We start from the raw sequence: 72,089 nt of genomic DNA on the forward strand, positions 1-72,089 counted from the left end.
CCAAGATTCCAAAATTGCGACGCAGAAACTCATTATTCCAGCGGCAGTACTCCGCGAACTGCCAAAGCTTCACAGACAGTGTTTCAGCAGAAAGGCAAAGTATCGTAGCGGCCTTATTTACGCGACTGAACGGTCGAGCAAATACTGTCATGCGCTCGCAGCACTAACGGCGTTCCTAGCGAGAATGTTTCGTAGCTTTGTTCGTAACAACCTTGTTAAGCTCGGTAAACAAACAGGCACCTTTAATTATTCACCTCTCGAAAAACGGCACTTCGGCCCACGGCACCCTCAGCACGGCTCTTGGGCTCGCCCGCTTGTCAAACAGTTGCAACCTCTCATACACTTGCATGCTTTAATTCCTTGGCCTGGCGGCAAATTTAAGCCGTGCATAAGGCGGGCCTCTACATCGTGAATTCGACGCGCGGCAGCGTGCCTGCTATTTTCTGTTTAGCGCAGTTCACGGCGTATACACTCTGTCACACGGTGTTACGGGTTGGACAGAAATTATCCTCGGCGAGACACGAAATACACTTACATTTCACAGGTCACCAGCCAGTTGAATGCTGCGGCTGGCGCACGCGCGACCACCAAATGGCGCATGCCGCGCCGGCCGCTGGCGCCTCTTGCGGATGACGTCATGTGAATACCTCCTATACGTGGCGGTGATGTCCACCTTTAAAAAACTGGGCTCTCGCACAATAGTTCGTTCTTAGCAGTGCTGAACCGCCAGTCGTTTCTTTAAATTTATTTTTGGATTTGGTGTTAACGATAGCTGCGTTTGGCTATTAAAAAAATGTTTGGCTGATCAAGAGAGAGACTCACCAAGACCTCCCTGTTCGTCCGGGTCCGCAAGTTTTTTTTGTTTTGAGAATTCGAGAAGATGCCGACTGTGCTAAGTGGTTCGGTAAAACAGAACCATAGCGATGCAGACGGTCATCCGAAAGTCAACCTCTGTGACAGTGAAATGCATGATGCGCGCTTCCGACCTGGACTTACGGGCTAATCCTGTTACAGCGGTGTCAGCACTCTGATAACCTTAGCTCTTGTTGCCACCGCGGCTGTCACAAACATCACTCCTGCATGGTCGGCTGGTTACGCCGGTAGGGGTTGGAATTTAGCAGTTTTATTTTTACTCCATCTTAATTTCAGGCTCCAATTTCGTTTAGTTTCGTTTTGTTTTTGGCTGATATTATTTCTGATATATTGATACGATGTTGCGAGGTCGGGAACGGGTATTTATGTGCAAGCGGGGATTTGGGACGTCGCTGAACGGGCAGCGTCAGGCGGGCTCCACCGCACAGTCTCGCGCCCATCGAGTCCGTCATCACCTTTCCATGGCACTGCAGTGCGGCAGCGCCGCAGCGCGGCATACCAATATCAATTGTCTGCTTTTTTTTTCGTGACGTACCTGGTATTTCTATACTTTCGAAAGTCACGCACAATGGACCTCATTGGCATGCTTGCTACTGCCACCAGTTTTTGCCATTAATTAGGGCGGAGCAGTCCTCGCAGAATGAAAATCTATTGCCACAGGAAAAAGTAACAGTGCCGGAGCTGAGCGATCGGGACGTGAGAGAAAAATGTTAATGGAAGTTCTCTTTTTTTTTTCTAACAACTGGGTTGGGTAAAAACATCCCAAATCAGCGGAAAATAAATTGTGGTATGCAGCCGGTTAAATACGGGCATATACGCTTGTCATGCTAGCATAGGGCACATGAAGCAAGACATTTCTGTCTATCCTTTATGTCGGAATAATTTGAAGTGGCTGTGATAAATTCAAGGCAGCTTCTTGCTTGCGACTCGCTTGTCGCCGCTTCACTTATGGAGTGAACTGTGCACCCAGTAAACGCTTCACAAAAACAAAGGAAAAGCTACTGCAACCGAAATCGAGATGTGTCCAAAGGGTAGCGCATGACTGAACTGCCGCGGAAGGCAGGACATCACACTTCATCGCGGTTCATGCTTATGGTTTCGGGTTGACGGTGGCTTGTACGGTTACAAATATTGTCACTGTAACTTCCTCAAGAAAGTAGCGGCCCTAACAGATGGCGCTACGCTAGGAGGCGTATTTGCGAGCAGGTGTAGCCTCCCAGTCTGCACCTCTATGTCTAAGATTCCAGCGCAATGCCTAAAAAAATATTGCTTCGTTCAGCGACCCCGTTGACTGGCTCAAGAAGTTTCTTTTCTCTTGAAACGGCATTGCAACTCGTACTTAATGGGCAGCACGCTGTGTAGTATATGCTTAATGATGCGGAACTTTATTGGTTAAAATCCAATTTTAAAACATAAATTCGGCATATTAGTATCGTTATTTTATTTTTTTTTTGCTGTTTAAACTGAAAAGTCCCACCCCTCGTTACGCCTGCGCGACCCGTGCAAACTCACTCTTTACAAGAAACGCCGAAACGGCTATATGGGCTCTGGCGCTAAATTCTTATTAAGCGCACAGCTTCCCGAGGGCCACATGCTACACAACCTTCAGGCCGAGCAGGTGTAAGCCGACATTTTTAGCCCTGTGTTTGGGGCGTGATAGCCTTACGCGCTGACGAGTGATAAAGCCTAACCCAATAACACCTGATCCTGGAGAGGAAGAAGCCATAGCAGGAATTGCGCTCCCAGCTCTAAGACCGGTCCCTCAAGCTGGGGAGGAGGGAAGTTGCCGCCATACTGTCGCGGGCTGCCATTGTTTCCGCAACAGTGTCGCCTTGTCAAGGTGGGTTCTTCCACTTTTGGCTGCGGTCTCCGGAAACGGGAACAAGACGAGGTTGTTTCATTGTCGGCAGTACGCCTTTGGGTCTGGCGGGCGACGGCGCCGTTATTCCCAGTGAAGTTTATCCCCACCGTGACAATTAGCCCAGCGAGGTCTCGCGTCGACTTAGTCCATCCGCTCTTGTCGCTCGTCGGCGAAGAGCGGGAGTGCACCCTTCCTTCTTGTGACTAGAGGGAAAAGGACGCTGCCGCGGCTCAATAGAATCGGTGCCATGCTGTCGCATATTTGTGGACTCGTCGGCCTTGACATCACAGGAAATCCCACCTCAATTTGATGATGAGGTCAGGAAGCCTTCGATCTTAATAGTGGCCAACAAGTCTGGGTGGGCTTCAGCAGCTAATACCTGTTTCATCTGTTCAATGCAGGGAACGAGCTAGAATCGTGACGCTGCAGCACAGACGCAACAACGTTGTACAGCGAGAAATGATCCTTCTATGCTGTATAACGACGACGGTGTGGTCACATTTCTGCTGCAGCATCACGGTTCCAACAGGCTGATGTGCTTGCACGTATAAAAATATCCATCGCTGTATCCGGCGGACTGTTTGCTCAACGCAAGTTTCCGTAGATGCGTTGCTCCAATCGCGGCACGGTTAAAGTTGCTAACACCGCTACGTGGGAGCGCATCATCACGTGACATTTTCTGAATTTCACGTGCTTTATTTACAGCTTGAAAAATGAGCTATGGAAAAGTTACTTTGACGAAAACAAATCAAATAAGCATTTCTCATCGTGTTCTACGAATTTTACACTCAGTATTTTGCGCTAAAGTTAATCACAGAAGATTTAACTGATTTGCCTTTGTAAGAAGGAAATAACGCATATTCTAAAATATGTGCTGATCTGGTCAAGACTACTTACAACCCTGCACAACTGGAATGAATCTTCGCACAGCGCGTTGTCGTTTTCGAAACTCTTGCAAAAAGTTAGCAGATGCACACTGGATGCTCCCTCTTGTGAAAAAGCCGAGAACAGCTGGTAGCATACTTGCAGACTGCGAGCAGTTTACCTCTTCCATTGCTCCCGGGAATGGGCCTGGGACGGGCCTCACGCCAAACTACGACGGCCGTGCTGGAATCTGTAAAGAGATAATTTAGCGGGCCTGGGCCGAGCCCCGGATTAAGAATGATGCCCGTGCGATGTTCTAGTATTGAAACCTGTATGCCGATGATTGTGCAGAATCTTCCCCGTCGTTGTCTTGCACAAATATACGAGTTTCTTCATCAGATCAGCGCTCTATAGTGCGGAGTAGTCCCCGACGGTGCGACGTCCCACGACGAGACCCCGTGATTGTCCGAAAGTGGGGCATAAGGTCAGACTAAGCTCATTCAGCTGGCGCTAACAGAACATAATGGTTACTGTCTATTTTTTTCTTTTCCGTAAGCATTCTGCATTCTTGCGTAGAGGCCTTTAACCGTTTTCCTCTGAGCATCAGGATAGATACACTTTAAACGGAGGGATAACGAAGCGGAACGAAGTTTTCCTCTCACTTTTTCATGCAGTCTTCTGTCTTCGTAGTTATCCGGCCTGTTGGACGCGAGTGGCTTACCTTGAAATATCGAAGTCACGCGCGTCTACTGCTGCAATGTCGATAAGGTGATGAGCACTGCTTGTCTCAAAAGTTCTATGCTGTGGTTAAACAAAGCCCGGTCAGGAGTCGCGGAGATTCTGATCCCGACGTCTCCAAAGAGCGCGTACCTGTCGCCGCCACCGTTCGGTTGCTTGCTTTCGCTCTGAGCACATATTCGCACTAAAAAATTTGCGAAGATACACGAGGACTAAGCTGAGACAAACACAAGGACGAGCGCTACTCAAAACTGAAGTTTCATTCCAGAAACATGCACATATAAAGAGGAAAAAAGAAAACAAGACCAGAGCAAGCTATCATCACGAACATCACGTATCACCCCCTGCATACCCGAGTGAGTTATGCCAAAAACCGAAACTCCCTATCAGAGAAGCGGACAGAAGTCTGACTGACGCATTTATCTCCACTGATACGCATGCATGCTTCCATGAGCTCAAGCACGATTTGATCCTTGTGCCCGAACAAAATTGTTGTTTTGTCGAAGAGCGGTTTACACTGCATGTTCTTATTGTTCGTACCACAAGTGCGGCAAACTTTAGGAAGGTTATCAAGGGTTTTGTTTTCTCTATTTATATGTGCATGTTTTCGCAATAAAACTTCATTTGTGAGTAGCGCCCGTCCTTGTGTTTGTCTCGGCTTAGTCTGCGTGTTTCTTTGAAATTTTTTCTGCAAGCATATTAACCAACTAGTATTCGCCTAATAAATAGGCAGCGGCTGAGCCCTTCTACTGAATTCCGGCCTGTTTGTCGTCAATGCAATATGAGAGCATAACTTGACCAAAACTTGAACAATGTGAGCTAATTCACGGTTAGGAACCTGATCTGGTGATGCGAGAACGAGACATTTTTTGTTTGTTTATTCAGTGTCAGGATGATCATTTAAACTTTTCGCATACCTAATTAGTTGATGAAGCTCTTTACTTCGAGGTCTCGTATACAACATGAAAAGCCCCCGCCCACAAAAAACAAACAAACTGGAAAGTGGGTATTTTTTTTCTATTCTATTGCTTTGGTAAACTGCTATGCGAGAAAGAACCGGTCCACTGACTCATTTCCCGTCATCAACGTAGGTTTTGCCTTCAACTTTTGCGTTCCCGTGCTTTTATTGCTTGTATACAACGCCCTTACTATTACACTATGGCAGATGTCTCTAGCCATAGACCTTGACATATGGCCGCAGACGACCCTTGCAAGGCAATGAAAGTACGCGTTCTCTGAATGCTACCGTCATTGTGTAAGCTTCATTTTACAAGCGTTTTATTTGTGCCGCTACGGAATGCGACAAACGGATAGCTGTTTCGTTCCTGTTAAGCGTCTCATGCGTCACAAGCAACATAACCACGTTATTGCTTTCCTTGGTTCTGTTTCTCGCATTGAATAGACAGGCTTCCTTGCCAGAGCAACAGGTTATTTATTGCCTTAGGTTACCGTGTAATATAAGGAGAGATAGACGTAGGGCGGCACTGTCGGGCACAGTAACGGCGGCGCAGCGATGCGCCTGAAAATTGAGGCCTGTAGAAGGAAATTCGCATTCAACATCTCCCAGAAAGAGGTACCGTATTTCGTCGTTCCTTTGGTACAGCAGGCAGCGCTCTTGGTGACGTAATGCTACCATCTGAGTTAACTATTTTGCGCTGGTTCTTGGTATTTTCCTTCCATGGTGGCACTCCGATTGCTTGGAATATTTTCACTGAAGGTGTTTAGCCACGGTGAAGACGGCGCAGAGCCTGTAACATAGCGGCCTACGATTACATCTGTATGGAACTGCTATGCTCGTATGGTCGATCTCCGATCTGACCTGAGAGTATTTGTAGGAATTATTTTCTGTATAGCAGTTATGGAGTCATTTAGGCGTCCTGCAAAGTTCATAATAAGCGCATCGCTTTCATAATAGTAATAATCAGCACCACCACTAGCCCTGATTACCTTCAGCGCAAGACGAAAACTTCGCCCGTTCATCTCCAATTTGTTATATCCTGCGTCAGCCGTGGCCGCGCTATGCAAACAACTTTCCTTATCTGCTCTGCCGACCTAACTTGCTGCCGTCTCCAGCTAGGTTTTCCTTCGCTTGGAAACCACTCTGCTACCCAAGAAGACCAACGGTTGTTTGCTCCTTTCATTAGAAGTGCCCCACCCATATCCATTTCCGCCTCTTTATCTCCTCTAAGATATCATTAACGCGACTTCGTGGTGCAGTCCACGTCGCTCTACTTCTGTCTCTTAATGTCTGCTCTATCATTTGCCTTTTCTCCTCAGGTAAAATAAAGCATGCGACAAGCTTTCCGTTTTAATGGCTATAGAGCGAGCCGTTGTAGAAATGAAGCCAGCGACAAACGCAGCGACGGCTCCTTTGGAAACTTTCAAAACGTCTGGGCCGAATCTTGCTTCTTAAACATTTGTTCGTGCTTTAGGCAATCTCTTCCACTGTCGCATATGCTCTATCAATCGCCGTAGTGCATGGGGCTTTGTCCAAGTCTAAACCATCGGCGGTTTAGTAGGTTAGTCGGTAGGCACGTTGCTAATGCGGCTTCGCTGCTTACAGACGGATTTATTGAAATCTTATCGCAGGGGTTCTCTCGGTATGCAATGGCTCGCCTTTTTTTCCTACTAGTTTTTTTAGCAAAATATCTCTTGGGCTCCTTTGCTTCTTGAAATTCCTATTGCGCAAATTTCAAGGCAGCGGATTTCTTTAACCGCCAGTTTCCTGAAAGCATTTGACAAATTAATATGTTTTTCTTTCTCCTGGCACGCGATCACTTTCATATATTTTCTAACAAATCAAAGAAATTTAGCTTCCCTACAAAGCTCTGCCACTGTTTACGTCATTCAAGAAAACAGAAATCCAGAAAACTAAGTGCTGCAGATATTGATCTCGCCTGCACCTGAGCAAAATGTAGCGGACTGCTTAAATTTGAATTTTATTGTGAATTTCGTCAATGGTGCGAAAAACGCAGCATCTGGTTACGCACGAAGAGCCTCTGCGTGATTTCGTGTCACAATCTGTACGCTGAAGAGTTAAGGTGCAAGTGTGGCCTATTCAGTAGAAAAAAAAATACCATTTGTCTCACCATCCTTTCTGAAGTACGTAGTTATCAAAAAGCGAAAGATTTGGCCAAGCTTTGAAATCGATAGCAGACATAGGGGCCAGCAGTTATCACACCTCACTTGGAGCCCTTACCAAAAGATTCCACTTTAAACGTTTGATTCCTTGGTTCTACTGGTATGTAGCGCCTTGAGTAGCACACCTATTTTAGTCTTTTTTTCTGCTCTGCTTTCATTATGTGGAACCAAGATGGTAGCTGCGGTGATTCCCGGAATAAACACTAGGAGCAAAGGCAACGTAACGTATAGCTGCTGACGGCAAACCTCACAAATCAGGCGCGTGACAGTCAGCATGAAACAGCGTGCGCACCGTATTATGAGCTTTCTCGTTGTCACTGTTGCTTCGGTGTGTGTGTGTGTGTGACAGATCATCCAGTGACAGACACTCAAGTTAACACATTCCTTTATTTTTGTCCATGCAGGAGGCTGCGAGCAACGTGGTGGGAGGACGACGCGCGCAGCGCGTCTAATATTTTATTCGGAATGACACCTGGCTGATGATCGACGAGGCCATGTACGCGCTGTCTTCAAACTTCCTCTTGAGGCAGCACGACATTCTCGCCTTGAACTCCGCGCTGAATTTCTCCTGCGAGCGAACAAAAGAAGCAGCGAAACGGGAGCATGAGGCTCATGGAGACAGCAGCGACGGCCAGGAAGTGGCCTCACAGTACTCGAGCGAGCAAAAAAAAAAAAAAGAAGAAAGCGAAAGGCTTTCCAGTCTTGCTATCTTTTCCGACCTAATAGCGCATCTTTAGAGTCTCTGCACGCGTGTCCACCCGCGCGCGCCATCGCTACCACCGCCGCGTCCGGACCGTGTGAGGGCATTCGGGGCGCAGGCCAACAACGGTCGTTCACAACGTCGGGACATGGTCCCAATTCAAACCTCTCCACGGCGCGAGCATCGCGCTCGAGAGAGCGGAAGTAGATCACTTTCTCAGCTTCCGCAATCGGGGCCGCGCGTGCGCCCGCCACAGGCGGCCCGACAGGACGCCTCATCTCGTCGCCGGTGCTGATGACATGCTCCGTTAAGTGTCGCGTTCGTGTCCTCCTCCTCCTCCTGGGCAGGCGCGCGCACGCACGCACATTTCGCTGCCCACGCCGCAATCGTCGCGTCGCGAGGTCGCCAGGGCGGCGCGAGAACTTGCCCCCGTAGACACGGCTGGCAGGGGACCATAAGGCCCACCACGCCGGAGGGCGCCGGCCTGAACGACGCCCCTCGGCGGCGCGCCGAGCTCCGGCTTCCTTAGGGTTCCCGCGTCGTATACCGGCAGCGCGCAATCGTGAGCCGGTCGCTAGACGCGGCCAACATTCGGAAGCGCGCGTGAGTCACGTTTTACTTCACTTTGCGAAACCGGGCAGTGTACACAGAGACGTTAAGCCGACCTTTCGGGGGTGTGGGTTCGTTACACTCCTCTCGCCCTCGCCCCCTATTTGCCTCTTTTTCTTGCTCTCGTTTTATAGAGTATTTTTTTTTCCACGTCGTTCACTGCGCCCTGGAAACAGACAACTCCTTCTCGCCACTTTATATTCGGGTCCCGAAGGACCGTGGGATCATGGCGCCTAACTCAATTGAAACGAATTCCGTGCCTCGAGCTTATCACACAACCGACTCCGCTAAATGCGAGTCTGCACACGCTTCGCAACCGTTCCATAAAGGAGCAAAAAGTGCGCTAGAGCCGCTCGTGCGCGCTTCGCATTGGTCAGGTAGTCTCTACCTTCACGACTGTTGTTTGTTCCCACGCATGTATTCAAAAGCATACGTCCTTCAATACAAGCTTGTCCTTGATATTAATGAGCACAATTCTGACTGTGACGCCTCTTATACAAGTAGTTTCTCGCGAACGTGGTCTGCATTAATGGAGCTCCCGAGCTCCCTGCCAGCGACGCACCGGGCCATAAATTTCTTATACCTGTCCAGCATATTCCTAAGGCTTTCACGTATGCCTTATTAGTCTAACATGATCTTTAGTCATTCTGGTCAGTATGTACGGCTGCCAAGTTTCGGCGAGGGAGTGGCGATGTTTAAAGTCGATCACCGTTCCACTAAAGTACGTTGTTCTTACAGGTATGGTACAGTGGCACAGGCTTAAAAATATCCCCTTTTCCTGGCAAATGGCCCAGGAGTTCGGAGGGGGCCGGAGCTGCCTTTGTGACAGACTCAGGACGACGTTCCCGCAGTTAGTTGTATTTTTATTCCAGTTTTTGAGCACTGAGAACTGTGAGGGGATGGAGCGCCTTGATAATTATATTCGTAAAATATTTGAAAGGGCATTGTATAAGCGGTCTAAGAACGCTCTGCATTCATCGAAATCATTTTTCTGAGTACCTTAACCATTTTTCTCTCCAGGCGAAGAGGGCGCTTCACGCGACGCGAAGGGACACTCAGGTAAGCAAAGTGGCAGGAAAAAGTGAGAGCAAAGCGATCCGAGCAGGTTCTCTATACACCGCAGGCTCCCTGGGCCGGACAGGGACCCGTAAGCAAGGTTGGCTTGGTGCGGCACAGTCTGCACTCACGGCCTCAACGGCGGTCCTGCAGTTCGGACCGAGCATTTGTTATTCTTCTCGACTCGAGGCGAGCAGTGAAAAGTCTCCCCCCCCCCCCCCCACCCCCACTTCCTCTACGTTTCATTTCTGTTTCTCTTCTTGCGCCTCATGCGCAGGCCACTTCCGTTCTTCTTTTTTCTGTTTCCTAGGCCGCAGTTCTTGAAGAACAATCGCGTTATGCACGATAGGCGGCAAACGCAGTCAGTGCAGCGCTCCCTCCCCCTTGTCCCCTCTCCTGAAAACCGCTATGCGGGCAGCCAGGCTGGGCGGTAGGCGTTGCGTGCTCCGCTTGGGCCTCCACGCGGCCGGCGCCTGGAGCCGCGTGCGGACCGAACTGCGGCGGGTCTTTCTTCAGACGTAAGGCTATTGCGCGGATTTGGGTCAGCGTGTCTTTTCATCTCGCACGAGGTAGATTTTCCTTTGTTCTTTCCTCACCACGCAATGCATGAGGTCTGGGGAGAAGAAGTGGAAGGGAAAGAAGGTTCGAACATTTCCAGTAGGTCCGCCAGGCTCGCCGGCTCCTATTCTTTCGCGTATGCGGCGTGTTTGTTTTCATGGACCTTTTTCTGCTCGCTCGGAATCGCGCACTTTCAGTGCGAAGGGCACCGTTGTGGGAACGCCGCGAGCCTGGGCCGGTCTGAGTGATGGAGAGCGCCAGCCGGAGTGCCCGATGCGGCGTTTATGCCCTCCTCGGCGCGCTTTGCATTTCTATTGGAGGGCGCGCGTGCGCCCGGGCTTTCCGCACCGGCGAGCAGCCCACAGCCGCGCCGGAGTACTCGGTGTATATTTTTCGTCGTAAACGCGACGACAATTCACTCTGCGCGCGAGCAGCTCCCGACGCCAATTCCGTTATTTATTGACAGGAGCTCGCGAATGCGGCAGCGTCGGGACGGCGTTACGCCTGCTGCGCGGCTGTTAAATTTGGAAGCGGCTGCCTTGAATAAGCGCTGCAGCCTCGCAGTAGTAATATGCTCGACACATTTTTTCTTTTGTTGACTGTTGTTCTGTTCTCGTCTGTCATTTCGGATAGCGATTGCCAGTCTTTCGGAAAGGCACCGCATGCGAGGTGTGTGTTTAGGGGGGTGGGGGCAGACAAAATCTCATTATTCAGCTACGGGCACAAATGGGGTTTGCGCCAACTATAGCGTGCACAATGCTGTCCGGTTTCAGAGAGGCAGAGAACGATTGTTCGAGATTAGGCTGAGCAGAATGTTTGAGATCTTCGGTGGAAGTTAACGCCGTGCGTTTCTACACTCTGCTGCGCTATAACGTAGTGGCAGAAGCAAGTGCGGAAAGTGCCATCAGTTAACATCAGAGCAGCTGCTCAAAAAACCGTACAGCCACACGTTGCAAATATGATCGCCCAGAAAACTGAATTAATGCTTGGCGATTCTATGTTCGTATTCGTCGACATTATCGACAAAGGAGGGTGTACGGCTTTTATTCTAAAGGCACTTTGTGCGCTGCGGGGTGGTCTGCAAGTGTAGTGAGCGGAACTCTGGCAACAGAACGGCTAGAAAAAACATGACAACGCGGATGGGCGCTACAAAGGAGATAACATAGCTTGTATCCTTCTACGAAAGCTTATGGTACTCGGGTCTAACATTTATCTCTGCGCTAACACCACGACCTTCTTCTCCTCCCACTAACAGTTTGTCGTATAGGACGCTATATCTCGTGTTAAATGTTGAAAAAAACCTAGAACATAGCAAAGAGTAAACAGAAGGAAGAAAAACATTGCTAGAGAAGAAAATAAATCACCTACTTAATAGCACAGAGTGCTCCCAAACAAGAAGTTCATGCACACTATTTTTCGTTCCAGTACGGCTAACTCTAGACAAAGAGGTGAACGAACAAATGATCTTGCTTGCTCCCGCTCGGCGCTGAGAGGAATGTCTCGTCCGGGATGTACTTACGCTGTAAATGGCGTAGATGAAGGGATTGTAGCAGGAGTTGCTCATGGCCAGCCAGTGCATGCAGAACCAGATGACATTGATGTAGCGATATCTGCAAAATATTTTACAAGCATTGGCTCAGTGGCGAGGTATGTACAAAATACTCAGCAAATACAAAACAAAAACACTCAGATAGGCTGGATATTTCTCACTTTGAGTTCTTTTCAGTTCATTTTTGCGTGCGAGTACAGCGTAGTATACAAAGCAGCGATGTGTACTCGCAGCCCTGTGTGACGTTGCAGGAAAATAAAATCACAGGTACCCTACTGCTAAGGTGGGCCGAACCTTGTTTTCAGTGGCTGCTTCTCCCACACTGTACACTGTCTCGTTGGAATACCAGCCGCACCACGCCACGCGAGTTTTCGATGGCTCCGAAGAAAGACTAATAGTGTAGCCCAGCGCACATACCTTTCGCATTTGGAGAAATAAAGAAACAGCCTATCACGTTATCCCTTATGAGACTTTAACACACAGCGCGCTTCAATTCATAGTCTCCAAGTCTTTTGTTGTTATTGTTAAGGAAACATAGCTGTAGTGTAAGGCAACATAGCTATATACATGAAAGAGTTTTCGATCTAATATAGCAATTCCCTTTAGAAATTCGGTGTTTTAGGCAGCTCAGCCTGGGCAGACATTGGGACCGGATCGTAAGAACGGGTTAAGTCGGGGCAGTTCTTCAGTTTGTACAGCTCCGAGCAACACTCCAAAGAACCTTGCGCACCAACGTGTGTATTGACAGCTCCGTTTTGATGAATGCGGGCATGACGAACAAATATCTCATTTCTTGTTTTGCTCGAATAGTGCCTCTTCGAAGTCACACGTTTTCTGTAAAAGTGCAGATAACGTTCGACGAAAATCTGAAGACCGTTTCTTCAGGGCGGCCGGTAGTGTAAGCAGCTAATGGTTTGTCCTCTTGCACGACCACTTTGCGGTAAAGAGGACTTTCTGTATTATCGAAATACTTTCGGCAACGAATGCTCGTCGCTCTAACGTCGGTTGGAACCATTAGAAAAGAAACGCCACTCAGCGCCAATAACGTCGCGAATTATTGAATAACCCCTCTGGCATGCGAAATAGTAGAACTCAAGATGCGCGCAGCGCACTAATTCAGTATTCGAAGAATAGGCAACAGAGGCGTCAATTGCACGTCCATGAGAAGCTAGTATCAAGAAGATCGGCTTGCTTGAAACGCCAGTGCCCTGCAAGGTAATCGCCTGTCGGATTCTATGAGCAGTTCACATTTCGTGTACGCATTCAAGCCCCGAGAACACGAACGTTTACGTCATTCCTGCAGAACTGTTCTCGGTGGCAAAATGGTTACGTTATTTTAATTTGTAGTGCAATTAGTTTTTTTTTCGCTTGGTAAGAAAAAGCTTAGTTTACTTTCATTAGTAATGTACACCTTCAACGACGGAAGTCAAAGATGCTTGCTGAAAACACATTTGTGCCGATCCCTGTGCCTCTATGCCCTTGAAACTTCCATCTCGCTGTGCACTGTACCATCCAGTCACTACGATGCGCAGTTCTTCGAGCCACGCGCCTGTGTGGTTACATCTGAGTTCCTTTCTTTCTTTGACCACGCTTCCCCAAAGGTTTTAAATTTCTCAGGGCTGAAATTTATAGCGGGACAACCAGATCACCTAAAAGCATCTGCAAAGCACTCGTGGTAGTTCGTTTTGTTGCTCTGCAGACCCCTGACACCAAAATTTGGGTTTGGACTAGTTGATGGTACGTAAACTGCCAATATTCGGAACAGTGTCGCTAGGCATCGAGAAACACGATGGCACACTGGAGGCAAAGAGGCGCTAAGTGAGCCTGTTTGCCTTCACCATATTTTTTTTTTCTAGTGCCTCATCCGTTACTCTGCTCTGCTGAATATTTTTTCTTTAAAACCCCCGGGTACTGCGCGAACATCTAGTGCAAGGTGAATTTAAAAGCATTCTGTGACATTTCGTGGCTCTTGACAACTTATGACATGCCTGGTAATATGCTAATAGTTCTTCTCCGTATATTCTGCGTATGCAGGCTTCTTGAAAATAAAGGTAAGGGTGAAAGATAGCAAACAGAAATCTTAGCACGACGTACCAACGCTCGTAAATTGGTAAATGGTTATTTCAGCAAAGCCAAGAGTGACGGGAGGATAAAAGACAAAAAAAAAAACAGTATTTGAGATGGTTTAGTCGTCTGCACGCCTATAAGGGACCGAAGTTGGAGTTTTGCTCTGCGACGGCAGCCTCGGTTGTTCTCCTGGCGGAGATGCGCGGCCTTTTGCGAGCACAACGACCAGCGGAGCCCTCGGAGCGCATGCGCGCGGTAAAAACGAGGTGAAAACAGCGAGCACCGCCAAAAAAGTGTGGTTTAAAATTTTTGTACGTTTAATTGCTGGCTTTATAAAAAATATAAATTAAAACTGTTCAGTTAATCGGTGCGAAAAAGTCGTGATTAATCTAAAATCGATGACGGACGCGCTCTCCTTTTCAAAGCGCGCGCTCGGGGCGCAGAAGAGAGTCAGCTTGCCGTGTGGTATCCACGTTGGAAAGGTCATTCTTCTCTCTTTCTAATGTACGTGACCTCTCTTGTCAAGAGACTGGCTAGCCATGAATACAACGGCAAAAAAGGCAGACTTGAAATTTTTGAGGTAGCGAGGTTTCACTGTGTTGGACAAAGAAACTCGATTACTGTTGGTGCCAGCACCCGCACATAACCGATCAAATATTTCTTCCCGCCACCCCGTTTGCTCTCCATGGTCATTGGATACGTCCACCGATAGCATTGCCGTTTCTGATGTCTGTTATTCACCCGGAAAATACCGTCATCGAAGAGGATTCTCTATGCACTCGAAGGACAGAAACAAGGCACCGCTTCTCCAAGCCAAGAGGCAGGTGTTGAAAGAACAGGTACGCAGTTAGGCTAGCGTTACCCGCTGTTCGCCTTTTCGTTTACCAGCCATAAAGGCGGCCGCAGCTGTATTAGCGTTCAACGTTCTTTAAACGTGCTCATCCCAGCACTTCCCACGCCGGATGTCGAACGGAAGGCAGCACTTTTGAATCAAATTGCGACTCATGCGCAAGTACTCCCATGATGCTAACGAATAAATGTCGAGCCGATAGTCTTTTATTAAGCTCTTGGCCTCAAAGACACCCCGGTGTCAACCTTTGCTTCATTAAGTACTTCTCGTGCAGTGTGGGAAGAGTTGAAAGAGCGAAAACCCTTGCTGTTCTTGAATTTACCTTCGTCCAAATGCCCACAAATTGGTAAAAAAGCTAGAGTACTCGTGACTTGCACACAACTAGGAGCATGAAGGAAGCCAAGAAGGTACGTCTGCGTTTTCCGAGCCCAAGCACAAACGCTTGAGTCGCCAAAGCAGCCAAGAAGACGGAACACGTTACGCTGTTGCTGCTAAATGGCCCTGTGTGGACGGGGAATTCATTAATAAATAACTCGCAGGGGACTTCTTGTAATCTTTTGCGCTTTTTCAACCGACTGGATCATTTCGAAAAAATCGTTTTAATATCAGGCCGCTGGGTTTCTTCTGGCGTGAAATTTTTTGCTGAAGGGGCTATCATTCTTCAGAGTGCATAGCGCAAATTCTGAATGACTATTGAGAACAACCGAAGCAGCACGGTTATTCACACAAACTTCTTTTCGCAGAAAAAGCGTAAAAGTGAAAACACTGCTCAACCCCTGCTGTGGGCATTCTCTGTGCCTTAGAGAACACAAAATAAGTTGAGACTTAAGTTTGCTCTCAAAACAACAGTTTTCCTAACTGCGCACAGCTACTACAATCTTTGATAGGCATAACTTCAGCCAGAAGAAAAAAAAAGTAGCAAAATATTCCAAAGAGTTTATGGTTTATGGCTGTTTAGCGTCCCAAAGCGACACAAGCTATGAGGGACGTCTTAGTGAAGGGCTCCGGAAATTCCGACCACCTGGGGTTCTTGGGTTCTTCAATGTGCACTGACTTCGCAGAGTACACGGGTCTCTAGCATTTCGCCTCCATCGAAATGCGACCGCCGCGGCCGTGATCGCACCCGCGTCTCTCGGCTCAGATGCCGAGTGCCAAAACCACTGAGCCACTGCGGCGGGTATTTGAAGCAGTGTCTCCAAAGATAAATGCCCACAAAAAGTTCCAGTAAGATTACGCAAGTGGTTCAAAAGTTGGAATATTTGGGTTGTGTTCCCCTTAATATAGCAGACATTTTGACCATCTGAGAATTCGAGCCAACACCTCTTGTTTTGTTGTCAGTGCGACCTAAGTTGCGACCGTACGGCGCCCCCTCCTGCCATTCAGAGGAATCAGCTTCTTTCCTATTCCTGCTGTTCACGGAAAGGAAGGGTGCAATGTTTGCTCCACCGGTGAGTGATTACGGAGGCTCGGCACAACAACGGTGACTGCACAGGGCTGCTCTTGAGGGTGGGGAGGTAGGAGCAGAGCAGCCGACGGTGGCATCCCCCGACCGCCATTCACCGTGGAGGGGGCCCACACTGCAGCCGCTAAGACGACGGGAATTTTCGGCAGCGACCTCAGAAAGGCCAACGGATCTAACTTCTGCCGCCCGCGACTAATTACTTGCGTCGAGGACTGGAACAAAAAGAGGCACGAACGCAAGCGCGTAAACAAACATTGCAAAGAAACGACGCAACTGCGCTGCTGAGCGCAGCGACTTGTGCAGCCCTCTCCACGGAGGGCAGAGACGCACGGATGCCGCAGGGCCCACTGGCCGAAGTTTTCTCTCCTGTATGGGGAGGCAGCACTGCTCAGCTCCGACCCGAAGATGCAACTTCACGTCGTGACAAGAGCCCTGGAGGTCTCCGGGTGCCATCGGCCACCTAGCGCCTCAGGATCACCCACAACACTTCAACAAATTTAACCAAATAAACGTTTTAGCCTCTTCCTCCTCCTCTCCTGTATGACATACCTGAATTCCCAACGCACGGCAGAAATGAAAAAAGTGAGCCAAACGGAGCTTGTGGAGCGCAATGCCACAGGAAGTATTTTTTTTTTCGGGAATTAATAGCACTAAAGTATAATGAGAGTTACGAGGCTTCAGAGAAAAGTTAGCTGAAGCCGATAATGTGCCTGTCTTCAAACACACTGTGTGCTATCCCGTGGATCACAAAATTCGCGCCAAACTCTGCGCTATCAGCTTTACTTGTGCTATTGCGGGTCTGTAAACGCGCACTAGCAGTTATTTCATCAGTACGCGCCTGGACAACCTCAACGTGCGATAGATTTTCGTTTGGTGCGACACAAACAATTTCGTTTGTAGTCAGAGTATGGCTTCATTAAAAGATACTCCTGCGACTGTATTCTATAAGCTGTCCATTCTAAAATGGCCATTCCGCGTCCGTGTGCTCCTCTGTCATGGGTCCCTCAGATATACCCGCGGCATTCAAAGCGTCTGTTGAAAGCGACCCGGCCATTGGATAGAAAGCGACCGGACCTCACCGTTGACTGCATGTCGCCGCCAATGGCAGCCAGTGGTGAAGTCCGGTCCCCTCATGTTGACAGAGCGCTGCGATGAACTTCACCAGCGGCTGCATATCGAAGTCAATGCCAGCCAATGATGACGTCCGGTTGAGAACCACCAAGCGGCCTGGTCGCTTTCCACAGGCGCTTCCACAGACAGAGTACCAGACGAACGCAAAATGGCCATTTTATAATGTGCTACAGCTGATGAAATACCGGCCCTGGTACTTTCGGAGCAAGAACGAAAGTCCCAACAGTGACTACTTATTTTAAATGCTTGTCATGAACAACGATGCTAATCACTGCTATGTGTTTGTTTGTTTATTGGGGTTTAACGTCTCAAAGCGACTGAGGCTATGAGAGACGCCGTAGTGAAGGGCTCCGGAAATTTCGACCACCTGCTATAGGATGAGGCTTTGTGGACGCTCACCGCGAACCTGTGCGTCACAAAAGCTGATCAACGGATCTTTTTTTTGTTCAATCCATCATTAAACCCTTCATGGAAATACTGATTAAATCGCGTTTAGAAATAATAATCATCACGAGGTGCTAATGGAAGAGCGGGGCAGAACATTTTATCGGAATTACGGAAAGAAGAAAGTCCATAAATATTCGCATGAAAATTATTAGAAAATATAACTAACAAAATGTACAACAGTGCACTGCATTCAGGATTACCATAAAACAGTCGTATATACACAAGATTAATATCATAATTAAATTAGATGGGAACGTTTCACTTGTTTGAGGATAGAAAAGAAAGAAGCAAATATTGTAACTTATGATCCTATTGTCAGGCGTGCTTGACAAGGCTATATTCGAAATAACGTCTGCTTGCAGTAACTTAGGCTGCGTCAAAGAAGACGCAGATATTTTGAGACGAGAATCGCGCAGTGTTTCTATGCGTTGTTATCTGTGTTCGTGGGAACATAACTATTTCAGATATCGGTTAAACACGCGGTAAAACAAGGTAACAACAGAAACCGATAAAGGTTATCACCGAGGAAGAATATAAAGTTGCGCAAAAAGCGGCGACCATGATGGGGTTATGTAAGAAAACATAACAATACGCGACGTTTCTTACCACAGGCAGGAGTATTGGCCATGGCGCCATATTTTTGACGACTCCTTTCTTTTTACCTCCCGTACTATTATCAACTAAATTGATTGTAGCATCCAGACAAATAGCTAGCAGCCAATTCCATTCACCGGCTGCGGTATAAATACAGGGTTCACCCGCCCCAAAAAAGTAGAAGGACGAGCTGGGAAATTTATCGAGGCAAAATACTGCCGCATGTGCCCATGCACCTTAAATGGAACGTTCAAATAAGGCAAAATAAGTAAAAGAAATGAAGCAGTAATGCATTACTAGTAAATGTTAGTATAGCCAGTTACGTACGACGAGAGGGACAACGATGAACCATATACCGTGAGGCAACACTTTCGTAGAGAGCCCCGATGTCCCAAATTATTTGCCTTCGCTAAGGCTGTCCGTGTTGACGTCATAGCCGCCAAATCTTCGTGACGTCGTGGTATGGAAGAGGCATCATAAGCGTCACTCGTGTGAATAACGAAGTTAATATGTTATTCTGGAGTGGAGTACGAGCAGCACTCACGGCGCTAACCGTACTCGTGTCTCTGTACCGCGAGCTCTCACCGTAAAAAAAAAAAAAAAAGAGATTGAGCAAGAAGCCCGGAAGCTTCCAGGCATCTCCTAGCGCGCGACTTAATGTTATTTGCGTCTGTGAAGATTCGTGCGTGCACAACCCACGCTGCTGCCTGATTTTTCTTGGTGCTATCTTTGGATTCGAACTTACGAGGAAACAGTGTATGGCCGAAATGTACCACACCAAATAGAGCGAGGCATTTCCGTCTCGAATGCTGTTCTTCCACACTTCCTTTTCTTTTTCGCCCTAACATAGCTCCCATTTTGTATGCCAGCGCTGCATGCATGGGCTTCGTGTTTTTTATATTTTTTTTCGGGACACGTTAGCTACATTGCAGTATAAGGGAACTAGCATTTCCTTCCATCATTTACGTTCCGTGGGGTTTGCGGGAGTTACTTTTCTGTTGTGTGTTTGTGTGTGTGTGTGTGTGTCTTCATGTGCGTATGTTCTGTGTGCATGTGCGTATTCGCGTTGGTTTTGTGCGTGCGCGAACATGCGTTTGAAGAGTAGAAAGGGAGTGGAGATGACGGCCAAAGGCCTTCCGGAACGAGTGCTCCATCGCAGTGAGCACCACGCGAAGAATAACATTTGGTATGCGAAAGCGCGCAAAATATGCCGTGGACTAGGTAATTCTTTGCTAAACTGTTTTAGCATGCATAAAGAACGGGAATGGTAGAAATGCAAGTCATCAGTGCGTGATCTGAAATCCAGCCCGTCGGTGGAGAGTATATGATAATCCAAACAAACTGTTGTTTTAGCAAAATATGAACCAAGGTATCCATAAAGACAACTTGCACACAAGTGTTCACCTTAAACGACATTTAACTGCGGCACGCGCGCTTGTCGCACGCGTGTAGAAAGAGAATGAAGCAAACAGTAATACTTCGTGAGCACATCACCTCCCATCGCTGTCGTGTAGGAATTGTGTCCTTGATGGCAATGAAAAACAGCCATATTTTTTGGTCGAAGCCCTGCTCGTGCAAATGTACATTCAGAAAGCCTGTGAACCACACAAAAGAATCGTTAATTGAAAGATAGGGCTCTTGTGGGACTTCTTCCGTGTCCTTTGCACCTTAGTGCGGTAGAAGGCGGTGGAAGAGCAGAAAGGCGCCGAAAGAGAGAGCAGTATCCGACTGCTGCCAGCATCTTTTAAGTCACATGAACCCGTAGACACATGAACCCTGTAGACACGCCTTTTTCCAATACCCTTTGTTTTTGGCTCAAATTAGCAGAGTACTCTCATCGGAATAACACGGAATAGTATTATTTATTTAAAACTCATGCCTTTAACTCACAAAAAAACCTGTGGCTGATGCACACGTATTATTAGAGATATTTTTTAGTTGAGCTTTCTACATGCGCACCCCTCTACGTCATTGCATGTGTGTGTGTGTGTGTGTGTGTGTGCGCGTGCGTGTGTGTGCGTGTGTGCGTGTGTGTGTGTGTCCTATCGTTGCTGCTCATTACCACTTTATCTTCGCCTAGTTTTGCTGTCGCGACATTATTCTACTAATGGTTGCAACTGTCACTGCTGTACAAACAGCCCTGATCAAGGCTGACTACCTTAGAAATTAATCCTTCTTAAATTTTCAAATATCCCAAAATGAGTCAACCTTGTAGTTTCTGTGGGCAAAAAACATGCGACCGACCTACAAAAGTGCGCAGGTAGGCCTTGAAAGAAACCGGACGTTCACCATAACTGATGCAGATGCATTGAAAAATACTCCTTTTGGGCAAGTTTTGCAATTGTCACTAAATTTTGTCGATTAATTCGGCATTGCGGTCTTTCTTTTTTTAAATGGTCGACATTCTTTACATATGTAACCCCATTTATTATTGAACGTGTTACTATAAGGCACAACGCAGTGCTTGCTACTGGGTTCTGGGTACCGGGTCAATTCTTGTTAAAACTTCTTAAAATTATTAATGCTACAAACGCGATATTTACTTACTATGCTGCACAAAAGCTGTAGAATTACTGTGAGAAGGACATTGTAGAGCTTTCTTTTTTATTAAGTTTTGCGACCAATTTTAGACGTGCTAAATTGGCAAAATCGGGTACAAGCCTTGCTTGCAAGTTCGAAAAATTTTTGCTGTTCATACGTCAGCACAAATTTCTTTCTGAACCGTAGGAAACATAGCGAGGCTAAGAAAAGGGCAGAATAAACCATGTGGGACATTTTACACGTCGTAGCAAGCACATTGCAAACACACAGATGCCTCTCTTCCGCTGTCCTCTATGTCTCTCCCTAGCCTACATGCTCTTCAAAGGCGAAGAAAATTCTCTTGTGCTGCTGCAAGCAATAGGGCCAAGAGCCGTTCTGTGAACCAACGGCCAGCCTTTGAAACGCAGAAGATTCATTGGCGTGCGGGGCCAGTATAGTTCGCGTGAATTTGCGCCGATGCGTTGCAATTTTCAGCCGGAGGTCGGCGTTGTCCACGACAGCAGCGCCTTTTGTTGCGATGGCGGAAGCTCTCCTCTAAAGGACAAGACACTTGTTTGCACTGGCCCTGACCGTGAGAAAACACGCATACCATAGCCGCTCTTCGCCATGACAGGGTCCGTCCTTCTGAGGGCCGCAGAGCAGCGTCAACAAACAAAACAAACAAACAAACAAACAAACAAACAAACAAACAAACTCGCAGGCTTTAGCTATATGTAAAAAAAAAAGAAAGTGTGCGAGTTTTAACGCCGGACAGTTGTGAAACATATGAAGGATAGGTATTTCGCCATATTTATTGAGAAATTTATTTTGTGATTTTCTCCACAGCCTTTTCTCCCAGCTTATGTACGCAACCTTCTTAAGCGGGTTTCAGCAAAATTGATTGATAAAACTAAGCATACCGTTGCTAACGCGTTGCCGCGGCGCACAGAGCGGTGTCATATCAGCACCTCGATCGCGTGGAAATAGATGTCACACTGTCGACTTTTGACACGCCCTGTGACATACTGCTCTCAAGCCCCAGGATGATTTAGATCACCTTCGTTTCGGGCCATCAGGTGAGCGCGGGTGCTTTCGGTTACGAGGTTAAACAGTAACATTCCACAGATAATAATTACGCACCCTCTCCACGTGTGCTTTCCCCGTACATCGAAGTCTTAACTCTGCGACCTCGTTGCACGCCCTTGTGCGAGACGTCAACACCTAAATCTACATCTTCCCAAAGTGATCGTTTTCGAAGAATGGCGGGCTGTTTCCAGCACCGTCTGTTATTACTCCAATGGCTCTATCCTCAATTCGGCTAAATGACTCTACACTGCCGGCGTAAGAGCAAGAAAGCACGAGCGTCTTGAAGAAAAACTAAATCGTTCAGATAAGCGGCTCCTTTCCACCTGCTGTTTTCAATCTTCAATTAGGCAGTCCTCATCTTAATGCCGTTTGCGGGAGCTTGAGACGTACACAACAGGACGTACGCTTTCTAGGTACGCGGATCATTACGGCCTTAAGTGATGCGTAATTTCGGCGTCGTTAGCACTAATGAATGCTTTGTCCCGGCGATTGCTTCGGTTCAGTAGATCTTGAGAACTTTATATTCACCTTTTGAAGACGCCATTCTGCTCCTAATCACCAATTTCCCAGCTCTGCATTTTTTAGATATAGATCCAGGCTTTAGATACCCATCTTGTTCTAGCCTATGACAGGTAGCGTTCATGATGCCGAACATGGCTTTACAACAGAAACAAGGTATCCTTTCTGCAGCTGCAGGTGTGTGATAATTTTTTTAACCCTAAACATCAACTGGCTGGCTTCGTGCTTGCATTATCTGGAATCATAATTAAGGGAATGGGAGGCGCTGATGAAAGCAAATGCACAGGCTCATTATAAATTACGCCACTAGTACAGTTTAAGGAACAAGTAATGCAAATACAAGCGTTATTCAGTAGCTTCGCGTAGGTATGCACGGCGTAAACAAATTTTATGCTATCAAAGAGCAGCGAGGACCCATGCTCGGCAATTGCAAAGAACTGCAGTAACGATGTCAGTTTAGCCTGATGTGATCTCTACGTGATCTCTACCGTGAGCTTGTATATATATAATTTTCGCTGAAAGCATAAAAAAGAAATGCGCAGCGGTCAATATTCGCTTGCGCGAGCTTTGCTTGGCCTGTTTTGCGCATATACAGGGTGCGTCAGCGAACACTTTCAGAAATTTTCAAAAGTAGGCTTTGTGGGACAAAAATATAGCTTTTGTGGCATAGTATTACCAGTTTTAGCGGACACCAAAAAAACGGTGAATCGCTTTAAGTAGTAAGCTGGTTAACTCTTTTTTAATAACTAACTTTTTAGCAAGTAGAGTAGGGCGCCTAGTTCCAATTAGAGATTTGTAGCCGGTCGTTAGTAATAACCATATGAGTCTGTAAAATTTCAAAAACGCGAATACCTTTCGTTGCTTTGCCTGCATATTTTCGCAAGAGCATGCATTTTCGCACGATGCAGCCAGATTTTGTCGAGCTACAGCGGCGAGGGTAATCGCGTTTTCGAAATTCTAAAAACTGATATGGTTATGACTAACGACCGGCTAAAAATCTCTAATTGCCACTGGGGACATAATTCTACTAGTTAAAAAAATTAATTATTAAAAATTATTTAACCAGCTTACTACTTAAGAGAATTCACCGGTTTTCTGGTGCCTGACGACGCTGTTAATATTACGCCACAAAAGCCATGTTCTTACGCCAAAATCCTATTTTTGAAATTTTTTCAGTGTTCGCTGAAGCACCCGGTATTCCCCAAAGAGGTACAGGAGTGTGAAGGCTTTTTCCATTTCTTAGCTGCTCTTTACTTCGTGTTATGTAGATACACGCTGATTATTAGAAATACCGAATAAGTAGACGTACTGCGTGGTAATATTTAGTTGCGTTCACAACTTGTAAGGCTGTGATATTTTCTTCCGGTATCGTCATTTAGTGCATAAAATTAAGTATTAGGAAGCCTAGGTCAAGTGCTCAATTGCGCGCAAGGGAAAAGCGCGAGAAGAAATTATTTGTTCCCTAGACGTGTTAAGGTGCATGTTTGCGCTTCCTATTCCCAGCTTTTCAAATTACCCCATCCGTGTGAACATTGAAGAAAAGATGCATTTACGCAGAGGAGTGTAGTGCATCAGAGTATATAGTTGCGCAGCTAAAGCAGCGTCGAAGGGAATTAGAGAAGAACAGGCGCGTGGAGTACAGCATCCTCATTAAAAATTATCGCAAGAAAAGCTGGCGCAATTTTTTGCAGACCGAAAAATAAGTCACTGGACTCTCCACCCATCCTTGCGCTTGGTTTAACATGAGTTGAAGTAGCTTCCTCAGTAAAATTTCAAGGCGTGACGCAGCAATGTGACATGTCATTGGACTTGCATGTCGATAATTTTTGTTAACAAACTCTCAGGTATGTTACGCAAGGTGCGTGGTTTACTGCCACTTAGTATTAGAATTTTCTCTTTACAACGCACTATTTCTGTCAAACCTTTTTGTATTTCCACTTGCTGTGGGGCATCAACATTTTCAAACACAAATAGGCTGCACAAAAATACAGAAAAAGGCCGTTAGTTTCATTGCAAACTTTCCTTTTTATCCTCATGCCTGACCACTTTGGCATGTTTATAAATAACAAAGGTAACTAAACTCTATAATGCATTGCTAAATCAGCACTGGGAAAGAAGACGAAAAAACCCCGACTTCTTTTTTGATGAATTCACTAACCAGCAGCCAAAAGTAAATATTACACGACACGAAGTCACTGCATCTATGCCATCTTTTCCGACGAATTACGGTCGTACAATGCTTCGTTTTCTGATCCACAACCTCCTTAATTTGCGCAGCGAGTCCTCAAGACCTGGCTATGAACTTTTGCTTGCTGTATGTTTGTTGTAATGGGTATTTGTGTACATTTATTCTGTGTATGAATCTCTTTATTTGGATCGTTCGTAACTTGGTTCTCGCTGCAAAATTAAGCGCGACTATCTAGGTATGTATGCTAGGTTACTTTTTTTTGTCCATACTCTGTTGCTGCCGCCTTTTTGCAGTAGGAAGAGGGCGATTTCCTCTGTTAAGTCAGTCGTAGGCTTTTTAGGCTCACCCCTAACATCATACATGATGCTGAAAAAAAAAGTATTTGTGTGTTTGTTTGACTGCTTATCCAGCTCCCTTTTCCTGATAACCAAACCAACTGATACCCTCTGAGTCCTCAGAGGGTATCAGTCAGAACGGCTATAACAGAAATTTGCAGTTGGGGCTAGAACCTGGTTATAACAGCTTATAGACGTCAGGCCCATTTCTCTCGGTAGCCGCGAAAACGTCAGAATAGCCACTGATAATTCGTGACGTGTCTAACACCACCTGCTGGACGAAGCCAATGCATGCTCCATAGTTGTGCTCATAAGATATTTGCGTTACAGGTCATAAAGGTCTAATTTTGGTTTTTTCTGTGATGGGAGTGGCTCTTTTGCTTAGTCCTCTTTATTCCATAATCTCTATAGCGGTGTTCAGAAGGAAAAAGGAGGGAATCATTATTGATGCAGGTGGTTCTGAGCCGTCAAAGGACGCCCTTCTTCCGTGTTGCGCTAGGTTTTGCTTTATTTTTTGCAGTAATACCTATTTCCGAAAGGATGGGAAACTCAGAAATATAGTTATGTAACCCCGGAGACTCATCCTTCCGGCATTTTTTTCTTTTCTCTGTGCTGAGCACGCGATATTACTGCCTGTATAACTAAATTGCGCAACTCGGACTTTCATTCCCGTGCACCGAATGTAACCACCGGGAAATCCGCGGAGAATGACGCAATTGCTGGTAGGCTAAAACTTACGAGTTTATGGCGGGGTAAATCTCGGCGAGAAGATTGTACGTCTGGTAGGGGAGCCAGCAGAGGGCGAAAGTGACGACCACGATCACCATCATCTTTATCACCTGCGAGAGCAAAAAAAAAACAAAAAAGGTGAGGAGGCTGTTGAAGCAACGAAAATCACAAGGAGGTGCGGTAGAAGGGTCAGGAGATGCGGCGGAAGCAGAGAGAGAGAGAGAGAAATTGCTGCAAAAAGAAGGAGAGAAGGCTCCCAAGTTCGCTTTTTGCGGCCTGCGAGATAGTTGAGAATCGCCGTTGCGCCGTCGTTACGTGGCGGCGCTACAGTCTCTTTAGAAAGTCGAACGGAGGGAACGCATTCATTCGGCGCGGAACGCATACAGGCGGGATAGAGAGGAAGAGAAGCGCCCCATCAATTCTTGCGCGAGACCCGGCGACGATTCGTTCTTTGGCTATAACCATAAAGTCGTCCCTCTTGCCAACAGCCACGCACACACACACCGCGAATTGTGGCGGATCGCGGTTTTTCGCAGTTTTGCGCGTTTGCGGGGCATTCGAGGTGGCTATTTTCGGCACATTCTGTCGGAAACGCAAGCCTCCTCGCTCGGAAGTTTGTCCTCGATCGAACCAGGGCCAAGCGGAAGCGATGAGCCAAACGGAAACAAATGAAACAAACAAAAAAAAACAAGCGAGAGGAGGGCGCGAGGCCGTTGAGCGAGCGATAGGATGGCTCCTATCGGTTCATCGCTGACACGAAAAACGTTTCACATAGCATCTCTCAAACCGACTTCCGTACTATTGTTTTAAGCAAAGACAGAAGAGGGCTGATAGCGCTATTTGTCTTGTAGCCAGATGAGTGTTCGCGGGAGCGACTTGCACGTGGCAACGCAGCTATCGCGTCGGGGCGTGAGCCACAGCGTCGTGGCTCGTGCCGAGGGCCACAGTTCCGGGCATGGAAGGACAAAACCGTTGATGCGTTACAAGCCTCTGGATTACGACATCGAATATTTGAAACTAAGCACAAAAAAAAAACAAAGCAATTTTTTTTTCTACAGTTGAGTTCCCCAAATCTCTAATTCACGTCCGCAAACTTGCTCTCAGCTCGCAAAGCACGAAATGTAGTTCGGTGCTTTTATTACGCATTCATTACGGGTGCAGGTATACGCGACGAACGACATCATGTTAATGCTTTCCCATGTCGAACTGCGTAACATCGGATAAGTAACGTTTCTTAGCCTGGCACTTGTTATGCACTGTGTCCAGGTTTAGTTGGTGTACAGAGTGTACACATAAACTGCGTTAGCTTTACTTAGATGCTGGCATGTAGATTTGTGTTGAAATCCTAACCAATTGTTCGATGGAGCCGCGGCGTTGCACATTGTTACTGTTGTGCACTCACAATTATTACAGCCAGTAACACCACAGGTTTTCACTGTGATTGTGACTGAGAGCAGCCGATGACAATTCCACGTCTGGACTTCTTGATTTAGCTACGTCAGTTACAAGCTCACGAATATGTCCTTCTCTCTAAATATACGATTGACGGCACACCCACAGAATTACAAGCGATAGCCTTTGTGCAGCAGTTAGGAGCACAAAGCTTGCTAGGAGTTGTTGCTTTGACGTGCATTAAGACGAGTTGGCCACTTGACAACTTGCCAAGAAGTTGCGGAAAGATGACTTACAGGAACATTTTCCCCCACAAAAACTCTCGTTCACGGACTGCGTTTGCAGCCCCGTGCTATGCACGCTGACGGGAAAGCGCGAGGAAGAATGCTCCATTCACATTCCATTCTTCGAAAAGGAGAGACGCCCCATAATCTGCGAGATCGCCTGGTGGTTGCCACCACCTTTTGAGATCGCTCGTAGACAGCAGTTGTCAAAATGGCACAGTGGCGCCTCCTCTCGCCAGTACCAGTCTGTGGCTAATGAACAATAAATAAAGAAAGAAGTAAACTAGGGGATATTCTTGCTACACGAGCTTTAAAGATTGGAATGGAGGGTGCTCCTCTCTCCGCTCTCTCCCCTTTCTTGTGCAGAGCAGGGGTATGTGAACGCAGTTTGTAGCCAGAGTTTTTTTGAGGACAAAAAATTTACTCGCAGTCAGCTTTCCCGCTATTCTGTCCCTTCTGCCATTTTTTTATTTTGTGGGCTTGACTTGCACGATTTTTGCGCGAGCTGGCTATGTATTTATTTGCGATGCTGCATACCTGCTTCAAAACAATTTTTGCATTTTGCTTGAAAGCGTACATTTACCCTAGATAAAAATAGCCTTAAGATAGAACTAGAGATAGCATTGTACTTTTTCAAGGCGTTGCTGGAGTCAATAGAGCTTTCATTTACTTAGTGCGTCTTATGTGTGAGAAGAACATTTAGGAAAGGGGAACCGGGGAGGCTTGTTTTCAAACAATAAAAAAGATTTCTTTGCAAGTTTCGCTATTTTATTGAAGAAATTATTCCAATGAAGTTATCAGAAGTTGGACCCTACACATAAAAACGCCCAAATTAGCTGAAAGATTAGGGAAGACATTTTGCTGTGATGGAGGATATAATCAACAAAAAAACTTGCGGTGCTTGAGACGATAGATATACATTTGTATACTTTTAAATGATTGAGCCCTTTAAAACTACGTCGCAGTGTTATTGCGCTGCAAAAAATCCAGGCTGCCCTTAGTGGTTACGGTGCGGTACATATATGAATACAAAACTTAGAATATGAGTGGGCTTATATGACGTAGACAGAGACAGGACAGAAACGAGAGGACAGGGGCGCCCTTGCACAGTCATTTACGTCCTCTCTGTTTCTACATATATTAAACCCAGTTCTATTCAAAATACCACAAACCAAATAACCTGCAAAAAAAAGTTTTACTTCTGTGAACACAGTATTTTGTTTGCGACTTATGTTGCCATAGTTTCCTGGTGACAGCTTTTTGTAGCAGAAAAAAAAACTGCGTAAGCACTCATGTTTCAGCACTCATACAAGAAAAAGTATAAGTGCTGCATGGCATCGCATAATCTGCTGCCTACACGCGAGGGCGGAACGCGAATAAGATTTTAAAAAAGTGCCCGGGACCAACGCATGCTTTGCGAAAAGTGTGCGGCAGTACTTTTTACTCAAGTCGAGCGGTACGCTGATAGATGAAGATCTGGGATGTGAAACACGAAAGAGCCATCAGCGAGATTGGAAAAAAGTTGCATTCGAAAAGGTATGCCAAGCACCGGAAGACCAGAAATTTTAATAAAAATATGTTTATAGCGCGCGTCTAAGCTGTGACCGTAACGCGCTAGCATGGCTCATTTCGGAAGTTCAAATAGTATTGCAAAAGCACGAAATAGGAGTTAAAAAAGTTACAAAGGAATGATAATTTACTCTATGAAAAATAAACAGGGAAAATAGCTCCTCCATCACACTGCTATATGCTTCCTTGTTTTTTCTTTGAGCCAGCATAGAGCTGTTGGTGGTTCTCCACTTCAAAAGAGTGTTTGCAGTCTTAGAATGTTTAGTTGCTAAAGAATTATGTGCGTCGCTGCTTCAGAGGCCAACTTCGCGTCACGCAAGGAATTACATAAGGCATCACGCAATGAATGTTTGTGGTATGACTTAATGTGTATCAAGAATTGTGGGCGCGGAGAGAGCAGAATCAACAGATGTCTCCTCAGCCGCCCTTGTGAAAGTTGTCGAAGGTTTTACCGATGGCTGTACAGCACGGCAAGATTCAAAATATCAGCAGTATACTCCCAGCGAGCATGAGATAGCTTTCAGTCCACAGTTAGCGGCAAACGCCCACTGCCGTCGCAAATTTCACACTGGACAAAAAGAACATACCAACTAAAAGTCGTATCTTCCCTTCGGAAGCCAAAATACTGGCCTGTGCTTTGTGGTGTAGTGAAATCATCATTTCGTTAACAATTTTTTAAAACATCTTGCTCTGAGTCTGCACCTACATAGTATTGTACAATGCTGGACTGAAGAGTGACTCGCAAAAATCTTTGTAAATATTTGTTCCCCTCTCCCTGAACACAGTGTGATATGATGATAAATTCAGGCAGAACTCTGCCCAGCCTCAACTCAATAACATAATGTAAAAAGGGTGCTCTAGTGTACCTGAAGAAAAGAAAGCATTGACTAACAGTAGGCAAACAGATGGTATGAACCAAGACCTCTATCACAGACCCGCCGAAGAAGGTTGGTTCGGCTCGTCCGCTCCCAAGAGGAACAGCACACAAACACTGCAAGCACTCAGTGAAGCTTTTGACCATTCAGACCGGAACAGTGTAGAACCTGCATTACATACCACAGTTCGCTTACCAAGAAAATATTATAAACTGCGGTACGCCTTAATGCATTACATCCTCCTGCTTTCTATTTTAATTATGCAGCCTTCTGTTGCCATTAGGGTTCATTGTCAATATAATATTCAACGAGGATGGTGTGTCTTACGAATATGACATGGCGTTGGGATTTCATAGTATAGGAGGAGCAGGATGACGGTGCATCACGAAGATCTAGATGCATAGCCAGTCAGAGAGTATTTTAAAGAAGCAAATGGACGATATATTGAAACAATCAAATTTGAAGATTCGGCAGTTGACTGGCTCCATCCCACTGAAACCTTCAAAAGAATTGGAGAAGTTCAGCCATTCTACATCAGTCACAGGTTGGCTGGTGGGCGTTTCTTGTGTACATATGGTATGATTTTGTTGGCAAAAAAAAAAACTGCCGACGATTACGTTACTTCCTAATGCGAAATTTGAGCGTAGCTCATCAGCTGCTTCAGCTTTTCGATAGACTGAGGCAAAGAATTCGAGCAAGACATGTATGTACAATTACAGACAACTTGCTATTTTGAACATATACTCCTTCTTCAAGAAATACTCCACAAACAGTTCTTGATTGTCATGAAGGAAGCTTTGTGGACAGAGAAATAGATGGATATATGCCCGACTTGCTGCACCAATGCCTGGTTCTCAAAGACAAGGTCTGCGCAAGTATTTCGCCAGGTTGTCACAGTTGTGGGAGCCGTTACGAGCGAGAGGAACGGGAGGTTCTCCCGCGCAAGTGGTAAGAAATTCCCGCTTGTCTTTATGTCTACATTGAAATCCCCAACCACCCTGCCACCCTGGCAGGTAGCAGCGATTATGGCACAACGTTGTCAATTCCAAAGCATGCAGCGCACAACTGTCACTACCGCCACGTAGCTTAAAGCACGATTGAGGTGTCCACTGTTCCAAGAGGGCAGTTATGCGCCTTCCCTCTGGTTCAGGTGCCCAGCGAGACGTGTGAGACAGATACTGGGCATTTTCTTTCCTCAAAAACCAATTTACAAATTTTACCCTATGCTTTCCAAGCCCCCGCTCTATTGGTTTCGCAGCTGTGGGAGACAGATACTGCGTATTTCCTCTCCTCAAAAAATACCGAGAATACTTTGGAAATTCTATAGTCTGCTTGGCGAAAGCTTTGTGGTCAACCCACTGCCGCTTCCCCGGACCGCTTGGCGCGGAATCACTGGGCCGCTTCAGAGCCGTGCGCCTCACTCACTCGACTGCAACTAGACGTCTGGCGAAGGAGCGGCAGTGTAGCTGCCACCGCCCACGCGCTCATTCTACAGCTACTGTGTGACGTCACGGTTGCTATGCACAGCTGCGCCCTCCCACTGGCGCGCAGGTTGCTAAGGAGGGGAGGATGTTGCGCTTTTACTTTCTCCTTTCCAAGCTCCCGCTCCATTGCTTTCGCAGCTGGAAGGGTGTCCACTGCTGGTTACAACGGACAACGGCGACGGCGACGCCGCGAAACGCAGAAACGGGCGCCTAAGAGCTGCGCTTTAAAAAAATCTTCTTGGTGTACTCTGTAGTCGCTATCGCAGTAGGCACAGAAACCGGAGGTCGCCAGTGCGGATCCAGGTGGTAGATATTCCTTTTTATTTTTTAGTTTTAAAGATCTTCCTCTCTTCTTATTTTGGCTGTGACTGCTTTTACTTTTCAAGCACTGCCTTTTTGACTCAGGAACCAGTGCTGCCCAATACTGGCCGAAACTCAGCCTAGGCACATAATCATGACCTGTAAGGCGTTTGTGTTAATATGGAGGCCATTTATTAAAAAAATTAAAAATAAAGCGTCTCGGCCCATGCTCCTTAAGCATAACGGGCATGAACCAAATATAGAAAGTAGAGCTTTCACGCGGTTGAACCGAGTAGACGTGCGAAAGGATGTGTTTAGCCTGGTTGCCTCATGATTTTGCTTTGCTGGGTCTTCGGCACATTTGGCGACGATATTAGACTCAGGCTAAGCTCTGCTCGAGGTTAAGTTAAACTGATCTGTTCGCGCCGCAAATGCAAGTTGACGAAGACGGTGATGTGCAAAGCACAGAGCGAAACTGTGTTGCATTTTAGCACGAGCCGTGATCGGCTGTGGCGGTAGCATAGTGCCGTCGTGCAGTGGCCAGCGAAGCTGATCTGTTCACGCCGCCATGGGTTCAAATTCAGGTGGCGCCAATATTCACTTTATATATTTATGGTTTGACCAAAGTCACCTTCAAGGTAATTAGCTTCAAAAAAGTTTCTAAGCCGGTTAGACCTCGTGAAGTGGTGCTTTCGCACCAAAGTAAGAAAAAGGGGATAGCTTAAAACAGAATTTCGAAAGTAAACAATGATAATAAAATGATTAGTAGTGACAAAAGAAGGAGAGAGAGAACAAGAGAGGGCCAAGTGGGCAAGAAGTTTCGCGGGTTGTCTCTCTAGAGTGACGTGGGAGTTGGTGGACCATTGTCCAACGGCTGTCTTTTGAGCGAGACGGCACGATGCCAGCGATCGCCGACTATTCAGGTCGGCGCAGAGTGACACAGATGCCGTCATCAGGAAGACCCGGCTTTAGCAGACCAAATCGGCGTCGTATCCTGCTAATGTGACAGCCCTTTAGTTTTGAAACTTTTTCGCATATGGAACATTAATCCTTGGTGTAAAATACGACTCGTGATTGTTTTAAGGAGTTATTGACGGGTGTGCACAAGTGGTCGGATAAAATACTTTGTTCTTTTCATCGTTCTTGCTATGCATTTTTCACCTGAGTGCAAACCTTCACTGAGTTGTTCAGTATCGTTTAATAAAAAAATGCACTTGTTGATTTCATTGCCATGGCCGATTGCGGTTGCCGATATGTAAGGGTTTAACTTTTTGGTTTATATTTTTTTAAAATTCGGTGGCCTTTTTTGTTATTTATTCTTCAACGCAGTTATTTTTTTTTCGCCGAATATCAATACCAACGGATTAATGAGCGTTTTTTTTTTGTGCCATAATGTGGTATTTATGTGCGGTGAACCCTCGATTCGCAGTTTATTTCAGCTTTTTTGTCAGGCTGAGCCTTAACGCAGAAATGGTCGCTAATTACTGACAGATTGTTTATAGCTGCGCTTGCAGCAGGAAATGCCAGCGACAATAAAAAGAGTAACGGAAAATAAATGATGCAACTTTTGAACACAACGAAAGTTGAAGTTGATTTCTAGAAGGGCGGTTGCGTGTTGTCTGGGTTACTGCGCTAGCTTGAACGAAAGGGTAGGCATCACGTGGCTTACGCGTTGACGACAGCTACAGAAGTGTTGCTTAACCTTCGTGGTAGCCCAAACGTGACACTTTTTCGTGACACGTAGGCGTGGCTTCTAGTGTCCTCGCATGCAATGGAAAAACCTGCTTACACAAGTAACTGCCCTAGGCAGATGATGACAATGAACATAGCTACTTAATGAGAGGACACATGGCGACAAGGTAGAGTCTCCCAGTCTGCAAAAGCGTGTAAGGGAACGGGGAGATACCTCAAAATCTACACCTGTGCTACTTAATTCAACGACGCACCACCTCGCCACGCACCTGGCTCCCGCACTTTTTTAATTTTCTCACTTGAATGAGCGTAACTTATTAACTGATTTGCCCTCTATTCACAGCAAAATTTAGCACTTCGCTTGTCTGATTTGCGTAGATATGCAAGACGGGGTTTTCTCAAGCAGCTGCACCACTTTTGCAATGGCAGCGAGCTCAACGAATGGTAGCTGGTAAAAATTCAAAAGGGCCACCGTTGATGTAAGGGTGAAATTTCATATTTGTTCAGACAACCGCGAAGCGGTTCTTATCTGAAATAGAGTGCAGTTTGCTTCAATTCGAGAGAGTTGCGGCTTGCTTACGCGATTAATACTTCCAGGCCATCTTGGCGTTGAACGGGTACATCACCGAGGCCGATGTTTCTGGCGTTGTTGTTCACCTCGGTTTTAGCTTCCTCGTCAAAGTGCGCATGAAGAGAGGGTACTTGCAGCCTCCTTCATGACAGCCTGTCAACGTAGTCTGTCTACTCGATCGGAGCCTCGATCCTCGATCGGAGCCTAACCTGGAGCTAATATCGTCGTCGTACGTGCCGACGGCCCAGCAAAGCAAACTCATGAGCCAACCAGGCTGCGCACATGCTTTCGCACATCTACTGAGTTTAACTACTTCAAAACCCTACCACTTTTTTTCGTCTCCTTTCACTTGTGTGATCAAATTTTGAAGCATCTCACATGTTTTCTTAACGTTAAGTTAGATCAAATGGTATGCTCCTTGTTTTGTGGCAGGGCTACGATAGAACACGGATATCAGGCGTTCGAGAGAGGGATAGAAAGTTTTGTTCCAGAAGAATGTACTAAACGAGGCGTGTTCAAAATGTTTTGCCTTCTGGGCTGGAACCTAATTCCGTTGCTTAAGAAAGAAAGGTAATACGCACTCAACACTCGTCGTACATGGTGTCCCTAGTAGCGTGAAAGAGGACTTAAAAAAAACGACACTTGTTGCAGACCCTAAACTCAAAGAAGCTTCCGCGCTGGCCCATTGGTTATCGCGCTTGGCTGCTGACCCAAGAGAAGCGGGCTCGATCCCAACCGCGGCGGTCGCATTTCGATGTAGGCGAAATGATAGAGGCCCGTGTACTGTGCGATGTCAGCGCACGTTAAAAAAACCCAGGTGGTCGAAATCATACGGAGCCCTCCACTATACGGCGTCCCTCACAGCCCGAGTCGCGTTGAGTTGAGTTGAGTTGAGTTGAGTTTATTGGCGCATAAGCGACTAAGGCTATCATGTGCCAAGCTCCGGGTATAGAAAATTCTTCTAGATAGATGTTATACAAAAGTCTAAATGAACGGCGGTGTAAAGGGCCTAAAAAGTTAATTCGTGCAACCTAGTAAAAATATGACAAAATTTTAGAAGAGAATTATGGTAAATGCTTTAAAAAGGGTTCGCATTGGAACGTTCAACACCATAAGCCTTAAGCCGCAGAGTGAAAGGGTATTGCTGGCGAGCAGCTATGGTTAGCGTTAGAGTACTTTACACTTCATGCTACTGTAACCGTTAGTTAAGATTTAATGAATACATTTTTTATCTCAAGCGGTACACGCAAAGTTTCAGTAATAAACTTGTAGCAAGTGGAATAAACAGGATTAACCTAAGCTTAGTTTTCACTCCGGAAGAGCTATTGCCTCGAAAGTGTTCCTGCAGTTGGGAGAAAGTGGACGAAGTCTAGCATTCCTGCGGTAGAAGCCCATGCTTAATACCCTGCGCCAGGCTGCCCGTTTGTATGGGTTGTTGACGCCGCTATATTTGCTAAATAAATGAATAAACTGTTACGCAATCGTAGCTGCTTTCTCCTTCTAGTGAATGGTCTGCTGTGTGTTAATTCTCTAATTTTCAAGCAGCCTTTTGGGCATGAAAGTGGAGCGAGTCAGAATTTCTCTCTGGCGGTTGTCTCTGCCATTCATCATAAGCTGTTTGTCTAACAATGACATGGGCAGGCACGCGTAAACTTCGGAGACGGTTTTTCCGCAAACGATATCGGCACATGCACCACATTGGAAATAGTAAGAATCATTAGTGACCACGTAAAACGCGTTGGAACAAGAGTCTCAAGGGATTGTAAATTTCGAAACTTTAGAGGTGATCGAAAAGTTTCAGCTACAGGTTTTACGGTTTCGAAAGATACGAATTATCCCACTCTTAATCTCAACATTTTTTTTTTTTCAAGAGCCGCATGTCATGAGCCAGACGCTCATGAACAAGTGCGGGAACAAGTCTGCAGAGCGCTCGCTCGAGCGGACGAATATAGCGGCGTCAACAACCCATACAAAAGGGCAGCCTGACGCAGGGTATTAAGCATGGGCTTCTACCGCGGAAATGCTAGACTTCGTCCACTTTCTCCCAACTGCAGAAACACTTTCTAGGCAATAGTTCTTCCGGTGTGAAAATTAAGCTTACGTTAATCCTGTTTATTCTACTTGCTACAAGTTTATTATTGAAACTTTGCGTGTACCGCTAGAGATAAAAAAAGGTATTCATTAAATCTTGCCTAACCATTACAGTAGCGTGAAGAGAAAAGTACTCTAACGCTAACCATAGCTACTTGCCAGCAATACCCTTTCAGTCTGCGGCTTACGGCCTAAGGCTTACGGCTTATGCGACTCGGGCTATGAGGGACGCCGTATAGTGGAGGGCTCCGTATAATTTCGACGACCTGAGTTTTTTTAACGAGCGCTGACATCGCACAGTACACGGGCCTCTAGCATTTCGCCTGCATCGAAATGAGACCGCCGCGGCCGGGATCGAACCCTCTTCTCTTGGGTGAGCAGCCAAGCTATGGTTAGCGTTAGAGTACTTTTCACTTCACGCTACTGTAATCGTCAGGTATGATTTAACGATTACCTTTTTTTATCTCTAGCGGGACACGTAAGTTTCAGTAATAAACTTGTAGCGAGTCGAATAAACAGGATTAACCTAAGCTTAATTTCCACACCAGGTGAGTTATTACCTCGAAAGTGTCCCTGCAGTTGGGAGAAAGTGCACGAAGTCTGGCATTTCCGCGGTAGAAGCCCATGCTAATACTCTGCGCCAGGCTGGCCTTTTGTATGGGTTGTTGACGCCGCTATATTCGTCAGCACGCTCGAGCGCACTGTATACTTGTTCCCGCACTTGTTCATGAGTGTGCGACTCATGACATGCGGCTCATGAAAAAAAAAAGTATTGAGAATAAGAGTGGGATAATTCGTATGTTTCGAAATTGTAAAACCTGTAGCTGAAACTTTTCGAACATCTCCAAAATTTTGAAACTTACAATCCCTTGAGACTCTTGTTCCAGCGCGTTCTACGTGGCCACTAATGATGCTCACTATTTCCAATGTGGTGCAGGTGCCGATATGTTTTAAGGAAAAACCGTCTCCGAAGTTTACGCGTGCCTGCCCATGTCATTGTTAGACTAACAGCTTATGATGAATGACAGAGACAACAGATAGATAGAAATTCTGACTCGCTCCACTTTCGTGCCGAAAAGGCTGCTTGAAAATTAGAGAATTAACACACAGCAGACCATTCACTAGAAGGAGAAAGCAGCTACGACTGCGTAACAGTTTATTTATTTATTTACTTACGTATTCATTTCCTGCTTTAGGTGCTCAAAATAGCAGCTCTGCCTGAACAGTGGTGCACCGTGGTACATAAAAATATGCATGAATACAGCGTAAAAGACCATACAGACTACGTACACTTCGGAATGGAATAGGTACATGCGCACACACGCTGTTGGGAATTTCAGTGAAAACTGACAAAATAAAAAAAAACATATCTAATAGAAGATAGATACCAGCTTGCGCAGTGCAAAACTATTTTGCATAGAAATGGGACCAGCGGATAGCTTAAGGATAGCAGACATGACGAATACGCAGCGTTGGGCATACACACTTGGGACTATAGCAGTATAGAATGGTCGACAGCTTCGGGCGTTTAGCCCAGGCACAGTCAAATGAAGCCCTGCTGTCAGCGTAGGACATTTAAATGCCTCATGCAAACATATATAAAAACAGCGTTGCACAACTTGCGCCGTGTAGAGAGTGCAATAAGCTTTAGGAAAATAAGAGGTGGTTGCAGTCAGAGTAGCATCGCCTACCCAAGTGCCGATCATACAGAATTCGAATGAAGCGCCTTTGTACACGCTTAGTTGCCTTCAGTCAAGTCTCAAGGTTTTAACCATGTTCGTGTCGTATATACGCTCCCCCATCTACGTCCGGTTCCCGGCCGGAGTTGTAAGAAGGAGTCTTGATATACGCAGATGACGTAACGCTGAACAAACAGTAAAAGATGACGATGTTCTTGGGAAAGCGTAGCTATAAAGCCAAGGTTTCATTGCGTCTAGTGCTTGCAGCATTTTTAAGCGTTGCTCAACGCCCATTCTTTGAGAAGTGTCGCTGCGCAGAGCAATCATTGCAAGTAAATATGAAAATAAAAGCTCAAACATGAAACTGTTTCAGTGGGAACCGACGCTGATTCGATATTGACTTCCGAAGTTTTCGCTTGGAAAGGTACAACGTCGGTGCCATGCGGGCACCAAACTGAAAATAAACGGGACCTCTGAGTATCATTCTTTTTTCAACGAAAGCATGGAACTAAATAGAAAAAAGAATCCAGCAGGCCTTCGCTCCGGTGAAGCCTACTGATGCAGGAATACAGTGTCGAGGCATCAAAGGCAATGTTATCGAAAAACGCAAAAAGAAAGAATAATTGAGCACGCTTACCCTATGATGCGCAATGCGCTAAGCTCAGTGCGAGCAAACGTAAACGTTCTTTAAGGCAGAAAGCTGGGCTAGTTGGTGTTTGCATTGAGAGGACATAGTAGTAGCGCTGAAAAACAGGGACAAGGATAGACGAAGACAACACAGACGCTAGACATCAACTGACTTTATTCTCGAAAAAAACCAAGAATTTCTAGAACCACGAATCCACGAAAAAGAACCACGAATCCTGATTGTCACCTATAAATTCGTGGTTATTTTCGAGAATAAAATCAGTTGATGTCTAGCGCCTGTGTTGTCTTGGTCTACCCTTTTCCCTGTTTTTTTTTAGCGCTACTACTGTGTCCAGTAAACGTTGTATTTTTTATAAACGTACATTTGCCCTTTTTTATCTCTTCTTTAATCTCTTCCTTCCCAGGTACGTTCCAGGTGACGTACTGTGACGTACAGGCCGTACTGCTATCTCGGATTTGTTAATAACTACTTATAACAATTGCACATGCGCGCACAGTGAGTTCGAAAGTCGTTTTGAAGTGCTTGGCGGCGCCTTATGACCACGCGCCACACCCGATGAGGTGAAGAAGATAAAAGCGAGCAGCTTTTCGCAAGCTCAAAAAATACCAGGCGGTGAGCGAGAATGCATTTATGCAATAAATAACGTGACACTCCGCAGAATGAGAGTACTGAGAAACTGCACTATTGAGTACTGAAGGTACTGTCTCATTTTAGGCTCATTAGGCAGTTGTCGTTAAAGCGGTTGATTGTTAAGCAGTTATGGCCCCAACCAGCGCCTGAGCCGTTCTGGGAATGAAAACTGGTTTTGAGGAAAAGGCGCAGTAACTGTGTCACTTCTCGGTGGACACCCAAATCGCACAGTGAGATAAGAGAAGCAGGGAGAGAAAGAAAAAAATAGGTGCACTTACACTGCACAGCATACGAGATCCTTTTGCGTTTCACGCCTATCGAAACGCGGCCGCCGCGGCCAGGATTGAACCCAAGTCCTGGGGCTTAGCAGCCGTGTGTGTGCGTCTGTGAGCCTGAGTGCGCGAAAGTGCCATACGACAATCGCAATAAAGGCCGTAAGGGCGGAGAACCTTGCCGAACTAAAACTCTACGGTAGCTTATTTCTTGGATAATCGCCAGGCCGCGGTGTCATAAAGAGCAGAGTCAAAAAGGGTGTAACTTTAGTGGAGTGGCAGAAATGTCGCGTTGCACAGAGATGTGCCGGTGATTTATTTATTTTCTTTTTTAAATTCCGCATTTTTTTTTAATTCGCACATTGTTCTTTTTGTTTTTAGGAGTTAGAGTAGCGTTTATCGTGATAGTTACTTATCCATTGCACTAAGGCACGTGGAAGGACTGCAGTCAGAAATGTGGTAGATGACATGTCAGATAGTTCGACAGATTCGAGCGTTATATTTAAGCTTTTTCCGAGGAACAAAGGGAAAGGAATGGTATTCCAACTGTTATCTAATTGACTGCCATGAAGGACCGGTGTGCTTACGCCTGCTGTCTGGTCTGCCGTTGCGAAGTCAAGTTACCGCAGGTGAGGCCGTTGCCAGTGAGCCTGAGGGCGGCTGCGATAACGTGCACTCCCGGTATTCTAAGCGCTGAATTCAGAGGAGAAAAAATAATCTCGTCTTAAGGTGCTGGGGAAAAAAAGACTCCCAAAGAGTACAGCTTCTTCTGGACAGAAACTGCAGGCATTCCTTGATAGCGGCGCACAACTGTATATTCACCTTCCATTTCGGTAAGCAATAACGACGAGTACGGGCCTCTGAAGGTGTTGTGGCAGATAAGAAAAAGAAATGTGTCCTACAGACTAATGAAATATAACCGACTACCACCTTGTGTCCGCCTCAACTATGGAATAAATTTTGTAGCCTCCGTCATAAATCAGCTTCCAGAACTTGCACTGAGCTGTCGACAGAAGGAGAGGAGCCAGCCTGTATATGACCCAAAAGACACAGGGGCGCCACTTTCAGCTTCCATTTAAGGGCTCTCTTCCTAATTGGTGCTTAAAAAGCGTGGCCAACTAACAAAAACTTGCGAAGCCAGTTAAAAAAAGGGCAAAATGCACGCTTAGTAATTTAACACGAAAATGTTGCATCCATGCAAAATCAAGCGCGCCTTCGGTTAGCTCCGCACCCCGAGTGCTGCTTATAAGGCTTCAAATAGAACCGGATGATTCTGTGAGAAATTCGACGTATAACTACTATCGTTATTAATAAATGGCTTTTTTGAAGAAAGAAGGTTTAGTACTGCTTTAAAACGATACACACGTATGGAGGGCCAGACGGTCACGTCAGTATCGGCATGGTGGTGACTCTGCTATGCTAAAATTTGTTTGGATGACAGCTGGAGTGGTGTCTTCAGAGTAGTACTCAGGGGGAAGGCCTGTACCAGGACTTCGCCCATGACTCAGGATATGCGACTCAGGCTATGGGGGACGCCGTAGCGAAGGGCTTCGGAAATTTCGGCCACCTGGAGTTCTTTAACGTGTACTGACATCGCCCAGTACCCGGGCCTCTAGAATTTCGCCTTCATCGAAATTCGATCGCCGCAGCCAGGATTGAACCCGCGTCTTTTGGGTCAGCAGCCGAGCGCCACAACCACTGAGCCACCGGGGCGGTTGCCAGGTTTAGGTTTAAGACAAGCGCTTTGATTATATAGCATATTTCACTCAGCATAAACCGTTGTTCCTTAATGAAACAGGTGGATGACCACTCAAGGAAGGCACGTGGATGCGTGTTCTGTGGATCACAGCGCTATAAGCAGCTGGCGAAGCTCATTCAGATACGATGTCTTAAAGTGACAAAGTTAGCGCTTAATGTGCCCTTTGGAATGACTTGGCGCAGCCGCAATTCTCTTCTGTTTTTATACAAGTGCGCAAAAGTGAAACCATTTTCTCGCATCAGCCTTAGAAAGAAGTAGTTTGGTTTGTTTGGTTTGGTTTGTGGGGTTTAACGTCCCAAAACGACTAAGGCTATGAGAGACGCCGTAGTGGAGGGCTCCGGAAATTTCGACCATCTGGGGTTCCTTAACGTGCACTGACATCGCACAGTACACGGGCCTCTAGAATTTCTCCTCCTAAGAAATTCTAGCCGCCGCGGCCGGGATCGAACCCGCGTCTTTTGGGTCAGCAGCCCAGCACCATAACCGCTGAGCCACCGCGGCGGCGTAGAAAGAAGTAGTAGCAAATTTATGGAAATAAAGCTAAAAAGAACTGCCATGAAACATTTTTTGTTAGTTTTGCACTCGGCAGTGTACGGTCGGGGTTTTAGTTCGGACTCTGGTTCTTTGCTGAATCACGGCAGGAAGCTATGCATTCGCTGAACAGTTGATGTGAAATCTCTTCGTGAAATGCATTAACTCATTCCGGCTACCAAAACGATGGCCTCGAAGTTTGTAACTGCCTTTAGGCAGTCCGAAGGTTGACATTCGAAAAGGGACAGTAAAGGGAGATTTCACTCTTTGGTGCAGCGTTAAGAGCCAGATCAGCATTTCATGTCATAACGCGTAATTAAGTTCGATCTCAGGAGAACCCCTGTCGGGAAACGACCCCGACGAAATTTATTGCGAAAGAAAACACCCTTTGTGCAAGTGCGCGCTTTGTCCTGCCTTCCATGTCAAGATGCCGTCGCGTGAGCCGAGTACCTTTCGCTAACGTGCTGTGATAAGCGACAGCGTAAGCAGTTTTAAGATAGTCCGATAAATCACTCAAGAAAGGGGCCTCACATTCCCCATTTCATTTCGCAAACTATACGTGCCGCATACCGGAGATGAGAATGCATTAACTCTTGCCTCCTGAAATCGCTTACGACTCGTCGACACCTGAGTGCAGGAACACCTTTTCGCTTGGTCTGCGCGGAAGTGAAGCACCGGCAGCCGGAAATTGAAATTTACGCCGGGAATCGTGGCACGCGAGCCCTCTCTTAAGTGAAAGAGGGAGCAAACGAGTCGTTTCAGTAATGTCATCATCTTCTGAGGGCAATGATTGCGTACCCAACTCAAGGCGCACCTGGAGGAGGGCCGATTTGTTGTAACTCGCCTCGTCTTTTCATGCTCCTTGTATTCACGATTGTTGCTCTCCCTTAAATAATTTTGGAGGCGGTGGAAGACAAAGGGCACAGTAGGGGGAGGGGGGGGGGGTGCAGGCATTCTGTTTCTGCCTTTGTCGTTTCTCCCCGTCTCATCGTGCTTCCTTTGTTCTGTCATATGGGACCAACTACAACCAGAATTTTGCCCTTCTGGAGTGCACAGAATAAGTGCGCGAATTCTGGTTGAATTGAGAAAGTGCAACAGCTAGAGTGCCAACTAATGTCATTCGAGAGATGGAGAATTTTGTCCAGAAATTAGTATTATTTTGGCGTGCTTTGGACGCGCGGAATGAAATGCCTTTTAAGTAAACTGGAAAGAGAAAGCGCTACAAGACAGGCTCCATCAGGCCCAAGGCACTTAAACAATATCAAGGGTTGGCTTAAAGGAGAATAATATCACCTTCTGTTCCGGCGTTGTATGGCCGGCACTTATCGTGGCGCGTTACCTGTTTAAATGGTACATTTTTTAGATAGAAGACTTTCATAGCTGTCAAACACGAACGAGAGTGTGTGCTGCCTACCAGGAAAAGCAGTAGGGTAGAGGAAATTGCCTTGTGGCAATATGCTGCGAAAAACGAACGCTGAAAATGGAGAGATAAGCAAATGCTTCTATCGAAATACTGGAGGCTTCTCAGTGCCTTTGGCTTCGATACGAACTGCTGGGATAGCTGGCTGTACATGCTTCAATTCTCCACAGCGCACGGACACAGACGAAAGATGGGGGCACATGTAGAAATACATGTGTTTCTTTCTGTTCGTGTGTTATGTGCGCACTGTGGGGAATTTGGCTTCGATGTTTTACAAATTTGTGCGATGAAATGGCGCATACATTTATTACACAATGAGGGCCAACGTGCTTTGGCAGCGACTACCTCATCCAGCGAAATTTTCGGACGAATATGCACGTGCGAATTTCGTACTGCCATTTTGAATTTAGAACTCTACATCGCACAAACGCACAAGCGGTAACACATTTCACACAAAACGCCTCATTTTTTTTCTCATCTTAGAGGCGCCGTAACTCTTCTGCCAGCAACTCTCTCTCGGCACTCTAAGCCATACACTGCGGAAGTTTGCTTGGCGAAACCGCCGCTTAGCTAGTCCTTTAGTAAAGTGCATGGGCTTCACAGCCATCCAGTGCGACCAGCCTTTTTTTTTGTTTTGTCTACAGCTGAGACTGCATTACCGCGTTAGCAGCACCCCTGAAGTCTCTCAGGGCTTCTAGTTCTATTTGTAGCTGCTTTCTCCGTCTTTTCACAGCTTAACAAATGGTAATGGCCAGTGAAATGCCCGCGGAAGTTTTGTTTCCACGCAAGGACAACAGTGCAATTCCGGCGCTGCAGACTGTGTAGAGGGACACTTCTTTTATCTAGTCTACCCTGCTTGGTTTCCATTAGCGACGGCGCTCACAGCAGTTGTCCTAGATGAGAGTGGTCTCCTATACATCGCCCTAGAAAACAGACGCATACGTTTCTTTTTTGTGCCTGTTCATTTTTTTTTTGCTACTTTGCTGTTTTCGCTTACAGCACTTCCGGCAGTGTCAAAACCACAGCTTTTGATCAGATTTGCGGTGTTTTGAGCAAGGTTCCTCATGCTTGAAAGCGTTTAATGAAAATTACAATCACGCGGTCGGCCGGGGTGAACGTTCGACATCCTCGCGCCCGACGCACGGCCTGACTCCACGCAGGAGGCTAAGCCCTCTGACAGGATGTGCACGCCAGGCTCACTAAGAAAAAAGCTTGCAGGACAGTCCGTGCTGCCCTACTGCATTAACTGCATTAGGGAATTTCTTATTATAGTACATAACCTTCTTTCTGTGTTTATCGCAACGGAACTCCCGTAAACACCTATGTGTTCTTAGCAGCTATCATCGACGCTTGCAAACGCATGGGTGTTCCTGTGTTAGGCAGGTGAGCTTAGACCTGTACTGATGAGATCGGCTCGCAGCCAAGCCTATCTACTACAGCGGCAGCTGTATAAGGGATGTTGGCCCGTTTCACGATGTTAAGCGTCCGCATTAGCCCAAAGTAGGGGTGGATTGACCGGCGCCCCTCTGTGGATGGATGGACGAAAATGAGCGGATACGAGAGACCGGACACCGGGAAAGTAACAGCGTTACCGCGAAATCCATTGCAGGCATAAAAAAAAAATAACAACGTCCCGACAGCTTCATTTCTTTAGTAACGCCGTTGGGTACTTGCTGCGCAGTTTGCAAAGAGATGGTTCTTCCTTGCGACAAGAGCCCATCGTTCCTAACAGGCGTCAAAAGAACGTGAGCACTAATGCAGCTGAGCCGAGTGTTCAGTCTATAAGAGCCGACTAAGGGGCGAGTTTACAAGCTACGTATTAGGCCAAGTACACCGCTCACTGCCCACGGTGCAGCTGCCATTTCTGTTCGAGACCTTGAATAGAGGGCCGACTGATAACTGAATATTGAAGGGACACCGAAACCCCATCAGCTTCAGGCTTGCGAACGGGTGGTTTAGCCTATGTTGAAAGTAATCTTGACGGAATCATTAGGAGGTACGGTTTTTATTTATTGTTGTTTTAGGAAATGTATTGTCCTTGAGGCACGAATAAAGTAGGAAACTGGCCTCCTGACTGGGTCCTTGGAGCACTGGGATCGAGAGAAACCAAAGAATGTGGCTGGATTTTACGATGTGTTCAAAATCAGGTTTCTGGTTTATCTCTGTGGCCAGTTGTTTTACCAGCCAAGGCTGCTTTTTCCCAAGCCCAACGACTTGGGCGAAAAGTGGCATACGATAAACAAATGATATCTTTGTGCGCATTAGAAAAAAAACAGCGCAAAAAGGCCCAGCCGGAATGGAAGGTAGCAAGATATAAACGACACGGAGCAGCCGTGTGTCTTTTGCCTAGTGCTTTTCTTAGCGTCTAATGTCCACCAAGTTGTCCAGCAGAATTTTCTAACAAAAATGAGATTTTCCCAGATAAATACATGGCAAACCAACAGATATAGAACTGCTGTGCCAAGGTAAAGCTTTAAATAGCATATGACCGGCTGCAGGAACAGACAAGCGCTTATATACAAGTCGTTAAAATTAGGCGTTGCAGTGTTTTCAAGGAGGAACTAGTAAATACAAGTGGATAGTGAAGAAGTGCGGATTATGCTGAGCGCACCACGCTATACGATCACCATAATGATTCAGGCATGCGTTGCAGAACAATAAAAATGATGTAACCTTTTTGGAGGGTGTCGTTCAAATGCTGAACTTCACTCTCCCACATTTATTAAATAAGAAATCCTTATAAATGTATAGCTAAATAATGCCAACAACTGTTATATGTCTTGTGTGTTCGTACGTTTTTTTTTTCTCTGAAAGTGCCCTCGTATTGTTTCTTTCGTTTGTTTTGTTAACGTGAACAAGTGTATCACTGCCAAGCTTCTGTAGGGTGCGCCGGCCTCGTCAAGCCTTGCCACTGGCTTTTTGCCGGTGCACCCAACATCGCCATGATGTTCAATAAATATATTCTGATTCTGATGTGTAATTCTATCTGTTCGCGCCATCTGCTGATGTCGGAAAAGGCGCCATTAAACAGAAGGACAGCGACGAAGATGCGTAACGAAGTTAGTATGCTATTTTTTTTTGACCCACTATTGCGAAGAAAAGAAAGGCAAGAAGTATGTGCGGCACGAGCAAATGTGCGGTATTTTGCACAAACAAAGTACCGCACAGGTCGTTATGTACACCTGCCATTGCCTGGTGTCCGACAGTTTGCGCAGCTGAAGGAGAACTCTGCTTGCTAAGAGGCTCTTTTCCACCCGCTTCTATTCCAACGATGCCCCCTGTATCGGTGCGGCTCCTCTATATTTGAAGCCGTCTGCAAGCGGCGTCATAATGGCGACAATAAAACCGCAGTCCACTGTTGCGCCATGCGGCGCTGAATTTCCGCCTATGCAACACACCTAAGCTATTCTACGACATATGCCAATATAACGCCGCAGACCTTGGACAGCGCCCAGCACACTGCACAGGGGTAGGTATAAAACCACGTGAGCCAATCTATCCAGGCGGTAGGACCGTTCGTCGTGTGTCGAGGCTGCGTAGGAGGATCGTCATTATGTTGTGCAGGGCGACCACGCTGGCTCGCGTGCTCGCGAAGATGGCTATGCCGCAATCTCCAGTTACGCGCATTGGTACAATCGCAATCTTGTGCTCGCTTCAAAGGAAGAAATAATCGAGGCACGAAGTCGCTATGGCTACTGCGGACGCCGTAACGGGGCTCTCGGGGACTGTTGCTAAGGGAATTGGCTCGTGTCCTTCCCTGACGATTGTTCGGCGCTTTTCTTCTTACCGCGCTGGATGGCGAATTGAACGGTCCATTGTCCCAGATTAGACGATGCGCAAGCCGGAGGCGATGTCGGTCAGCGAGCGCTCCGAGAGAAAATTAGCGCGAGATTTATTTCCTGCCTGGTGGCTCCTTAATTAGGGGATTTGGGCCACCGCGATGGGACCCACCGCAGTACACGCCGTGGGCTACAGCCTAAAGTGTACTTCGCCATTCGGATTTTTTATGTTCCCTTGTTCTGGCTGCGCAGCCTTTAGCCCGGGCTGCTGTTTCCGCGCCGAAACCCTGACACGAAAATTAAAAGCCCGCTAAAACGGTGACGCGAAAGAGAGGAAAGACGCCGCGACAGTTCGCCGCTACGCACACAGCTCCAGGGTGTGCCCGCTTCTTGCGCCCTGCCCTCGTACATGCAACAGGCCACCGAAGGGAACACAGTCTCCACTTGCGTCAGAAGCGTGTCTTGTCTGGAAAGCTTCGTCTACAGGTCGCAAGAGGCCTCAGCTGTAACGGTGTGACAGCTCTGGAAGATGAGGACTTTCTTTCTCTCTTTGTTGTTCTCTTGCTCTATCAGAGCACGGCGTTTCACCTTTCGATTCTGCAGAAGTGCAAGTGCGCTGGGGCTAAATATAATATGTAAGTTTATTGGAGGCTAAAAAGGCACCCTCCTCCGCACAGCACTTGTAACATATTAATTTGGCACCAGCCTCGCAGCGTCCTCTTTTGAGAAAGAGAAAGTACTGTGCAAAAATACTTTAGCATTAATAGGAAAATTCTGCTTCCAGGCACTTTTTAATTGTTTTTACGTCCGCTGCAAAAGAAGCTGCTACTCCATTGTTGTTTCTTTATTGCGTGGCTAGTTTTACGAACGCTTTAGCTGGTTGTCTCCTCAGCTAAAAAAAAAATTTGTTTCCGTCGTGCGCCTCCCTTTTGCAGTCTCGTGGCCACTGTTTCCAATATGAAACATGCGTAATGTTTTTTCAGAACGCCTTCTCAAAAACGTGGTCGCCTTCCTTGAGACAGTGCGAATAAACTATTCGAAGTAAAATCTTGGCCATCATAAGGGGGCACGTGAAGAAAGGAAAGAAAGGCAAAGAAACTCCAGAAGGAACAAATAAAGTTGCAGAGTTTACACTACAAAAAAGAAAAGTAATGACAAAAGGGCCACTTTTTGGCTTTTACCTCTGAAATTGCGCCTGTTGATGTTTTCTTGCCAGGGACATGCCAGCCGAATGCATAGGCATGATAAGATTGGCGCCAAAATTCTTGTGCTTTTTTTCCATCGCTGCTTGCACGGAAAAAATACCATGCGGACCAAAACGTCCCACATGCTATGCTGCACATTGTGTGCGAGAAAATTTGCTTCGCGATAGTTTCTTTCATCTTCTCGATACTTTTGTCGCGGAATGATCTGTGCTCTATTTGGTCTCTTCGGAAGCAACGTTCACAGATCACAAAGATTATATACATGAACACAAAGAAAAAGTGGCATCTTAGAATTTTGATGGTGGGTTGCATTGGTTTCAAGTATGGGCGCGGTTCTTGAGTCGACATTGTACAAAAAATGACTCTCTTTATATTCGTTTCACCGAGGCGGAACGTGTGGAGTCGCGATGGAACATCAAAGGCGGTTGTGAATACACTTCCTTGCTTTAGAGAGCTCTTTACTGCGGTGAACCGTTTGTTGAAAAACAAAAGAAAAAATGGTCAGCTACAAAAATTTCTATGGTTCTTACATTAGAAAACATATTGAAGGAAAATGCTTCTCCGCAGCGCATGCGTCAAATCTGGCTTGCAGATAAGAACAAAACGCTTGACATAGGGAGAAACTTCGCTCAGCAAGCCGTAGCGAACTAGTGAGAACTGGCAAGGCGCAAAAAAAAATCCTTTGTCTTCTCCTTAAGGACTTCCAGGGCAGGTTTAATGCAAATGCTCGAACGTGTGCCTCCCGCGTCTGTAGACTCCCATGTGAAGCAGAAATGTCGTAGGAGTATGGAGTATTTCTTTGTAACGGAGGAAAAAAAAATATTTCTCTGGTTTTATCGGTTCCTAGCCATGCAAGTAAGCGCCGAATGGATTTCAAAGCCATTTGTTATGAAGTTTTAGCGGAGTAGAAACGCGTCTTTCGGGTCACCACACAATTTTTCAGTACATGAACTTCTTATACTTATCCAGAGGAAAGCGTGATATCAAAGGAAGTGCTTTAAGTGGCCTTATACACTCGATTTTCTACAGCCTTCCTCGCAGTTCCATTCCATTATTTTCTTTCGCCCTGTAATGGTATTCCTCAAACCGCACAGAAAGCTGTCTCCAACCGTCATTTTGTTGAGTGCAGTCACAATAATTCACTTTCAATATTCCTATCACTTGGACAACCGACAGTACTAAATCGTGTTGCATTGATCGTCGTGGCCTGAGTGTTCGGCCGAAGAAATGTTACTTACGATCAGCAGGCAGAGAATTGCGCCTGTCAGTGGAGAAGGCGCCTGTTGCATGAGCTGCGTCGACAGAGCTATTTCTGAGACTTGTAGGAAGTAGGATGGAGGTATTACTTACTGTAACGCTTGTCGCTAGCTCGCATTTTAATAACCCCGCATAAAAATAAGCTCTACTAATCATTGCCCTGAGATAGGTCATACTTTGGCTTCCGAAAAAGGAAGAAATTTCTAAAGCTAGACTTACTGGCTTATGTCATGAATCAGTGAGAACTTTTATTTTTACCTCCCTCCAGTTTGCCACCTGCCACTGTTGGCCCGTGGTAACTGAATTGAATCAGGTTGGTTTATAGGGGTTTAACGTCCCAAAGTGACTCAGGCCGTGAGGGCCACCGTAGTGAAGGGCCCCGGAAATTTCTGCTACCTCGGGTTTTTTTACGTGCACTAACATCGCACAGTACACGGGAATCTAGAATTTCGCCTCCATCGAAATTCCACCCCAGCGGCCGGGTCTAACCCGCGTCTTTCGAGTCAGCAGCCGAGCGCCATAACCACTGAGCCACCGCGGCGGCTTAAATTGAATTAAATTATTAAATAAATTTGATTAAGTTCAATTAATTCCCTAAGTGATTCGGGTCTTAAAGATGACGCTGTAGATCTCTCGGTAGAATGCAGGTCTGTATGGCTAAACCAAGCTTATTATAACAGCTTTCGCTGTAAAACTGCGTTAGCCGCAACTGTGAGCGCATCTAGAATGGCTCAGCAAAGTTCTCACCTGATGAAGTGAGCAAAAGTAGCAGGAGGTCTGTGACGTCCCAAATAAGTCAACTGAGTTATGGTGAGATCTAACTGCATCTCGCATTTGTACCACGGCACACATGACGCTTACCAGACTCAGTATTAAGAGCCCTGATCGCTTGATACCCTTCTGGAACAGGCTAATGTCACAGTGCTATTCAAATTTTATTCCTTTTCGTCCCCTGTCATTCATAGAGGCGCCTTCACACACTTGCTACCGGTGGGATCAACCAGCCGGATCAACCATTATCAACCAGGAAACTACTTTGTTCTCCATTACAGTATGAAGCCATGCCTAGCGCATAGCTTTGTCTATATCTAGCGCCTAGTACTTCATTCCGCGGAATGCCTTCCTGCTTTTGTTTGTTACGGCGAGGCATTTCTTCTGGCCACACAACCGGTGCACCCATTTGTCGGCGCCGATGTTGCAGCCCGCTGCCCGCTTTCCGTGTATTTCGGCGCATGCGACCACTCGAAGCTTGAAAGCTGTGTCCTAAGCCGTTAAGCGTCTAATTCCACATCGGAAACTGTCACCTGTTGCAGAACAACAAAACGGACGGCTCGAGAAGCCGCAGAAATGAAAATGATGTCTAATTGCGCGGAGAAAACTTTAAGACCCTCACAGATTGCACTCAGCAGCACAGCGGTGCATGCTCGACAATTATAATAACGATAGAAGCAGGCAGCTGTCATCATCTGCCAGCTCCTCGGGGAACGCGAGCGCCCGTGTTGAGCAATTGATCACAACCGATTTTTGTTTTTCAGATTATCGCTTCCCATGTTGGGGGGAGTGGTTAATATACGAGTGTGGCCTTTAGCCGCATATATACGAAAGGTATTCGGTACTATGCGCCACAGGCGGAAATATAAACCGAAACCTATCGCCGCTACCATTCACTTGAGTGCATTAAGCGCCAACCGCATGCGGAAAGAAGCGGCCGACGCTCGCTTCGTCTGAGGGGTCTAGCGTGGTAGGGATAATGGAACAAAAACAGACGATTACGATAGTCGCTAAATGCGAAGTATGAGAGCAACACTTCACGTATTTCAATATTGCCACTCTCCGGGATCTTCCCGTAACAGCCACCTTCCAGCTGTCCATTCCTCCGCTTTCGCTGTTGCAGGCGGCATTTCGTTCTGCTAATACCTGCCACCCGCCAGGTGATAGGTGACACAGTGGCCTTTGACCTATCAGGTGGCGTATTACACCGACTACGCCGTCGCTTAGTGGCATGTGGTGTGCTACGCTGCCAGCCACCTTCCGGAATCTTCCCGTGGCAGTCACCTTCTAGGTGGCGTCTCGCTCTGCTGCTTGGACAACCAGTTACGGTGACAACGCCGACGACCATGTCGACTAGGACGCGAAAGGCAGGAACGGGCTACCAAGAGCTGCGCTCTAATTACAGGCCTCAGCAGCGCACAGTGTAGGTTGGCGCCACTGCGATGTGTTCCTTAGAAATGCAATGCATTACCACAACAATTGTCACCAGTGCTCTTATCGCGCACTTTGCTGTTCAGTCCTAAAAAGCGGAGTACTAGCGCATGTATATTTTCCTGGTGACGCGAGGTGACTGAACGGTGAGGCGACGACAACTGAGCAACGCTGAAAACGCGCCTCTCTATCGCAGAGTCTCATTGCTTCGAAGGCTTTGGGCTGGTGTACCGGGTGCCCAGCGGAACGGTAGGCAAAAGCCGTCGCCGTCGTACGTCGCATCGCCAGGAAGATGGTTTCATACGGTTATCGCTTTATCCGCACTTCTTACTCAGTAAGGCTGCTAAGGCCTTAAATTGGCGTACGTTGTTACTTGAACACAGAATGAGAACACTGAGAGAATGTTTGACTTCTATTGCATTTAAATGAAATAAATTAACCAAATTTTATCTTCGCCCATCCCCGGTGGTCTTTCCGATTCAAGGGTCTGTTCCGCACATTTTTCTTCCCAAAGAGAGCATTTACATAAGCATGCTGAGCTCTCTGTAGCTTTTACAACAAAACATTACGAGGATGCGACCCGAGCGCTGACAGTGCAACCGGACGCGGATGCGAGGCACGGAAAAATGAAGAGAAAGCTTCAATTCGTTGTAAACTAGGATGTTTAAAGTAACATATTTTAAAATGAATACATTTTATCATAGGGGAATTGTAGCAGGCGATAACAGTGGAACTCTGCACGGTGCCCACAGACATAACGTTTTCGCAGAGTTAAAGTTCCGCGTCAGGCAAGCTGGAATTCACAGCGCAATGCATTAAGTCATTCAGAGTTCTGTGAACTCACCTTCCGCTGCTGAGGGAAAAAAATGCTAGTTTGAAGTTTCTGTAGACAAAACGGCTTTGAAAAGAATGGCGCCATGCGTTCGAAACGCTTGTAGAACAAACGCTGCGCTCGCAAAGGGAGCCTTCCGCTTCACGGCATCATCAGTTTTTCAGAGTTGTTTCAATTGACGCGGCGCAAATTGACCAGCGTTATCAGTGTTGTTGTTCTGGGTAAAGACCGCATCACTTCGGTATAATACTCAGCCAAGATGATAATCTACCACTTTTTGAAACATAATAGATATGATGAGCGAGTTTCCTATACCCACCTTGTTTTTATTGCGGACAATATTGGCGTCGCGCACAGTCTCCATGTTGCCGGGTGCCCTGGACTGACGCAGCTTCTTCCATATCTTTCCGTACGTGTAGCAGATGACGCCGAGGGGCAGGAAGTACTGGGCGCAGACCAAAGCGTGGTTGTAGGCCTTCCAGGTGAAGGGCCGCATGCCGGTGTTCACGCAGAAAGGCCGCTCACGCAGGCCGGTTATCTTGTCGACGACTAGGACGACGCGCAGCGCCAGCGCGTTGGGGCTAGCCACGACAAGCGACGAGAGCCAAATGACGAGCACGAGGAGCTTGGCCGTGGCCTTGGAGCAGAAGCGCGCCTTGAGCGGCGACGTGATGGCCCGGTAGCGCTCGACCGCGATGGCAGTGAGGGTGAACACGGACACGTTCACCGACACCACCTGTACGTAGGGGCAGAAGGCGCACATGAAGTAGGGAAGGGCCCAGCGCTGGAGGAGCGCGGCTTGGAACTGGAAGGGTATAGAGAAGACGCCGATGATGACGTCGGCCACGGCCAGATTGGCGATGAAAAGGTTAGTGACGGTCTGCATGCGCCGCGAAGACGCGACGATCCAGAGGACGAGCACGTTGCCCAGGATGGACACAAAGGACACGAGTCCGTAGCAGAATGACAGCAGCACGACAATGTCCAGCGGTACTTCGTACAGACTGCTGAAGGCGTCCGAGCTATTGCTCGCGTCCGCGTCGCCACTGACATTCGCCACGACGCTCACCTGTAGCACGGTCGAGTTGTCCACGCCATCCGTCAGGTTCAAAGTCCCCAGTTCGTAATACTGAACAACTTCCATTCCTGCCATGCAGCGAGCGCTAATTTTGTTCACGACAAGTTATTCCTTCTCATCGCGGCAACGCGCGTGTGAAACACACGCGGCACGCATCGCGATCGGCCCTCCTCCTTTGCGGCCCGCGAGCTTGCACTCTTTGCGTCGTCGTCTCGGCGGGAGTCTGCGATGACTGTTCCATAAGCGCGCGCATCCGCCGCGAGTCCTACCGCAGGAGAGAGAAATCGGGAGAGCCCCGCACCACGTGACGCGCGCTTCCTCCGCCCCTCTCTCCTTCGGAGTTTGAACCCACGTGAAGAAAAGGGAAAAAGGCGCGCGAGTTCCCGCCCGCCGCCGCGCCGGGACTGTCGCTGCTCTTTGCGCAGTTTCCCGTCGCACTCGCGATGCTGGCGTCTCAGCCTTGTAGCCTCCACGCAGGGCCAAATACAACGCACTACACGCAGCGAGCCTTTGCAACTCGACGCACACCGGGTGCTCTCCTCAGGGAGGCAAACTATGCGCACGAGCTGCTTTATGTGTAATTGATGCCGAATAAAATGCGTTTACTCTCCCAAGCAAGAACAAAAGAGACTGCCTCCAGTTCACCCACGCCCCCGTTTTGAACTGCATTCGCGTTGCGCAGTTGAGAATGCTGTTATTCATTTTTCTGGCATGGGGAGTAATTTGGGAACTGAGCTGAGCATTAAACAACAAAAACAAAAAAGAGCAGCCTTTATCTCCTGGGCAGCTATCACATTCCAACTCAGAAAAGAGCCTCTCACTTTTGCTTACTGGTGTACGGCGCACCATGCAAACATAATTTGCGCGGATCACCACCTTGCCCGTTTGTGGCCTGTTATAATGGGAAGATTTGTGCAACGAGACCACCTTGAGGTGTCAACGCAAAACGAAGTGATCATGGTTGCTTAAGCCACCTCTACAAGCAGTCTGCGGTGTCTGCACTCGCAAGATCGTCTTTCATGGCAAGCAACAAGGCAGGGATTGCTCAGCCGCCGCAGCGCGCAAATTATGCTTATTTTCTCTGGGTTACTTTTCAGTGGGAACTCCAAATGTAGCCCGGGTAAGAGAGGTTAAGTACAAGGATACCGAAATGATGTAGGGTTCCCTGAAAAAAAAAAACAATATTTTCGAACAGTGTCTTTCTCTTCAATTTTTGACTGAAATGAGCCATACGGCCTGCGATAATGAAATAGAAGAGATGAAGATAGAACAATCAGACCTTGGCAATTCTATCTCGTGCAACTGCGATATATACGAGGAGCACGCTGAGAAGTTCATCTCTTGTTTTGTATTTCTCAACAATGTTCGTTTTAGGGAGATGATCTTCGGGGCGCAGCTCGTGTCTTTTCTTCTTTATTGTTTGTTAAACGAGCGACAGGTACTGCCTGCGAGGCAGGACTAAAGGAGGACATAGGCCTCCTGAATGGTTTGGTTTGGTTTATTGGGGTTTAACGTCCCAAAGCAATTGAGGCTATGAGGGACGCCGTAGTGAAGGGCTCCGGAAATTTCGACCACCTGGGGTTCCTTAACGTGCACTGACATCGCACAGTACACGGGCCTCTAGAATTTCGCCTTCATCGAAATTCAGCCGCCGCAGCCGGGATCGAACCCGCGTCTTTCGGGTCAGCAGCCGAGCGCCGTAACCTCTGAGCCACCGCGGCGGGGCCCTCCTGAATGGGTCTGACCACGCGGGGCGCAGCAACGGTGATGTTCTAACACGAAGAATATATGATGAATGTATTGAGTAGAATGAACAATTTCAATACGTGTTTAGAATATACGTTCGTCAAATAATTGTATCCGGAGCATAATAAGAAAATATGGCACACATGGAAGAAAAAATTAACTTCGGCTCATACAGAATGAATATAATATAAAAAAAATGGAAGAAAAATTGGAGACATGATATAAAGTAAAAGCAAGAAAGATCAAGAAGACAAATGAGGATCTGTTATACAAAATGAAATTTGCAAGTAGCCTATTGTTTGTGGAGAAATGCAAGACAGACTGCAACAACAAGAATACAAATAAGTTTCTGCTCGTTCAAACTACTCTCTGCAAGGAACTTATCTGCACTAAAAACTAAAGGATAGATAAATTACTATATTAAAAAAAAACGGCACATATGTCAACTTAATCGCGTGCAGCGTTACGGTGCTGTGATCAAAAGAAAGCACGCATTTTGTATTTAAACTTTTGAGCTGTGTGTTTTGAGTTTTGCAAGGCGCTTTCGCACGGGGAAGCAGACGTGCTACTCGGGCATGTTTGTCACGTTCACTGCAGAAAGGCAGCGCGCAAAGGAAAAGTGTCAGGAGACGATTGCGAACAGGACAGCGTTCTTCCTTTCCGCTCTCGGCCACTACCTTTGTCATTTTTGCGATTCATTTGCCTTCCAGTCATCCTTAGCTCCTAACGCCTGTTGGTGATGGTCTTTATACCACAAAGACAGGTTCGTGTAAAGCCCAGAACCAGGAGGCTTTCGCATGTCAAGTTTTAACCGTTGCTCAGTCGCGAAGAGTAAATCGAACGGGGTGAAGAAAGTGAGAACGTTGTTGAGTTCATTAATAAAACCATTCAGTGCACGTGCAACTCAAAAGTGCCGAAAACAAGGCACTTCATTTAGGGATGTCAAAAGGGAGCATGTGTAGGTACCATCTCCAGAAACAGTGTTAACCATTTATTGATTAACACGTAACTAGTGCCTTTCATTAAAGAAGACAACTGACACAACCTTGAGAAAAAAAATATGTCTCACGACGATTCAACTGAAATATATAACGGGAGAGCCATACGCCTAGTAACCAGTATTATTATTATTATTATTATTATTATTATTATTATTATTATTATTATTATTATTATTATTATTATTATTATTATTATTATTATTATTATTATTAGTAGTAGTAGTAGTAGTAGTAGTAGTAGTAGTAGTAGTAGTAGTAGTAGTAGTAGTAGTAGTAGTAGTAGTAGTAGTAGTAGTAGTAGTAGTAGTAGCAGCAGCAGCAGTAGAAGTAACAGTAGTTGAAAGCAGTAGCATGTAACTGCGGCAAATATGCTCTGCACCAAGCATTGGCATGGATTGCGCTCGTGAATACTATTCGTTTCATTAACCGGTTCTTCACCCTGAACACGCTAGCGAAGATAGCCACGCTTAATTCGGTGCACACACCCTCCCTTCGGGTTCGTCATGCCTTTGAAGGGTCTCGCGAGTGCCAAAAAAAGCAATGCAGCGCGAAAGCTTCCGTTGTGATGACTAGGTATGAGAATGTCTGGATTTCTGTACCGTTCAGCTACATGGACACGACGTAAACGATGTCAGAATAAAAAAGAAAACGTACATTGCACTCATTACTGCTCATCGGTTCGGTTCAACTCTTTGCCTATGACAGACATGGATACTGAAATACTGTCAATGCCGAAGAAAAGAAACGACAGCATTTTTGTGTCATACTTCTTTGGTTTTCAGAAACTTTAGCAGCCCAAATGACATTCGTTTTCCTCAATACTGCACTCATACTGCAACAGTGCTTGCAAGATAAAAATGAGTGTAGGTTTATTTTTTTTTTTATTTAGGTTTGATTTGATTCTTGCTGGCATCGATTGCCGGATGCGGCTACTGCTACTTTCGTAATATAATGAATGGAGAGAAAAAAAAACAAATATTGTTTTCTTTCAGTCTTTTCTATTACGGAATTGTTAAGGTAGAACGTTGGAATGCTGGCTATTTAGTCACCACATTCTAATCCCTTAACACTGTATAACCAGAATAAAAAAGAGCACAGTAATAGAAGAAGGGAAATAAAACACAGTATTCGTATGGAGCTAGAGACGCATTAAGCCTTAGTTTACGACGACACCACCGCCAACGCTCGGATGCCTCGGTTAGAAGCCGTCAGGGGAAAGCCCGGGCCCAGGGACGCACGTGAATTAAAGATACCGCCCACACCTTAGCACGGTGATCGCTGCCACCCACCAGAGCCGGCAAATTGAGATTGTGCTCTTCGCAGCTGTCACTCCTGCTCCGTGTTAATGAAACGGCCGCGATCGAAGAACCGTTTCCGCGTTACTCTACGCAGCGGCCGCATTACTCTGCTTTCCCGCTTATCGCTTTCTTTTTTCCTTTCATTTCCGTGGCGCTAACTTTTATGCACGTTTTCTTTAGTCTGTAACCGATCGTTTTCAGGCAGTGGTTTCCGCTGTAACCAACTGCCCAACTTTGTCGCCCGTAAACAACGAACAGCTACACATATACAGGGTCAAAAATATGTAGTAATGCATTACTTTGTTGTAGAATAAGCATGAAGCATGGTTTGCAGTTTTTTTCTTGTTCTTCTCAATAGTTCGCTTGTGCCTTGAGTCCATCATGCACCAGAGCATGATTACGCCTACGCTTTCGTTGTGCGATACCTTCTTGCTCTTTAACTCTACTAGCGGCGCCGGAAGTCCTTCGCGGCCAGTATCGCTGAGCGTACAGATAACACGGCCTGACTACCTAATGACTACTCCGGTGGCGCAGCTGCACGACCGTCGATGAGTCCCTCTCGGTTCGGCGTTGGAATGTGGTCTTGTCGTAGACTAAACGATTTCTGAATTACTGCGCCAGCTTCCACGTGTGGCAACATCTCAACGCAATGGTGCAATAGCAACGATTACGCGCCCAGAACGTCCGGTTTTTCGTGAGCATCCAACGCTTAGTCTTTCATACTAACTTGACGTGCGATAGCCGCACTGTGCTGTGCGCGCTAAGCGCGCCCTTTCTATTTAAACACTGTAAAGCCATGACGCTAATTGGGCAAGCACACAATATCTGGTAGCATACCTTAATAGTGTGAAAATAGGTAACTGCGTTCATTCGAGCAACTATTGCCACCCTAACATGAAAATTATGAATTGAGATCGTAGCCCTGAGTTGGAGCATTACGAAGCTGATCCACTTTTTTGAGCAGTCTATGATTCTGTTTTATGAACAGCTTGAAAGTGTGACATCATATATTGATGAGGCTCTCTCTTATTCACAATTTTTTCATGTATATTTTTTATTTATAACCGCCCACCGGATTGTGAGAAAACTGTCCACCGTGGCAGGTGGCAGGTATATTAACTATTGGTCGCTAGGAAAGAGCAAAAAGGCCCACTGTTGGGAACACCTGCCATCGCAGGGCAATGACGCATTGCTTAACCGCTGTACCACTGTGCCAGGAAGGCGTATGAGTAGTCCCAGGGATATAAGAATGTGAAGTAGAGAACGAACTTCCGCATATACTGGAATTAACCAATTACGCTACGCGTCATATCCTTAAAGAGAGCTTAAGCGTTCCCTCCAATTTTAATAGTGCACACTAATGATGGTTTCCGCGTGGACACTGAGTGCCAAAAACAAAACAATTTTGTAATAATAGCGCAGTACCAACTCAGTATCGCAGCAGAGGCGAATTTTTATTTCTCCCGAAACAGCCTTGCACCACGTGCCTTGAAGCTCATCACTGGCACCAGCGTTCAAATTCGAAGCGTAAGCTTATGGATCGATGAGCAAAAACCAATGTACAGGAGAGTGGAAAAACGAACAGCCGCATATGGATCGAGAATCACCGTTAGCTGGAAAAATGCTGCGGTAACATCTCCTCCTAATTAGTGGAACACGTTTAAAAAAGGCAGCTTCATTTGAGGGCATCTGTGATCGCTGGCTCACGAGCCACGTATTGTCAGTAGCCGGTTAACACGGGCCTTTCAAAATCTTCACGAAATATAAACACGTCACACTCAGGCGCAGGTGCCGACCTTTCCGCCGTGCTAAAATTTCGGGGCCTATGAGAGAGGATGGGAGGGGGACGAAAAAATTTGTTGGTAGGTTAATACGCAGCTGGGTTAACGTCCGGTCTTCTGTACGATGTAAATGATTCGCCACGTGTCCAGATGCCTCGTCGTCAGACCTTTCATTGCCTTTACTCCCCACCTCCATCCCCGGTGTGTGTGTGTGTGCCTACGTGTACAGCACTGCGAAGCCAATTACGAGACAGCAAATGCCGTCAGTGCGAGATGGGCGAAGGCTGAAACTCTAATTTTCCCTTCAGTCACTGCACCGACGCAAACTGTAGTCATCATATCTCCGCTTTTATGCATGCGCCAACGTAGCTTTGCCAGCTTCATCACACCGTCAGCTCGAGGCACGGGGATGATATTGGAGCGGAAACCGTGAATTGTGTCCATGATTATCACAGAGTGCAAGAGTAACTGCGAGCAACGCGCTTCGGACCTTCATTGTGCCCACGTTGGATTTCGTAAGCGTCTAACTCACCTGCAGCGGCTCGCACAAGCTGCGGCGCTTGAGCCAATCGGAAGTTGTTCGTGCCGGGGTCGATTAATTTCAATCGCGAAGCTCCCCTTCTCCTTTGTTACCCCTGGGCCAGCGGCGAACTGCGTAGGATGCTTAATTGCGCTGCCAGACGTTTTGCCGGAAAGAGCCCTGAGCTCAGTGGAACATGGCAGTCTTCCTGCGCAGAAAACCATTTGTACCAGGCAGGTGACAGCGCACTCGGACCAATTGTCTTCCTAGTAAAGAACAGGCTATCCGGTCGTGTTGTAGAAGCAGGTGTTAGCTCTGCAGTAGTCCGGGGAAATGGCTAATGGCGTTACGGTGAAAAGAAAAAAATAACCAGACATTCACGATGGTAGCCGTTTTTTGTTTCTTTTCCGCTTCCGGCTTCGACCGTTTCTCTCTTTGCGTTCAGCATGTGCGCGTTAGCGGATGCGTAGGCGGTAACAAGGAGATTAGGCAAATGCAAAGCGTCTGCCGATTAAGAAATCAGTGCGCAAGAACACGCTCAGATCCTGTACACAAGCATAAGTAGCGATTCAGTCGTCCTCAAACGAGTGCCCAGAGTTTCCAGGTCTATATAAATGCTAACTTAGTTATGGGACACATAAAGTGCCAGTGGTACGCTGAAGTGAGGCCCTGTCCGTAAGTAGTGGCCATTACAGCGAGAGATGTTTATGGGACACCTTCCGCCATAGACGACGCCGAGTACGCGTAACCACCTTCCACGATTACGCGACCATACCCTGCACGTGCCTAATGCTACCTTCACCGTCTTCGGACAGGGCGCGCGCTCACTCATGATCACGTGACGATACCCTCCACGCACCGTGAGCCTCGCGCTTCTGGCATCTTTTGTCACCGGGGTGAGCACGCGGTCCTAAGGCGTCGTCAACCGCTTCGAAACGCTACTCGGACGCTGCACTTAGCCCTGAGGTGATAGCCCGCCAACATGCGGCAGGTTTATTGCAAGGAACACGCGAGGGGATGCTGCTCGCAAACGCGCTGCCCAAAAACATCCGCAAGCCTGTGTGCCCACACAATTTAGAGCCGAAAGTTGACAACGTTTACGCTATGCTTCGTAACGCAGCAAAAACATGAGATAGCGACATTAACACTTAATTCACTGCATAACTCGACGCACGAGCGCCCTCGTTGTGCCGAAGACAAAGGGAGTGCGCGCTAGGTCTCGCTTAATTTGGCGGCTTAAGCAAAAAGTGTTAACATCGTTTTTATTTTTTCAGTCGTTGTAATGCAGCTGTGAGCCTACGTACTTCTGTAGATATGCGCGGGCCTTTTTCAGAAGTTCTTAGACACGGGGTTTGTTGCTAGGCGGTGTGTTTTGGCTTCCAGTAGCACCCCTGAACCTTTAAAGCCTTGAACTGGAGGGTACGAAATTTCTCCTCATGTTGGACGAGGTCAGCAGCCCTTAGGGATTTTATGCGAGGCACGATGCATGGTGTTCAAGCAAGCGTGGTGGCCTAGTTACCGTAGCAAGGGCTTGGTGCTTGAACAGGCTGTCGGTGCGCCACGTTTAAGCGCGTTTTAACCAACATTCATCTCGCCTTTTATAGAGAGAAGAAAACAATTCAGGTCGGTTTGCCGCGAAGGACGGCGCTGTGTTAAGAATAGTGTCAGGGACCGAAGATCTCGCTAGTGGACGATGGAAAATTGGACAAGGTGTTCAAAAGATAAGGAATGTTTCTCTTTCACAGATCGCTTTTAACCTTCCCAAAAAGTTAGAAAAGAGTGCTAGTGATTGCCCGTAAATGACATCGCCTGTACGAACTCCTAACAGCATATGTGTACGTCAGGTGTGTAAGCTTAATTTTTAATTTTTTTTTGGCCAAGTGGTCGCTAACAAGGTTCATTCAGCTACGAAAGTTACGTCTCATATTGCTGCTGCTTCAATGCGCAGGTTGTTTGCACAGCTGTGACGGATCATTCTTTAGCTCGATGTTGCGTCGAAAGCTCGACACTGCGTGACCTCGTAACCTGCAATATTTCTCAACTGACCGAACCTCATTTCGCGCCGCTTGGGAGCTAAGTTGACGTTTATCGTCCGTCATTATCCTTCTTTATTTTTGTTTCCCTCTTACGTCTATAGAAAGCTTTTCATTTGAGCGCTATCCGCTGCCATCCACTTGCGCTGACCCAGTTCTCGGCGCAGGGCGTGCTTTGATTTTCAACATTTGTAATAAGCCCACAGCCGTTGTAATGGCCGTGCCTTGTTGCGGAACTCGTTGAACGAAAGGAGAAAAGGACACGCCAGGGAGGGAGGTCAGTGCGCCTCGGCGACTGATGGATGGCGCTTTTGTAATTTAGGGCGTGTGCCGTTGGAACTCTTGTAATTGGCGACACTCTTATTGAAGACTCAGCTGGGTGTCTGATTTATGTGACACAAAGTTGCGAGCAATCTTCACGTGCTGTAGAATGGTGACTGGTATCTTTTTGGCGGACTCAGGCGCTCCACAAGCAGCCTGCAATTCATCTCGTCCTAATGGTCACTATTCGGTGCTATCGCTTGGCTAAGCTGGTGGTCTAGTCTCAAATGTACCACTAATGTAAACTAGTCACCAGAGGCTGCTCTCGCGGTCGGAATTGCCCACAAGGTGAATGTCAAAGCTGTCCAAGGAAGCTGGCTTTGGCTTTATGATTTGTTTCAGGACAAGCACACGTGAGTCCACACCCGCAAGAAATCGCGTTCATAATTGCGATGGTCGTCATGCGTAAACACAGTGTGGCCTGGAGTAAAGTTCTTCCCGCTCCTTTTCCGCAGAATTACTCTCAAGATGACATCTGCGGCCCGACTGCCTGACTTACTCTCAAGACTTTCTTAACACGGACGATATCACCATTCTAACCACTGATAGGTCATTAAATTTCTTAACTACGAAAATAGCATTGATATTAATAATGTTCTTCTCTGGTGTCGTCGTAACTGCCAAAGTATAATACTTCCAAAGCAACTTACATCGTCTCACTTCAGGTCATTGGGTTGTCACACAAATTCCTGCGGTTAACATTTCTCCTTATCCCATACAAGTGGTCAACCATTGTACATTTCTTGAAGTTGTTCTTGATTCCCATTTGAAGTTCACAAAACATATAACGTACTTAAAACAAACAAGTGCATACAGCATTCGTGTGCTACTAAAAGCGCGACATCATTTTCTCGAGAAACATTACGTTCCCTCTATTTTGCGTTCATCCGTAGCCACATTCCTATTGCATATCTTCATGGGGGAAAACTTATGAAACGTACCTAGCTCATTCACAATATTTACAAAATCAAGCCCTCTGAATCAAAACATTTATGCCAAAACGTTGCAGTGTACTTCCCCCTCTTCATGACCATCGTATATTGCCGATTCCATCCCTGGTGAAATTCAAACTGTTAATTGCTCTTTTTAAAGCTGTCAAGAATGCTTTTGCAAAAAGTTTGTTTCAGACTTGCGAGCTCATTAACAATAATTCCACAAGATTTGCCACGAATCACAACTACCTACTCCCAACAACGCGTACTAATTATGGTAGACAAACCAGCCTTTTTTCTTCATTGTTCCTTTGGAACCAGCTTCCAACTGACATTAAATGTTCGGCATCCTTGTCTATTTTTAAGCGTAAACTGCATTCAGATTTTTTAACTTTACCGTATTTTTTTCGCTGATACTTTATTACGTGTGTTATTCGGGCCTTGCTCTCCATATTTTTGTTCATATTGATTTTTCTGTCCTTCCACTCTAAACTGCTATTGTTGCCTTGATTGCAATTGTATTCTAAATACGATAGGAGGTCCCGACACAGCCTTCGTGCTGAGGGGCCATTTCTGTATATTTATTGGCGTTTAGTTTATCGCTTTGGTTAATGGTTTACGGGGTTTTAACGTACCAAAGGGACTCAGGCTATGAGGGACGCCGGAGTGAAGGGCTCCGGGAATTTCGTTCTTTAACGTGCACTGAAGTCACACAGTACATGGGTCTCTATAATTTCGCCTCCATCGAAATTCGACCGCCGCGGCCGGGATCGAGCCCGCGTCTTTCGGGTAAGCAGACGTGCGCCATAACCACTGAGCCACCGCTCACCGAATGAAATTTTCTTCTCTTTCTTCATTTTAATAACAGTTTTATATAACGCCGTTCACAAAAACTGTTAAGTCTCTTGAATGCACTTTTTCTGCTGCAGAGTAGCTGACATCTTTGCTCTTCTCGCTGCACTAAAGAAAGCAGTCGTTCATGCGGCTACTTTCCTCGTGATGCGTCTGAGTGCCTTGGAGCGAAACATTAGTGGAGTCGGCGTCACACGTTAGATTTTTTTTTTTTAAGGAAGTGCTTGTCGTATTTCTTTATTTGTCATCACTGGTGCTTCTCGCAAGCGCTGACAGGAGCGGGATTTTTTGTATACCTTACTCTTTTTCATTGTTACTCATTAAGTCAGGATGGCTACCCTTGCGCGATTGAAGAAGAGGACGCTAGAATGCTGTCACAGGCTGTTTTCCTTGCGCAAGAGACGAGGGGTGCTCGGTCCAGAGTGTGTTGACAAGGAAAACAAGAAAAAAGCGCCGCTTGAGGGCTTGTGTCAAGCCGAACAATGCTGGCGCTGCAAGTAGTGCGCCTGCCTGCCCTTGTGCATCCCAGCTCGCCAGCAATAAAGAGAACAAAGGGAAGGCATCAAAGACAAACACCTGGCGGCTTCGACGAAAGAAGCTTCAGCGCAGCTTTCGAAAGTGTTCCGAGTAATGGCCAATCAACACAACCGAAGAGTGCTTTTTAGAGCACACATCCACTTTTAAGTGAAGTTTATTGCCTTCCTCCCTAGGCGAAAAGTGAGACATGTAGCATAACAAACAATATGTCTATGGACAATTCAAATAAACCTCTATACCTATAGGCTGCTCAAGTTATGAAACGTTATTTGTGGATGTACATTAGCATGCCCTCGTCAGTGCTGCATTTACGTGAGAGGTTTCGAGCTTAGTAGTTAGGTTTACCGAAACCCGAATGTGCTTATGCCGCCTCGAAACAAGAACGGCCGAAAGCAACTCTGTTACGTAGTGTTCGGACGACTTAATTCGAACAGAGTACACGATACTGAATGTGCGTTCACCGAATAACAAATAGTTCCACGCGCTAGAACTTCACCGCGGGAAATATCGGCCTCCTTGCTTTCCCTCTCCTTTTTCTTCGACGACGTTAACCGTGCAGTATATTCAGCTTGCAGTCCCTTTTAAGTAGCAAGAAATTCTCTTGCAGAGCTTCTTACAGACGTAAAAATATAGCTTTAAACATTCTGTTTTATACCTAATGATTTCTTGTGGTTCTCTTCCTATTGCAATTCCTAAGCTGGCCGCCTACATTGTGAATCAAGCTGCCTCTTCATACCAAATACTCGCGGCATTTAAAAAAAGCATGTGGGAATTTGTACTCTTCTTATGGAGTTATTCCAAGTACGTAATCAGTTTATGCACTTCATGAACTTGATGCACTCGAGTCAAAAATCTATTTAGACTATCACGAAAGCGAAAGATGATTCTGCTTTTCAAGTCCCCCCACCGATGTCAAATGCATTTTGTGAAAGTATTTTCTCTTCTGTAACACATGACTGCGTTGAAGCTCCTGCTCTGTCCCGTCAACCACAGCCGATCGTTCTAAGAGCACGCACGCCCCAGTAAATCTTAAACGTAATAAGCCACCTAAATAATACAGGATCTCGACTGGACAATGTATCTTTGGCCTACATTAAATACGCCAAGCACCTTATTTTAGAACTACTCTGTTGCATCGTTAATCCAATTTTTCGAACAGGAGTTTTTCCCGGTCGATTACAGCGGGCTGAAATAGTTCCAATATAAAAGGAAGAAGACGATAAAAAGTGCAGAATTACCGCTCTTTTTCTATACTACCCTTCTTAAGTACAATTGCAGAAAAACTGCCTCAAGCACAAATGCATACCTATTATGCCGAATTTAATATCATATAGCCCTTGCAACCCTTGCAATTTGGTTTTAGACGTGGACATTGAACGAAAATTGCTCTGATATATTTATGTTTGTTTATTTCTTTATTTATTTATGAATACTCTCAGCCCTCATTTGAATGTCATAACAGGGAGGAAAAATGAAGAAAAAAATGCATATATGCACAAGAATTAACAAGCCTCTTCGAGCGTACAATACAAGAGAGCATGTAAACGCAACAAACTTCACAACACCGTGCAGCCACCTGCTATACAAAAACAAATATTTGACAGTCAGGCGCACATCCACAGGAATCCCATGCCTAGACAGAGTCCTCAAGTGCATTCAGGTATGCCGCTACACCTGCAGACTCAGCAACATGAGCGGGCAGTTTATTCCAGTGCTCAATAGCATCCGGAAAGAATGAGCAGCGAAGGACGTTAGTTCGGCTCAAGTATGGTCGAATCGCTTTGTGGTGATGAAGGCGGGAGCTCAATCTACCTGGAAGCTGCAGGTATCTTTCTTTATTAATGTTTATTTCACCGTCAATAATTTGGTGCAGTATTTTTAATTTCTGCTTTTTACGTCTTCTTTTTAATGTCTCTATACTGCATGAGTTTAACGTCTCCGTTAACGAATCTGTTTTCGTATATTTTGAACAAATAAATCTAGCCGCACGTCTATTTCGGTTCAAGGAATCTTCTGGTGAGGAGCCCGTACTACAGATGAATATCTAGGGGAGGCTATATGAGAGATTTGTATGCTAAAAGACTGACATCCTTCGTTGCTCTCCGCAACTTTCCTCTTAGAAAACACAGTTTTCTATGTGCCACCGCTCATATATTTTCGACATGATTGTGCCAACATAGACTATGATAAACTGACAACCCCAGATACTTGAACATACTAACATTAACCAAATTGTGACCTGCAATATTGCACTGAAAAGAAATTATATTTCATTTCTTAGTTTATGGGTAAATATGGTCTTATTGGTGCTAATTTTCATTTCCCATTTCTCACACCAAAGTGCAAAAGCCTGCAGGTTTTGGTTAATGTTAGTATGGTCTCCTTTACATGTGATAGGTGCATAAATGAGGAAATCATCCGCAAACAGTTTTAGTTTAACAGAATTTTCAACAGCAGCTACTACGTCATTGATACAAAATAGAAACAGCAGTGGCCCCAGCACAGAACCCTGTGGCACACCAGATTATATTTCATTTTATTTCATTTATTGATACTGTCAGCCTTTCTCAGGCTATTACAGGAGTGGAAAACCTAATAAATTCACATTCAAAACAAGGTACATTTCACAACTGCGATATCGACACAAAAAACAAAGGAAAAATCAAACAGTAGATAAGAATAACGCATGCAAGTGCTGAGGCAAAACTATTACATCGGTGTACTATGGTCCAGGTAAGATTTTAGGCATTCTAGAAAGGCGTCGAAGGAGTTAATATTTACAATGGACTCTAGCAGCATGTTCCATTCTTTAATAACACGAGGAAAAAAACTGTACTTAAAACAATCGTTATAAGAACGCGGCACAGGAATATACGTGGAATGGCGATGTCTTGATGTTTCATTAGGGTGTATTGTAAAATATGGTGATGTGTTGATATTCAAGTGGCCATGGATTAAAAGGTAAAGAAACTTCAGCCTGTCTACCTTAGTGCGGTATTCTAAACTTTTAAGGTTTGCTAATTTACATAATTCGGTCGGTGAATCAGTTCGGCGATATTTATTGAAAATAAAACGGGAAGCAAGTTTCTGAACTTTCTTAATTTTGAATTTGTTAGACGCAGTGTAAGGATCCCAAACAATTTTACCATATTCAATTACAGGTTTTACAAGGGTGTTATAAGTGAGTGTTTTTACATCGGGAGCTGCGTTACGGATTTTGCGTCTTAGTGCCCAAATTGTTTTGCGTGCCTTAGAGCATATATTATTTATGTGAGTATTCCAATAAAGGTCAGAAGTGAAGGTTAAGCCGAGATACTTATGCTGATGTACTCTATTAACTGGTTTGCCTGCAATGGAGTAAGGGTATATCATTATATTTTTCTTTCTAGTAACAGACATAATTACGGATTTGTCAGAGTTAAGCACCATCTGCCACTTAGCGCACCAATGTTCTATTGCATGCAGATTAGCGTTCAGTTCTTCTTGATCAGTTGGGGTCCTAATTGTTTTGTATACAACACAGTCATCAGCAAAAAGTCTGATTGGGACTGTGATAGCTTTTGGGAGGTCATTTATGAAGACTAAAAATAAAAGGGGGCCCAAGACACTTCTCTGTGGAACACCTGAAACCACAGGGGAAGAAGAAGATTGAAAACCTTCGAGGTGTACAAACTGTTCACGGGAGGTGAGGTAGGAAGAAAACCAGTGTGTTATTTTGGAGTTCCTGAATATAGCATTAATCTTTAGCAGTAACTTTGGATGGGATACCTTATCGAATGCTTTTGAAAAGTCCAAGAATAATATGTCAGTTTGACCACGGCTGTTTATTCCCTCGGAAAGATCGTGAACGGTTTCTATGAGCAGGGTAATTGTAGAAAGGCCTTTTCGGAACCCATATTGAGAAGGATCAAGTATGTTATTATTTTCAAGATATTCCATAAGGTGTTTAAATACAATATGCTCAAGCAACTTATAACATGTACAAAGGAGAGAAATTGGTCGGAAATTATTGACAACCGATGAAGAGCCACTCTTATGGACCGGAATAACTTTGGCATATTTCCAAGCGGACGGAAAAGAACACGAGGTAATGGATATTTGAAAAATTTTTGTTAGGTATTTGGCAACCCACTCTGCATATCTAAGCAGGGATTCATTGCGGATTCCATCAGGCCCAGGGCTTTTCTTCACAGGCAATTGAAGCAGCAAGTTAAGCACTCCTTGCTCTGAGACTTCTAAGTCTTGAACTGGAGGGCAGCCAGGCGCGTCTGCTACTTCTGGTGACAAGCCGTCGTCAGAAGTGAAGACGGATGAAAAGAACGAGTTCAGGTTTCCAGCTCTTTCTGCATTAATTTTGTCTCCATTATTTTTAGGCTTTGCAGGAATAACATAGCGCCAAAATTTAGTAGGTGTGTCTATTAAAAATTTTTTTAGTGTTACATTAGAGAACTTGTCCTTAGCCACCTTGACAAGATGCTTGAGTTGCTTACTCATTTGGCTAATTGCACTGCTATCGCCGGGAACAGACTTAATCCTGTTTGCCCTCCGTTTTCTTTTTAATTTCCGTTTCATGTGTATGATTTCTCTTGTGATCCAGGGATTCTTCTTCCCTGTACATTTTGAAAGCTTTGGAATAAAGTTCGTAATACAATGTTCCACCATGTTTGAAAAATACGCCCATAATTTGTCGACGGTAGCACCATTATCGGCAAGATGCATAAAATCATCAAGTGAACCCTCGAGGCATTCCAACACACCAACGTCGTCAGCGGCTGCAAAGTTTAGAGACGTCTTACGTTTGCTATGCGAACGATCTGGCACCATATCTAAAACCATTGTTACAATTTTATGATCAGATATACCTTCGCAGGGTTCGCAATCACGAAGATGTGGTAGCAGTTCTGAGGATATAAAGACTAGGTCTAGAAGTGATGATGTTTCGCATACTCTGGTGTAACCTTCTACAACTTGAGTTAGGTTGTGACAAAATGCAAGCTCAATTAGTTCTTCACAGCTAGGCATATCCGTTGCACTAAAGGAGAGAGTATTCCAGTCAATTCCCGGCAAGTTAAAATCACCTAAAAGTAAGATTGAGTCGTCCTGTTTTATATTCCTGTCCATGAAATTTCTTAAGCTAACAAGCACGTCTACAGGGGAGTTTGGGGCTCTGTACACACCACCTACTATCACCGAGCGGTTATTTAACCTAACTTTTATCCATACTGATTCAATGTCACTTGGACCCTCCAGAACAGAAAATACTATACCGCTTTTGACCATTATTGCCACTCCGCCCCCTCTTTCTATCCGATCTCTTCTCACTATTAAATAATTTGGCGGCGTGACTTCCTCGTCCGATACATCCTGATGAAGCCAAGTTTCAGTTATTACTAGTATATGTGGTTCATGTTCCAGGATAATGCTTTCAATGGCGGTTGCTTTATTTACAATGCTTCTGGCATTTATGTTTATCGCCTTAAAGCCTGCGTTGGGAGAGTTATTGAGTCATACTTGACCGTTTTCTGCAGGGGTATGACACTTCACTCTCTGACCGGTTACTTCATCCCAGATGTAAAGGTCGTCGCCAATTTTAATCTTATCGTAAAGTAACTTAACTTTCAGGCCGTTGCTTCTTTCCACATCTGACGAGTTCCACAGCTTTCTGCGGATATCAACAACTCTTTTAGAATAGTCCTCTGATATGCTTGTTTGGCTACCTTTGAGCTTGTGGCAGTTCTGCAAAATTTTCATCTTATCTCTAGAATCATTTAGCTTCAAAATAACAGGACGGTCCTTGCCCGGCGTTTTCTTTCCTAGTCTATGAATTCTTTCGATGGACTTAAGTTTGTGTCCAAGTTTTTCTCCGAATATGTTGTCATTTACCTTCTTCAGCAAGATCTCTTCAGATTCGCGCCCTTCCTCTTTTACACCTCGAATTATAAGGTTGTTGCGACGAGATCGGTTTTCTAAATCGTCAAGCTGCCTGGAGATACTATTGATTGTCAAGCCGTGACCTTCCATAGCAGTTTCTAAATCTTCAATCCTTTTGTGTGTACCGTCAAGGCTCTGCAGTTTGTTTTCAATAGGCTGAAGCCTCGTTTGTATTTCCAGAATGCGTGACTCAGACGATGTTTGCTTTTGCTGAATTTCTGATATTTTGGACAGTATTTCTTTCTGAGTGCTGATTAGTTCAGTAAAGATTTTTTCAGTAACAGGGCCGGGATTGGATTCAATGTCTCCAGCCAACTTGAGTAAAAGAAATGAAATCGAAAAACAGTCACACACATAATTGAAAAACCCGTGTGGACACGGCAGCACTAGTATACAAGGGTTATCACTACGAAAGCCATACTTTTCATCACCAACCTGCACAGGTAGCGGTACGTTTGGTGACATTGTCACGGCAGTGCCGCCGTGTCCACTGAAGCAGGAGCTTGCAGGAGAGCATTTTATATGCACTGGCCTTGCTGTCCCGTGATGGTGTGGTGACGTAAGCGTGCACGAAGACAGTGCGCCGTAGTCCTTATCCACGTGTGGGAGGCGGAAGATGTCGAATCAGGATGAAGATGCGCAGAACGAGCTGTATCCATGGGGCCATTGCGCAGCGTTGATTCCGTCAAGGTGCAGGCAGCATCCTTCAGCAGGGAACGATGCCGATCCGCCAGATACGAAGAGCAAGCAGCCAGCGAAAACCTGCACAGGTAGCGGTACGTTTGGTGACATTGTCACGGCAGTGCCGCCGTGTCATCCAAAAAGCCAGTCTTGCGATTGTCAACACGCACCGCCTCTTCGCGTTTAGCCAAGTACTTTTCAATCCATCTCAAGATATCTCCCCTAAATGCCAGCCCTTCGCACTTTCAGGAGTAATTTGCCATGAGGAACCTTATCAAAGGCTTTTTCAAAACATACACATAACATCAATCTGCCACGGTCATCTATAGCTTTAGAAAGGTCATGCATTGTCTCAATTAACAGGATCACTGTTGAAAACCGTCGACGGAACCTATGCTGACATTCAGAAAGTAGTCCGTTTATTTCTAAAGAAATATATAATATGTTTCGCAATAACATGTTCCATAACCTTAGAGCAGGTTACAGTAAGTCACACAGGCCTATAGGTGTTCAGGAGTGTGCGATTGCCACTTTTAATTACCGGTATCACAACGGCAGTGCGTAAGTCTTGCGGCAGATAATGAGTTACGAGTGATTTTCGGAATATAATTATCAAATGGACGGACATCCATTCAGCATACCTTTTCAAGAAGCACGTAGGTATTCCATCCGGACCAATAGCTTTCTTTTCGTCCAATTATATCAGCTGCTGAAACACGCCGTTGTGAGTAAAGCTGATAGTATCGACAAATGTTTCACCAAAATGTTCTTCGCCGTGCGCGTCGCTTTGGCTCGCGTTTCGTGCGAATAACGATTGAAAATATTTATTGAAGTGGTCTCCTATATTCGATTTGTCTGGAATAAGTCTGGCTCCCGCTGTCACATGCTTTACCGTTTCCTTTCTTTTATCAACATAGCGCCAAATTTTTTCTCGATAATTTCTCAGAAAACCACTAACAGTGTGATGAAAAAATGGTTCTTTTGCAGCCGATATCAGCAGTTTTCTTTTTTTTTGACGTAATACCTAT

General features: G+C 46.0%; 2 protein-coding genes across 2 annotated transcripts in view; both read right to left on the reverse strand.

The window, feature by feature from the left end:
• Window positions 1-7,907: 7,907 nt before the first annotated feature.
• On the reverse strand, window positions 7,908-53,503 carry LOC149351770 (tachykinin-like peptides receptor 99D). Its single transcript, XM_089577085.1, has 4 exons — window positions 52,670-53,503; window positions 25,887-25,987; window positions 11,920-12,010; window positions 7,908-8,045 (listed from the first exon to the last, which is right to left on the reverse strand). Exons 1-4 carry the CDS (start codon window positions 53,501-53,503, stop codon window positions 7,926-7,928), a joined length of 1,146 nt encoding a protein of 381 aa, XP_089433211.1. The 3' UTR covers window positions 7,908-7,925.
• Window positions 53,504-69,954: 16,451 nt separating this feature from the next.
• LOC149351771 (uncharacterized) overlaps window positions 69,955-72,089 on the reverse strand; it is a 9,067-nt gene continuing 6,932 nt past the window's right edge. Inside the window, exon 2 of the mRNA XM_089575645.1 lies at window positions 69,955-70,870. Coding sequence (XP_089431771.1) covers window positions 69,955-70,870 — 916 coding nt within the window. The remainder of the gene's footprint in view (window positions 70,871-72,089) is intronic.

The sequence above is a fragment of the Amblyomma mixtum genome, chromosome 3, assembly GCF_055824585.1.
Source record: "Amblyomma mixtum isolate Tamu chromosome 3, ASM5582458v1, whole genome shotgun sequence".
NCBI lineage: Eukaryota > Metazoa > Arthropoda > Arachnida > Ixodida > Ixodidae > Amblyomma > Amblyomma mixtum.

Coding starts and splice junctions, on each gene's coding strand:
- LOC149351770 (XM_089577085.1), bottom strand. CDS start 53,503: ATGGCAGGAATGGAAGTTGTTCAGTATTACGAACTGGGGACTTTGAAC. Junction 12,011..25,886: donor ATTTACCCCGCCATAAACTC/GTAAGTTTTAGC, acceptor AATATTTTGCAG/ATATCGCTACATCAATGTCA. Junction 8,046..11,919: donor TCATCTACGCCATTTACAGC/GTAAGTACATCC, acceptor GTTCGCTCGCAG/GAGAAATTCAGCGCGGAGTT.